The sequence below is a fragment of the Cucurbita maxima genome, unplaced genomic scaffold, assembly GCF_002738345.1.
Source record: "Cucurbita maxima cultivar Rimu unplaced genomic scaffold, Cmax_1.0 Cma_Scf00010, whole genome shotgun sequence".
In the NCBI taxonomy this organism is placed as follows: Eukaryota; Viridiplantae; Streptophyta; class Magnoliopsida; order Cucurbitales; family Cucurbitaceae; genus Cucurbita; species Cucurbita maxima.
The window spans coordinates 527,813-599,221 of record NW_019272026.1 but is presented as its reverse complement, the minus strand read 5'-3'; the positions used below and the strand labels follow the sequence as shown (position 1 = coordinate 599,221).

Below are 71,409 nucleotides of genomic sequence, written 5' to 3'. Positions count from 1 at the left end.
CGTTGGCAAATATTGTCTTCTTTAGACTTTTCCTTTCGGGCTTCACACCCTTATAAAGAATGCTTCTTTCTCCTCCCCAACCGATGTGAGATCTCACACTCCATGTCTTCATACCCGAGTCTCTCATACCCTTTTTGATATCGGGCTTGTTGCATCTCTAAAGTGATAAATAATCACTATCAACTACTCGTTTTCTTCGTTCGAGATTGCTTTTTACATTACATTTACATAAATGGATAGCGATTGATTTGTGTAGGATCCAAATGAAGGGCATTGGTGGATGCAATTTGGCAATGGTTATGTGATGGGGTATTGGCCTTCATTCCTATTCTCATATCTAGCAGACAGTGCCTCCATGATAGAGTGGGGAGGTGAAGTAGTAAACTCAGAGCCAAATGGGCAGCACACTTCAACACAAATGGGGAGTGGGCATTTCCCAGATGAAGGATTTGGGAAGGCAAGCTATTTTAGAAACATTCAAGTTGTTGATGGATCAAACAATCTGAAGCCCCCAAAAGGCATTGGCACATTCACAGAGCAGCCTGATTGCTATGATGTTCAAACAGGCAGCAATGGGGATTGGGGTCATTTCTTTTACTATGGAGGACCTGGTAGGAACCCTAATTGCCAATGAAGCTGAAATGACCATTTTGCCCTCCTCCAACAAGGTTTTCTCTCACTGTAAACTACCTCTTTTAGGCTAGGTGTAGGGGCTATATATGACATTTTGTCACTTTTTTTTTTTTTTTTAAGAGGAAAAAAAATTCCCTCCATGTAAGTGGTGGGGGTAAGGGAAGTGGCCCAGGTTTCTTAAAAGCCTGAAAGAAACATGGCCTCTTGTTTATGACTTGATGATGATAATGGTGAAGTGTATTTTATTAGTTTGTTCACTATACTCCTCTCTCTTGGAGTTGCTTTATTAATGATGAAGAATGGATGGGTTTTTGATTTTTTCTTTATGTGATTTGTTTTTATTGTATAGTTCATTTGATTTATTAATAAGGGCTATAAACCTCCTATCCACGAACATTCCAGAATTCACTGTCATCCATGCTACGGAAAAGGAAATATTTAGTAAGGCACCCTAATGTTGGGATTAGTAATAAAATCACACACAAAATGATCGGACATTTTCTTTACAAATGTAACATGACCTTGGAGTTTTTCTTAGTTCTGGGCAGGGTTGGATGTGTGGTATTTCCTCACGCACGGTGTCACGATCATGCTCGTCCAGGGCGTGTTGCCCATGGCCGCATGCCTATGGCAAGCCAAACCCTTGTCATGTCTTTTCATTCTAGTGTTTTTACTTTTGTAGTTCTAGGGCGTATGACGCCTCAAAAATATCATGTCTAGGTCTGCCAGACATGAAATGCCTCCGAATGTACTATAGGAGGATATGACTAGTTGTCAACTTCTCCCTACCCAAGATTATATATGTTAAGCTGTTGTTATCTCTCTCTTGCTTCCTTATATAACGTCTCTTTCAAAAATCTCTCTTTCTAAAATCTCTCTCTACCCTCGTTTTCCAAAACATTCTTTTAAAATCGAGGCTAGATGCTTGATCATACGTCGCTTGGCCGTAGGCGACGCAAGTACAAATTGGCTTAGCTCACTTGTCGTTGGAAAGTGAGTGCCGCACAATCGCTAGTCCGCTGCCTTTAAAAGTGCGATTGTGTCAAGTGGTATCAGAGCCTTGTTAGCTCCGTGACACAGTAAAGACCGAAACCATGTCGACGACAAATTCGACACCCAAAGCACAAGCCGACCGGCTTACGCTAATAGAGGAGGAAATGCTGTTCCTCAAAGAAGTCCCTGACACCCTCCGCTTCCTGGAAGCACGGGTGACCGAATTGAGTGAGAAAGTCGTAGGAATCGACGCAATGGGCAACCGCCTGGATGGGTTGCCAATCGCAGAATTGATGTTTCGAGTGACCTCGCTCGAAGAAAGAGTTGCTCCTATGAGCAGCCCAAAACCGTCTGGTAGTCCGGATAGCTCTGTCGCGCACAAGGAGGGACGTGGCGAAGAGTTCAACGTGCTACAAAATACAATGATGAGCTTGTTCAATGGATTAGCTGATGAGTTCAGAACAACAATCGACGACATCCAAGAAAGGATGGCCTCCATGGGCACTCGAATTGAAGTGACCATGAAAGTCGTGGAGAACGTCACGGCTGGACAAACTAATACAGGGTCCAACAAACTAAGATTCCCAGATCCTAGGGCCTTTAAAGGGAATCGGGACGCCAAAGAGTTGGAAAACTTCATCTTTGATGTCGAACAGTACTTCAAAGCCACAACGGCTTGTACTGACGACAAGAAGGTGACCGTAGCCTCGATATATCTCATAGACGACGCCAAACTGTGGTGGCGTACGAAGGTGCAAGACATCGAGGATGGATTGTGCACCATTGACTCGTGGGAGGACCTTAAGAAAGAGTTGAGGGACCAGTTCCTCCCCGAAAACGCAGGACATTTAGCAATGGAAAAACTAGTAGCCCTGAAACACACTGGAGGCATACGAGACTATGTCAGACAGTTCTCAACCCTGATGCTAGATATCAGGGGCACATCAGAGAAGGACAAGGTGTTCTTCTTTATAAATGGGTTACAGCCGTGGGCCAAAACAAAGCTACACGAGAATATGGTCCAAACCCTAGCTGCCGCAATGGCCTGTGCGGAGAGACTCCTAGACTATGGGAACGAAGCGGGATCCCAAAGAAGAATAACACCAGCGCCAAACACTGGGGGCAAGCCATACAAACCACCAAGTCATCGAAATGGAAGCCCCAACAGGCCGAACGGAGGTAACGACAGACCAAGCGGATGGACGGATAGACCTCCTCAGAACAACCAAGCGAGGACATCTCGAGGACCTTACCATCAAAGGAACCACCCGACGACGCCTTTACAATGCATGCTGTGTAAAGGTCCCCACAAGGTATCTTACTGTCCTCATCGGGCCTCTCTCACTGCGCTCCAAGTGTCCATTCAAGAGAGCAATGACGCAAGGGTTGAGACTATGCTTGACAAGAAGGAAGATCAAGACAATCCCCGAATGGGCGCACTTAAATTCTTGTCAGCCCTCCAACGGAAGGTCGAACCGAAGGAGATAGTAGAGAAAGGGCTCATGTTCGTAGATGCGACAATAAATTCCCAACCGAATAGAGCACTCTGATAGATTCAGGAGAGACCCACAACTTCATCGCCGATCAAGAAGCCCGAAGATTAGGACTCACTATAGGAAAGGACCCGGGAAAAATGAAAGCTGTCAACTCTGAGGCCTTGCCTATTGTGGGAGTTTCCAAAAGAGTCCCCTTTAAAATAGGGGATTGGACAGGAGAGCTAGATCTTGTCGTAGCTCGCATGGACGACTTTGACGTGGTACTTGGGATGGAGTTCCTCCTAGAACACAAAGTTATCCCAATGCCGCTGGCAAAATGCTTAGTGATCACCGACCGCAACCCCACAGTAATACCTGCAAGCATCAAGCAACCAGGTAATCTTCGAATGATCTCGGCCATACAATTGAAAAGGGGACTCGCACGAGAGGAACCTACATTTATGGCCATACCATTGATGGAAGTAACAACCACCGAAGAAACTGTCCCAAATGAAATCAATGAGGTACTAAACAACTATGCTGACATAATGCCAGAGAGCTTACCCCAAACATTACCACCTCGTCGAGGCATTGATCACGAAATCGAACTCATCCCCGGAGTTAAACCGCCAGCGAAGAACGCATACCGGATGGCTCTGCCCGAGCTAGCCGAATTAAGGAAACAACTGGATGAGTTGCTGAAGGCAGGATTCATCCGCTCGGCAAAGGCACCCTACGGAGCCCCCGTACTGTTCCAGAAGAAGAAGGATGGGACGCTGCGTCTGTGCATAGACTATAGAGCCTTAAACAAGGTGACGGTACGCAACAAATATCCACTGCCGATAATATCCGACTTGTTCGACCAACTTCACGGGGCCAAATACTTCACGAAGTTGGACTTACGATCAGGGTATTACCAAGTATGTATTGCCGAAGGGGACGAGCCCAAGACGACGTGCGTAACAAGATATGGGGCCTTCGAATTCCTAGTAATGCCCTTTGGCTTGACAAACGCTCCAGCTACTTTCTGCACGTTGATGAACCAAGTTTTCTACGAATACTTGGATCAGTTTGTCATAGTATACCTCGACGACATAGTGGTTTACAGCACAACCCTAGAGGAACACAAAGTGCACTTGAAGCTGGTGTTCGACAAGCTACGACAAAACCAACTGTATGTCAAGAAAGAGAAATGTGCATTCGCACAAACATGCATCAACTTCCTTGGACATGTCGTCAAATGTGGACAGATTAGTATGGATGGCGATAAGATAAAAGCTATCCAAGAATGGAAGGTTCCTACTTCCGTATCCGATTTGCGGTCCTTCTTAGGATTAACCAACTACTATAGGCGGTTCGTCGAAGGGTTTTCACGACGAGTCGCCCCATTGACAGAGCTGTTGAAGAAAGACCACACTTGGTCGTGGTCAGATGATTGTCAAATGGCCTTTGAAGATCTGAAAACAACCATGATGAGGGGTCCTGTCCTCGGATTGGTAGATGTTACAAAGCCATTTGAAATAGAAACAGACGCTTCCGACTTTGCCCTAGGTGGGGTCCTTATTCAGGAAGGCCACCCCATCGCTTTCGAAAGTCGAAAGCTCAATGACGCCGAACGTAGATACACTGTCTCCGAAAAAGAAATGCTGGCAGTAGTCCATTGCCTTCGAGTCTGGAGACAATATCTCTTGGGATCACAGTTCGTAGTGAAGACGGATAACAGCGCCATTTGCCACTTCTTTGATCAACCAAAATTGACGGCAATCACAAGACCGAGCATCGATCTGAGGCAAAAAGAAACAAAAGAAGTAGAGGAGATCCTCGCCGACAGGGTTAGGAAGATAGGACGACCTGTACGGACGATTCGTGAATTCCTTGTCAAATGGAAGAATCTCCCTACAGAGGAAACCAGCTGGGGAACGCGCCGAAGACCTGAAATCCGCCGCCACCCACATCGCTAGGTTTGAAAGTAGTCGGTTGACGAGGTCGTCAACCAATTAAGTGGGGGAGGATGTCACGGTCATGCTCGTCCAGGGCGTGTTGCCCATGGCCGCATGCCTATGGCAAGCCAAACCCTTGTCATGTCTTTTCATTTTAGTGTTTTTACTTTTGTAGTTCTAGGGCGTATGACGCCTCAAAAATATCATGTCTAGGTCTGCCAGACATTTAATGCCTCAGAATGTACTATAGGGGGATATGACTAGTTGTCAACTTCTCCCTACCCAAGGTTATATATGCTAAGCCGTTGTTATCTCTCTCTTGCTTCCTTATATAACGTCTCTTTCAAAAATCTCTCTTTCTAAAATCTCTCTCTACCCTCGTTTTCCAAAACCTTCTTTTAAAATCGAGGCTAGAGGCTTGATCATACGTCGCTTGGCTGTAGGCGACGCAAGTACAAATTGGCTTAGCTCACTTGTCGTTGGAAAGTGAGTGCCGCACAATCGCTAGTCCGCTGGCTTTAAAAGTGCGATTGTGTCACACGGCCCACTCACGTATACATGCCTCCTGGGCCTGACTTAGTCGGGCACAATGCACTAACGCTTCACCGGGTGCTACAGAAAAGGAAAGGCTCGCATGATATCATGACGAAAATAAAACATCGAAATTATGCGTCCAATACTAACACAACACAACAAGGAAGTCTCGATCCACATGACATACATATTGTAATAATCTAAAATAGTAATGATAATATGTATTTTTGTATTTATTTGTTGTTGTGTTTGTTAATAATAATAATAATAATAGTAAAATTTGTAAATAAGGAAATTAAAAATAAATAAAAAAAACGAAAACACCTCAGCCGCGTCAAGCAGCTGTTGTAAAGGAGGATAAGAGGGAATGGACGTGTGGGCAGGAGGTGTTGGAATGATGAAGGGTTTGCTAGATGGTGTGGAAGCAAATTAGGGAGTTGATTAGGCTTTAAAAACGAAGAGCAGCGGACAGATGAAACCCAGAAAACAGAGGAGGAAAAGAATTCTGAGATTTCGAGTTTTGGTTGTCAATCGAGGGTAAGGAAAGAGAGGTTGTTGCTGAGGAATCCTTTGAGGAAGGGGACACGGCCACGAGCTGAATCGAACGTTTATTCGAAGGTAATGAAACCTATATCACTGAACCTTTAAATCTCGATATCTTGGTTTATATACCTTTAAATCTTGATATCTTGGTTCATATTGCATAATAAATTATGAAATAAGGCTTGTTAGAACCGTAATTAGGAGATCTACAAAGTTGTAGCGGTAAATATGGCTTCGGGACATAACGGGCATTAATAGGAAAGTTGAAATATCGCAGGAAACCAAAGGAAGAAGAAGACGCGCGTGGGAGGCCGCGAGTGAGGGTGCGACTGTGCGTGGACCAGGCGCGAGAGAAACTACCCTGAACTTGTGAGGATGCGTGAGAAGTCATTTTGGCTCCCGATTTGTCCCGTTCGATTCCTTTTGACCTGTCCTATCAAAATTGATCTATAATTATCTTGAAATTGGTAAAATATAAGTATAATAGGAAGGAATTGTGTTAGAATACCTATTAAATGTACTTTCAAGGGGAAAAGAGATTCGAAACCAAGTAAGTAACATATCGATCTTTGAACTAGTTCTTTACTTGTTTTACAACATGTGAGTATGTTGTTATGTGCTGCGATGATATTGATTATTGATTGTCTAGTTGTGTGTTGTGACTGCTTGCTTGTGATGTAAGCATGTTATAAAGAATTACTAAAATGTTATATGTGTGGAACATTATAAACGTATGAAAGCATGCATCAGATGTGAGTATGCAAAACATGTTAATGGGAAGGATATGACTCTAGGATATGCTTATAGATTGTGTGTCATAGCCTATTTATATGAGTATTGTAGTCTACTAATTCTCCTGGAGTTCCTGACCAACACGCTATGTGCTAAGTCAGGGAGCATGAGTACTCCTGACGTTGGTATATGAGATAAACAGCCCCCAGAGAAATTAGTAAACGGGCCGTATTTGACCGAGAGCAAGTCTTACATACGAGTCCGAAAATTCTAGATAAGCATATCGAGAGGGAGTCAGTAATCTAAGCTGGAGGTAGCTGAGATACCTCACTAATGAACAGATGACCCTAATAAGAGAAACTAGGAGTCAATGGCGAATAAAACTTAAAACACCTAGAAAGATAGTTATGAACTCATGAAAGATAAGCTAGAAACTTACTAAGCTACTTACTAGGTAATCTAATTACTCATCAAAATTATTATAAATTTTCTTTCCAGATTTAGATGACACAGGCCAACCGAGGACGAGACCAGCGGGCTAGAGACTACTGGAAATCCATGTCTGGGTCTGTTTATGTAAATATGTTTTCATTGTTAAGATTTGTTTTTGTTGGTTAATAACCTTTTAAACCGCACTAGTTTTAGAGTATTTTACTTAATGTTATGAAATGTTTTTTTGAAATGTTTGGAAATTTATGACTGGATGTCAGAGTTTGTTATCAGTGTCGATGGTAACTCCTGTTAATCGCATTGTCGATGAGCGGGTGTTACACATACATGCATGAGATTCTTATGATTTACATTCATAGCATAACATTAACATCATTCTCTTTTTCCTTTCATTCATGTCGTAGTACATATATGCATGTATCCATGGTAAATATAAGTCACGGCTAGAAGCAGGACACATGCTAGGCACGTACAGGTAGTTACTTGGGTCGAGGCGTGGCTCTCGCTTAGATCGTGTTGGGAATAAACTTCAATGAAAATGGTAGTTTTAAATTATGTTAATTTTAGTGAGCTTTCAAACTTGTTGAAAAAAAAAAAAACCAATAACTATTTAAGGAATAGTGGGTTAGAAAATGATGCACACCGGTAACCATTTTTAGATTTAGAAAACCTATCAATTGAGTCTGTCTACCCTTACCAGAGTAAGCAGAGCAAAAGTGTAGAGAGAACAAACAGGTAAGATCAATAGAAAAAGGTTCTTCAGAATTCTGTCTACTTGTTTCTCCCCTCTCGACATCTCGTTCATCAGAGCGAGCGTTTTTTTTCAACGAATTGGTATCATAGCGAATTTTATTTCAACAAATTTGTATTAGGGTCGATGGTGAATATGATGGGACAAATGTCACTACCACGATTAACGAAGGCGAACTACGAGAATTGGAGCATCCAAATGAAAGCTTTTCTCGGTTCACAAGACACATGGGAGGTGGTTGAAAAAGGTTTCGAAGAACCGAAGGACACCATGGTTATACGACAGCGTAAAACAAGGCGCTAAAAGAATTGCAATCAAAGGGTAAGGCAGCATTATACATGCTGTTCCAGGTTGTGACGAGTCGGGCTTTGAGAAGATTGCAAGAGTATCTACTTCAAAAGGAGCATGTGCATCTCCAAACTCTTCATGGCGAGTTGGGGAGCATGAAGATGAAGGAGTCAAAATGTATCTGACTACATTACGCGTGTGCAGACCGTGGCAAATCAACTAAATCGAAACGGAGAAATGTTACCTGAGACGCGGGTTGTGGAAAAGATATTGAGGTCGTTAACTGATAACTTCGAGAATGTTGTATGTGCGATAGAAGAGTCAAAGGATCTAGTGATGTTCACGATCGATGAGCTCACTGGTTCTCTCGAGGAACATGAACAATGTAAGAAAAAGAAGGAAGAGACACTCGATCAAGCGCTTCAGACTAAGGCATCAATAAAGGATGAAAATGTACTCTACTCTCAAAATATTCAAGGTAGAGGTCATGGAAGTCGCGGGAATGGTCGAGGTGGTCAAGGCAATAATTATGAAGAAAATTATAAGGAGAAGAGACAATCCAGTTAAGCAAATTGGCGTGGAAGAGGATGCAATCAAGGACACGATCAAGGATATAACTCCAACATCCAGTGTTACAAATGTAAAAAATATGACCACTAGGCAAATAATTGTAAGTCCGACAGATGTTACAATTGTGGCTGAATGGGTCATTATGCAAGAGATTGTCGAGCCGAGGAAAAAGTGGAAAAAACGATCAACCTAGCCTTAGATCACGCAACAAACGGAGGCATTCTCTTGATGGCCCAAAGTGAAGAACTTAACACAAAAGGACACGGCGGCGCAAAAGACGATGGCGATAAGCGTGAGGCGGTGGAACCTGTTGGAAATGAGGGGATGCGCAACGGATGTGGCGAAATCCTAATAACGAAGATGAGAAAATCAAAGAAAGATGAACAACCAGATAACAAAGAGCCCGAGCTCGAAGAGAGAGAGCTCTTGTAAGAGACGTACAGCTGGCAATAAGTGAAGAGAGAGAAAGGCCAGCTATACTACTCTTTAGGGTTTTTCGGGTTTTTAAAAAAGAAAAGAAAAGAAAAGAAAGACCATGGAGAGGAAAAGAGAAAAGAAGAAAGCAAAAAGAAAGAAAGAAGAAGAAAACGAGGAGAGGGGGGAGCGGAGGAGACGAACGACTGTGGGGCCGAATGATTGAGGAAGGGAGAACGCCGACGGTAAGCCCTAGTTTTCATTGTTCTTTTCCAAAATCCTAATAAATTTCACTGAATCAGTGTACCTAGGTTATTGTCGATGGAAGTTGGTGAGTCCTCAATAAAAGAAGACATGGGGTGCTGAGAGGAAAGAAAGATCAAGAAGAAGGTGGGAAGAAGAGGCCGAAAACTGAGGGGCATGGCCTGACCCGAACCAGCCCACCTGTACAGAACCGAAACCCGATTTTTTTTCCCCATTTCACACCATTTGATTCGTCTTTATTCAGATTTAGGTACTTGACTCACACATTCCATAATGCCTTATTATATGAAAATTCCAACTAGCTTAGTCAAGGGGGACACTTGAAGACTCAGAAATTTTTTTGGGAAGTCTACGATCAGGTAAGTAACCATCTAGAGTAAGTTTTTAAGTAATTGCTTGTAGGAGTCGGTTTGGATTTGTGGCCAAATAATTTAGTACTGTATTTAGGAATGGATAAAGTTAGTTCATGGAGGTGATACTTCGATAATGTGTGTGGTTGTACTTTGATTGTCGTTATGGTTATATAGTATCGTTGGCATGAATGTGAAATTTCTTATAGGCGTTTGGGATGATATGTTTTATGTTGAGCTATATGGTTATTATGTGATTTAGCATGGTGACGTGTTGTTGTCGTGGTTCTTTGTTAGGCATTGGGTGTGGGGCTTGGGTAACCCATTATTACTCTTTGTGAGTTGGATCATGTATTAGGTGCTAGTTATCATAAGTTATGAAGCACATAGATGATAGTGTACTGTTTTCGTAGTCACCCACAAGGGGTTGAGGGTAATCATAGTATATTACTGTGGTAACACGTCAGAGGTGCTTAGTGGGACGAGCCATGACCTTTTTACTGATCCAGCCGAGCGGCATAGTGACAGGTAGGTATTGTTCCTAAGATAGGTAGTTTTACTAATCTGAGCTGACAAGGGCATAAGACAGGTAGTTATTGTTCCTAAGACAGGTAGTTTTACTAATATGAGCTGACAAGGGCAAAAGATAGGTAGTGACTGACCCGGCTTAACAAGGCGCATTGGCAGGTAGTGACTGACCCGGCTTAACAAGGCGCATTGGCAGGTAGTTACTGATCTTAGGAATAGTTAGATGTTGCCAGGCACCACTAGGTCTCTGACTAGCGACTATTCGAGCACAAAACTTAGGATTTCATTAATATGGCTAAATTTGACAAGAGCTTACGAGCGGGTTGCTTATTGAGTATTGTTTATATACTCATTCTGGGTCGATGGTGGGGACATGTGGAATCGTGCAGCTGCAAAAGGGGGCCCTTAGATTGAGTCTTCTTCTCCCATGTCGTTTTGGTTATGATTTTGACGTTTTTGGAAAACCTGCGATAGTTTGTATCCGTTTCTTTTTATGTGACTCTGCGGATTCTCGTTATGTGTTTTGTAGTATTTTTTTGAAATGTATATCAGGCAACTTTTAACTTTTAGTCCCCTGTTCAAACAACAAGTAGGGAAAGGTTTTCTTTTTTTTTACTCTTGAGTCCATGTGGCGACTCGTGATACCGTATTTTTGAAGATCAGTCGTTACAGTTTTGGTATCAAAGCCCTAGGTTGTTAGGTCCTGTAGACCTTCCTTAACTAGAGTGTCAGTTGGGCCCTCTATAGCTCGGCTCGTAGTCACGTTCCTCCTCAACCAGGTAACCCAGGGAAGTAAGTTACATGCGGTAGTAATAGCTGTAGTCGTATTGTAGTTTAACTTTTCATGATGTGACATGAATCCATAGACCGTTATGGTTAAGGTTTGGATTGGACATCTAGTAACCTGCTTGTTGTACAATGTAGATATTATGGCACACAGGATTAGAAGAAGGAGGGGTAGGAGAGTCATCAAGGCTCTAGAGGAGTCTTAGCCTGCTCAAGATTTAGCCCCGAAACAGGCACCTGAGAACGTGCAAGCGCCACCAGCACAGACACAGGGGCATACAAGAGCCCCACCTTCAAATCTAGTATTGGTCTCTAATGAGACTCTCTAGACGCTTATACAGGCCACTAGGGCCAACCAAGGGGGGATAGTGCTGGCATGACAAGAGAACAGAAATTCATTAGAGATTTTCGAAAGCATGACCCTCTAACATTCGAAAGAGAGGAAAGTGATCTAATGGCAGCGGAAACATGGGTAGAAGCGATTGAGACCCTATTCGGACATATGAATTGCCCTGAGGATCAAAAAGTGAATTGTGCCTCTTACGTGCTCAGGGATGAGAACCACTTGTGGAGGAAGGGTGCTTAAAGAATGTTGAGGAGTGGAGCTGAGGGTGAAGAACCAATATGTTGGCATGAAATGAAGAGGGCGTTTTTCCACAAGTACTACCCACTAGTGAGTCAGTATAGGAACGAGACCGCCTTCCTTAACCTGAAGCAAGGAAATAAGACGGTCGAGGAGTACGACAGGGAACTGACTCGATTGTCTCGATTTGCACCAGATCAGGTTGATATGGAGGAAAGATGAATACGAAGATTTATTGCAGGTCTTCGAGAGGAAATCCAAGGAACGGTGGGGGCAGTAGCACCTACTACATATGCTGCTGCCTTAAATGCTGCTACCATGATGGACGTTTTCATGTATGATAGTGTACCGTTTTCGTAGTCACCCACAAGGGGTTGAGGGTAATCATAGTATATTACTGTGGTAACACGTCAAAGGTGCTTATTTGGACGAGCCATGGCCTTTTTATTGATCCAGCCGAGCGAGGTAGTAACTGATCTTAGGAACAGTTAGATATTTTCAGGCACCACTAGGTCTTTGACTAGCGACTATTCGAGCACAAAACTTATGATTTTGTGAATAAGGCTAAATTCGACAAGAGCTGACGAGCAGGTTGCTTACTAAGTATTGTTTATATACTTATTCTGTGTTGTTTCTATTTTTCAGGAGAAAAGTAGATCTGGGTCGATGGTTGAGACGTGTGGAGTCGTGCAGCTGCAAAACGGAGCCCTTAGATTGAGTCCTCTTCTCCCATGTTGTTTTGGTTATGATTTTGACGTTTTTGGAAAGCCTGAGATATTTTGTAACCATTTTTTTTATGTGACTCCGCGGATTTCCGTTATGTGTGTTTTGTAGTATTTTTTTGAAATGTATATTAGACAACTTTTAACTTTTAGTCCCCTGTTCAAACAACAAAAAGGAGTGAAAGTTTTATTTTTTATTTTTTATTTTTTATTATTTTTATTATTTTTATTATTATTATTATTTTTTTTTTTTTTACTCTTGAGTCCACGTGGCAACACGTGTTTCGGTATTTTCGAAGATTGGTCGTTACAGCTCCAATGTCCAGAAAGGCAATTTGAGGAAGAAAGAAGAAAGAGGATGAGAATGGAAAAGAATGAAAGAAGAAAAGAAAAAGTTAGAGATGAAGGTTGAAAGGTTAGAAAAGGAAATTGGTGAGCTAAGCGAGGGTTCCTCTTATCTCAAATAGGAGAAGGAAGAGAATAGGAAGTGAACTTAGTGAAGAAAGTTGAAGAATGTGTGGAGAAAGAGAATGACTTGTTAATGGAGATTGATACTCTAGTGGATGAGCTAGTGAGGGAGGAGAAAGATAAAGAGACGCTAACTCAACAGAGGGACTCACTCGACGTGAACCTGAGTCGAGTTCAACAGGAAGTAGTGAATTTACATCACACGATTGAGATACTCACTAGTGATAAAGCTGAAATGGAGGAAGCAAAAATGGAAGTTGAAAATATCATTGTGGACTTACGAAGAGAATTAAGTAAACTGAACGAAGCTATGACGTCTGAGTCAAGCATGGCTGAGAATGAGAGAAATGAGAAGTTGGTGTCTCAAATGGGCTATTCTCGAGAAGCTCCAAATGAAGTCTCATCAGAAAAGGATAAGCTCAGTTTGCTGCTCGAGGACAAGGAGAGGAAATTGAAGAAACCACGACTGAGCTCGAGAAAATGAAAACGACGCAGGTGGAATCATTGAATATAGCATTAAGTTTATGGGGGAGTTTTGTTGAGAATAAACTTAAATGAAGAGGGTAGTTTTAATTTCGGTTAATTTTAGTGAGCATTCAAACTCAGTTGAATGGAAGGAAAAGGCAAAAAAAAGAAAAAAAGAAAAAATGAAAGGTCATTAACTATTTGAAAAATAGTGGGTAATGTTTCAGAAACAGTGGATACTGTTTAAGAAATAGTGGGTTAAAAAACGATGGCATATAAGATAGCCATTCATACCCTTTAGAAAACATATAAATTTAGTTTGTTTCACATGGTAAAAAGCAGAGAAAAAGAGCAAAGAGCAAAAGTATAGAGAACAACAAGTACAGAGCAATAGAAAAAGGTTCTTTAGAATTATTTGCCTCCTTGTTTCTCCCCTCTCGACATCTCCTTCACATTTTGGTGAGTGTTAGTTTAACAAATTAGTATCAGAGCGCGTTTATTTTTAACAAATTGATATCAGAGCGAATTTTATTTCAACCGGTCGCAAATGGTTGGGTTGTTGGGCCATGCACTTATGGGATGCAGATGCTGCACTAGCATGGGCCACTCAAAATAGAAATTTGATCTGTTGCTTCGTCTTCTTCGCCCAACAAACCCTGAATTGCAGCAACCTTAATTTCTTTCTTCTCCGATCAGTTTTGCAACGACCATGAGCAAGATTACGTCACCCTCTACTCGTACAACCACGCTGAAAAGCTACCCTCCACACTTACGTCACTATATTAAGACCAATCGAGAAGATAATACAAAACGCTTTGTAAAATACTATTAGAAGATAGGCAATCTATTCCTAAAATTTCTCAACCTTCCCCTAAAATATTTAAATGATTCTCCTAAAATATTTAAATGATTCTCTTAAAATATTGAGTATCTTTATTCTTAAAATATATAAATCATTTTCCTAAAATATCTAGTTATCTTTATTCCTAAAATACCTAAATCATTTTCTTGAGTAAATATACAATGTAATCGTACAATTATTGGACTCGACCTTATTGGGTTGATGATGATATTTTAACATTCACCCTCAACACTTGTCCTTATTCGCTGCACCATGTTGAGCTGACGATGAAAGCTCTCATGCTAACCTTTTGTAAACAAGTCTGTCACCTAGTCTTCTGTCTTGATCTGCTGCATCTCGATTTCTTCCTTTAGGATTTCTCCCTAATGGAATGGTAGTGCACCTCCACGTGCTTTATTCTAGCATGAAACACTAGATTTTCTGCTGGGCGAATCATAATGAAGTAGTATTGAATTGCCAATTTTCTGGTGCCAATCTTTCATCAAGAGTTTCAGCCATGTACTTTCCCGAGTTGCTCCAGTTGCTGCTCTGTACTCTGCTTCTCTAGTTGACACTGATACTGTTGGTTGTCTTTCGTTACACCAAAAAAAATTTCTCGAACCGAGCTTGAACACATACCCAGTGATTAATTTTCGGATATCATGGTCTCCTGCATAGTCGGCATCACTATATCCAACTAGGTTGTAGTTTTCGCTTCTTTTATACAAACGATCATAATTGATTATACCTTTGATATATCTCAAGGTCCGTCGAGCCGCATCCAAATGAGGCTTATTCGAACTTCGCATATACTGACCAATGACTCCAACTTCATTTTCGAATCAATTTGGTTGGTTCATGTAAATCTCCTGGTTCAACTCTCCATGTAAGAAAACATTCTTCATATCAATATGCCAAAATTTCCAATCTTTATTTACCACAATTGCTGGAGGAATTGATAACTCTTTAAAAGTAGAGTCATATCAAGTCTTTTTGTATTTAATATGACACTTTTATTCACCATTTTCTCATTATTTACCCTATTTATTCTACTTAGTGAACATGAAATCGTTTATTGCGGTCCAACATTAAAAAAAAAAGATTTGACATAAATCGATCTTAATTGTACATATAATTGTGTGGTAAAATTTCAGTCATTTTTGTTGAACCATGATGATTTACCCTATTTATTCTACTTAGTGAGCATGAAATCGTTTATTGCGGTCCAACATGAAAAAAAAATGATTAGGCATAAATCGATCTTAATTGTACATTTAATTGAGTTATGTGGTAAAATTTCAGACATTTATGTTGAACCATGATGGAGTAGCAAATCTGGAAATAAATGGGGGATGCCATGTAAATTTTAAATCCACATCAGCAGTCTAAGTGTGTCATTAATTACCCAATCAGTAACATTCTCTGTAGACAACTTATTCATTTTCAACCTAGGGGGACCCATGCTCAATATAAAAGGAAAAATAAGACTAAGAGGAAGTAAGCCACACTTCGGGAGAAAAATCGAATTACGCAGTCTCTACTGTAGTGAACTACTTTGAAACCAGAGAAGAAGAAAACCCTAATCCAGCAGTTGTTGATAACTGAAGGAAAAGGAGACCAACAAGGATTGATTAGGGCAATGAGATGAAAGTGAGAGCTCAAGAGAAGGGAACTTCCATTGACGAATGGCAACAAACCGGGATAACTCTCTATTTTCTTATTCTCTTTTCTTATTTCATGAATTTTACATGATGAAGATGCGGATTCCTCTGCTTAATTCAGTTTGTATGGAGAGCTAAACTTTATAGGGGAGACGAGAGAGTTTTATATAGTTTAAGTATGTTGACGGTATGATTTTAGTTTATTAAAGAGTTGTTGTTAATGATTTACATGTGTGTTTAATTAGCTATTTTACATACATAGTTGTTCTCTTATTCGAGAGAAGAGAGAGAACAATGAAATCCTCTTTAATACTCTAGTTTCATAGCAAGAAGACTTGAAGGATAGTAGAAGGGCTAGGAATAATTCTTCTCCTAGAGCCTTGTTAATAGAAATTATAATGATTATGAAAATAATCACCATTCATGACCCTCGGAAGTGGGCTTGGGAATCTATTAAAAGGAACTCAAATCTACTACAAGACTCAACAACTTATCAATTTAATCTCTCTTAGCTGAACCTTTCTCATTATAGTTGATTTTCTCATCATTTTCTGTTTTTCGACAACAGTGACACTCTGTTTTAGTTTTGTTTAAGTAGTTAAAATCACTAACACCCATTTGAATGTTACCAAAAACTCACGTAATTTCCAACGATAAAATTAATCAAAAAGATAGGTTCCCTGTAGAATCGATAATTTACTTATTACTTGCTACTTGTGATAGTGTATACTTGCACTTATTCTTGTTAATTTTACATCATTTTATTATATACATCCACAAGCGACCAGAAACCTATATGATAGTGATCTTCGCTACTAGATTAAAGGTTTCATCATATTCTAATCCATATTGTCAAGAGAACCCTAGAGCTATAGTCTGAGTTTTGTATCTCACGATTGATCCATCTGAGGTACACTTTATTTTGTAATTTCACTTGCAAAAGATGAATTTGACATCTCCTAGTTTTTGTACTAATTCAGAGGTTTGTTATGCTCCAAAAGTATATTTCTTCCTCCACTGCCTGTTGTCAAGCCATATTGTGTGATGCTTCTTCATACGTCTCTGGCTCTTTAACTTCGTCTTCTATAATAGTTATATTAACATACTTTGGATTTGGCTTATGAATTCTTTCTGACTGTCTAAGTCGTTGATGTGCCATTTCCTTTTCACCAAGTTTGCTTGGTTGAATCACTTCTTGCTCACCAAGATTAATGTCACTTGGATCTTTAGGCACATTAACACTAAGCAAATGTGTACAGTTTGCTCTCCCGTCTTCTGTAGAAGAATTTCTTCAGTTTGCTCCCCATCTTCTATAGAAGAATTTCTTCAATTTGCTCCCCCATCTTCTATGGAAGAATTTCTTCAATTTTATCCAAGTTTGGTAATACTTCATTCTCTGAAAGCCACCCCGCTTCCATTGCACTACTCTGATTGTCAATCATGTGGTTTGAGCATCTTGAATCAATGATATATTCATCATCATAATCAATATGCTCTCTCATCATTGTCATGAACGCTAGTTCATCTTCTTTTATGAGACATATTGCCTCTGCATCCTATTCATCCTCCATCTTCTCTTTGGATGTTGCCACATTGCTTTCAATAGAATTTTTCTTGGACCAGCAATCTCTCGACATGTGGCCCTGTGGCCATTTTTCCCGCAATTGTAGCAAATATCATCAAATTTCTTCCCTTGAGAACTATTATTGTCATTCTACTGAGCTCTCTCAAGTTGTGCAGTTCTTTGATGGTTTCTTCCTTTGTTACTATTTTTGTATCCATGTTTGGTAGACAACTTATTATTGCTCCGACTTTCACTTCTGTAGAGTGCTACTTCTTCACCCTTCAATGTGATTCCTTCCATTTGTTTAACCATGACTTCTCTAACAATTTTTTCCCATTTGTTTAACCATGACTTCTCTAACAATTTTTTGAACTCTACAAGTGATGGTTGAGTAGACCATCCTTGTAAAACAATAACAAAGCTTCTATATTCTGGTCGCAATCCGTGGATAATAATTCTCTTCATTCGAGATTCTCCAATGGCGGACCTCAGGTCTAGTCCAGCAATCTCCCGGCAGGTCGACTTGACCTTGTGGAAGAATTGAGCAATTGTCATGTCACATTGTGAAATTGACATCAACTCATTCTCCAAAAGTTGTGGCCTCGTATCGTTCTTCTTTTAGAATAGCATCACGAACCTGTCCCATGCTTCTTTCAGTGTCTTGTAATCCCAAATATGCTCTAACATCTCTTATCCAATGGTCTTCAAGGCAAACATTGCTTTGCCTGCTTTGATTCTCCATTTGCACAAGACGCCGTTAGAATCCTCCTCTGGCATCGTAGTTTCACTCCCACCATCGATCTCCCAAAGATCATGTCCTTGTAAATCGGGCATCATGCATGTTGCCCACGTATTGTAGTAGTTGTTGTTGAGTTTCTTGATTCCTCCAACGATTTGGAATCACCTATTGTGTTGACAATACTTCAGTAATACCAAACAAGTTCTTTCAACACAAAACTTGCAGAGTCATAGACTACTCACAATACAAAATAAACTCACTAATAATCTCAAGAAATCGTTTTTGATGTGAAAGATCAGATAGAGTTGCAACCACAGAGCATAGTAAGACTTTCAAGAGATCAGACAACCTACACTAACCTCGTTCTGATACCAGATTGTTGAAGACAACTTTTTGTGAGAAACATTTGCACTCTTTATTAAGATCAATCGAGAAGAAAATTCAAGACACTTTGTAGAATACTATTGCTTTGTATTTCTTGGGATGAAGACCTACCACCTATTCTTAAAATTTCTAAACTTTTTCCTAAAATATTTAGATATCTTTATTCCTAAAATACCTAAATCATTTTCTTAACTAAATATACAATGGACTCGTACAATTATTGGGTTCGACCCTATTGGGCTAGTGATGATATTTTAACATACTCTACCAAAACTTCATATCGTAGTACACTAACGATGCAATACCTTAGATCTGTGTTCGTCGATAACCCTCCAAAATTCTTTTGAAACAACGTGTGAGATGCGAGAATGTACATAGAAAATGAGATGGTGACTGCAGCATGAAGGTGAGATGTTTAAAATGATGACGTTGGTGGTTGATTTTCGCGGATTCAGCGACTTGATGAAAATCTTGGGATCTCTGACAAGATTCGATTATTTTATTTTATTTTTTATAAAATAACTATCTCTACAACATGTAGATAAAGATGAATCATTTCTTGTTTGAAGATTGAAGCGGGATGGTTCAATAATTTGATTCTCTACTCATCAAGAAGAGAAGTTTGTCGAGTATGACTCAACTAATTGAGGTATAATTTAGGGGTGCACACTAGTTGGTTTGGAGAATTCTTTTGGATCAACTCAAAATTTTGAGTTGATTGGGTGGATTATTGACCCGAGCAACCTGAATAAAGTTCACAACATATTCCTCTATTTTCAAGTTGGATTGTCGAGTTGTTCTTTTTATATATATATATATATATATATATATATATCACTTTAATAATTAAAAGTAAGTTGGGTTTTAATCCTATTTTCATGTCAGATCAACTCGACAAACGACATGAATTTGTGAAAAAAATTTCCAATCAAACTTAAACCAGACTTTCTTTATGGGTAAGGTAATTTGAATTGGTTGAGTTCTTGAGTCATTTGAACACTTCGACATAAACTCATGTTTCCACTTATCGTCACCGTAAAGTCAAGTCAGATAAATGAAAAGATAGAAACTACTTGACTTTTCTTTATGAAATTGAATAAATACAGAAATTAATAGACAACGTGCACACATTTCTTGAAGAGACCTCTTTTCTAGCACACTTTTCCTCGAGATGACTCTCTACTTTATTATATATATATATCTATATATATATTTTGTAAACATCAACTATTAAAAGTACATATACTAAAATTATATTATTGATTTTTAGTTTGTTTTTCATTGAAGTATCGTAAGCGGTTTTTTTGTTCGTGTTTTAGTAGGGGTGTACATGGTCCAGATTAGGTTGGGTTAAGGGATTTTTTTTTACCAATTCAAAAGTTCGGGTTGGTTTGTGTAGGAGTGTACATGGTCCAGGTTGGGTTGCATGTGTCGTATCTTGTGATTGATATATTTGCTTATTATGTTATGATGCATGGTTACTATGAGATATGTCATATTATGGAGCATCATGTTAACACGTTATGCCATTGATGAATGTTTTATGTTATGAAAGTATGGTACTCTATTATACACTAGCTTATATAATGATACTAAAGGATTATGCTATGTACGAAATGAATGAGATACGTATTGAATCATAGACACGTGCCATGATTTTAAACAATGGGGAACCTCATGCATATTGTATGCTCACATGCATCAAAATATTTTCTCGTTATGATTATTACGGACACGTACCTTACGACAATACAATATACTATGTGTGTTCTCTTCCCTCCGCAATATACTAGCAATGTGGGTGTACTCTAGTCGGAAGCTAGGTCCAGGGAGTACGTATTCGAGCTTACCTGGGGGTCCACGTGTGCATACGTGTGGCGTGTGTAGAAAGTACTACACGTCCAATCATAATGGGGTCATTCATTAAGCAAGTCACATGCTATTTTTACTTTTCATGTAAAGGCGAGGCACCTCTAACACGGATGACAACGTCGCGGTGATGACCATAGAACTTAAGCTCAGATAGTAACATTTATATTATTTCATATTTGTAACCCTTCGAATAGATTAATGCACTGCTTTAATTTTCTTTGTTTTATCTAAGATTCACGTGATTTATTTTATGTTGTAATTATTTCAATAATTTTCTTACGAACATGTAAGTCCGTGACACTGTATTGAAATGTTTCAAAAGATTTATTAATTTATATGGTTAAAAATTCAACATCATCTTTATCAATTTGTATAGATAGACGATGGCCCGTGTGTAATTCATGGGTCCATGATTATTGGGCCCAAAGCCTATTGGGCTTCGTTTTCAGCCCATTTCTTTTATTTGTCGATATGCTGTCGCTATTGGACAGATGTTCAAATCCTTGTATGTCACTTGGTTGTACTTAAAAAATATAACAGTCCAAGCCCACTGTTAATAGATATTGTTCGTTTTGGTCCGTTACGTATCGGCGTCAGTTTCACAATTTAAAAAAGTGTAAGGAGAGAAGGAATGTTTCGTTCCCCTCTCCAACCGATGTGAGATCTCACAAAAAATATATTAGGTCGACCATGTTAAGCATAACTCATTAGTTAGAACGTTTATTTATTTTAATTCAAAAGTTGAAAGTTTTCCATTTTTATTATCCATTGGACAAAAGTACATGTCCCGACTAGTATTTATTACTATATAAGAGCAAGAAAATTTAAACATATGACTTGTTAATCGATGATACATGCCCTAACTGGTTGAGTTGTACTAAAGTTATAATGTTATTGTGCATCATCGTATCAGTAGCTAAACATTCTAACCACGACCATGATAATAAAAAAATAAAAGAAAGTTGTAAACTTGTATCGATTAGAAGACCTCGTTGACTCACGTTAGGTTGGTTTGTAAAATTTTCAAATGGATTCAAAACCTACCAACAATTTTTTTAAGAGCTAAAAGGAGACATGTTTAGGACCAATTTGCTGAAAAAAAAAAGTAAAATAAAAAAAAAACAATTAAAAAAGGGACATTTTTTTATTCCTTACCTAATTCCAAACATTACAATATTTAAGGGAATTCTTATGTCCAAATAATTCAAATAATTACTTAAATTTTTTCTAATTTTTTATAAAAATTTTATTATATTTTTTCCCCATTTCAACTAAATTATTGACAATCTTATCCCTCTTTTGTCTTTTATTTTAATGAAGAAATTCTCTCAATCAGATAATGGCTCACCTATTCACACTCTCTCTTATGCGCGTGAAGGACACTATCCAATAAAAACTCGCCACGTAGAATATAAGGAGTTAGAGCGTGTACACGCGTGGTATCTGCGTGTGGGAATAAACTCAATATGGATATCTTTTTATTGATTTATTTATTTTTTTATTAGGCATCGCCAAACTATTTTAATCCTTTTGTGTGTGTTTTATTATTAAAAAGAAAAATTAATTTCTCTCTCTAAACTCTCTCTCTAGAAAACCTTTTCCCCTTTTTTCACTCCACACTGTTCAAACACCCAGAGAGAACCAGTAGGGTTTTGTTGAAGTTTTGATCTTCTTCTTCACTTTTTTGTTTTTGTTTGGTATTCAAATCCTTGAAATCACAGAGATAAAACCAAATCCACAAATCAACAAACCCTAAATTTGCTCAAATCTTCCCCATTTCTCTTTTTTTTGACATTGATTTTTCTCACTCTTCACCTGTCCCTCTCTCTCTCTCTCTCTCTCTCTCTCTCTCTCTCTCTCTCTCTCTCTCTCTCTCCTAACCCAATTTTTTTCTTCCCCAAACCCTAAATGCCATGTTTGAGCGCTACCCATTTTAGCTGAATTTCATAATCATGCTGTTTCTGTCTCATCAATCAGCTGCAGTGGAAGAGGTAGCAATTTTCCATTTCATTGCTCACATGGCAACTTCTCTAGCTCTGGGTTTTATTGTTAATTGCTTTCTCTCTTCGTTTTTTGTTTTTTGTTTTGTTAATTTATAGTGGAATCAGTACTGGGTTTGATGCATGTGGAGTAGCTAGTAGGAGGACGCCATGAAAGGGGACGAGCATAAGGTGGTGTTGGCGTGTGTGATATCAGGGTCGCTCTTCTCAGTGCTGGGCTCCGCCTCGTTTTTCATACTATGGGCTGTGAACTGGCGCCCGTGGCGGATTTATAGGTAAATTTTTGCTTAGTCTCTTCTATTTTGAATTTTCCTTGGATAGCACAAGAAATTTATGTAGTGCCTTATTAGTTTAGTGGTTCCAGGTTGTGATCAAGAATGTTGTGGTTAGGTAGTGGATGCTATCGTGGGATATTGGTATTGGTTAATGCTTTATACTTCCTTCATCGTATCACTGTTCAATGTACGGGTCTATTACCTGAATCTTGGGTTTTCATGGGGTGGAACGGTTTATAGTTGGGCCAGGAGTCTGGATCAAAGATTTCTGTATGCTCTTACATAGGTTACGATTGAATTATGCTTCTTATAACATGAAAGTACTAAATGTTAAAACATTGAGGTGAATTCTCTGGGTTTTTGGCATTTGAATCAAATATTTTCCCCATTTTGAAATGTCTGTTGAACTTGTGATATCCATTTTTCTCAACCTGGTTTTTATCGTGTTATGCATGCATGTGTCTGATGGAAACCGTTATGCTTATGTCTTTATGGTGTTGATGAATGAATTTTTTTTGTCTTGTGTGCATAATATCTTTCTCAGGTTTCTCATTTAAAATGAGAGAAGAATGTACATTATATGCATATATATTTATATATTTCAATTAATTTTAATGCAAGCACAATTATTTTTCAGCTGGATCTTTGCCAGAAAGTGGCCAAATATCTTGCAAGGACCTCAGTTGGATTTGCTTTGTGGCCTTCTCTCTTTATCTGCATGGATATTAGTTATTTCTCCAATCGCGGTGCTTATCATATGGGGGTGCTGGTTGATTGTAATATTGGATCGAGACATAATTGGGCTTGCTGTTGTGATGGCTGGCACCGCTCTTCTACTGGCATTTTATTCAATTATGCTATGGTGGAGAACACAATGGCAAAGCTCAAGTATGTATCTCTGACTGGTCCAATTTTGAATAGATTATTACTACTCATCTTTCTATCTGGTGAATAAAGTTATGGTATATTCCTATCTTTTTAAACGATATTTGATATTCTTTAAGTGTTAGTGGTTAGATTTTTGGGTTCATCTAGGGAGAAGAGAGAGATGTTTACGAGGAGCAAGTAGTCCGGTTGTTGGTTGTTTAGATTGCTACTAATTTATTCTAGCCTCGTCACATCTGTTTAGGTCTAGAAGCCTTTTGAAAACCTTACTGTTTTTTTGTTTCTTAGAATTTCGATAACAAAGTGCAGACAGGGTCTAAGTAAGTTGATGATCTCTGTATGTGTATGCATATGCATGTTTGGATGACTTTAGAGTTTGATGTGTCTAAAGATTTTTCCTCTAATGTCCGATGAAGTTGCCTAGTTGACAACTCAATTGTCCTCTATGTAGATGTAAATAGTAGTATGCTTAAGTGGGTGTGGGCATACACCGTCAATCTAGCAACAGAAAGACCAAGGCATGAACAGCAAGGTATAAGAGCCACATGAACTTATCTAGCAACGATTTCCATCATTTCACCTTGAAGACGAGTTGAAAGTTGGGTATGAAGGGATTGATCGAGTTAGAAAGTTAGGTAGGCATGTTGTTTAGCTATCTTGTGGGCTATGTGGATTGAGAGACTTCAGAATTTTTAGAGGGAGGGAATGGTCTTGGAGGCATGGGAGGGGATGAGGTTTAGTTCCTTGTTATGGGCGTTTGTTTATTGAACTTCTGGGTAGTAAGTAAATATAGCAGATGATGTATGTATGTAAAGGTATATAAAAAAGTAACTTTGTTCTCACCGTATATAGTGATCAAACTTCTCAAGAAATAAACAAAATGGATTATTTTTGTGGAAATTTGTCGTGAATACCACAAGTCAGGTGTTAAGACGATTCACTCTTCAAACCTACCGCCTTTGAAGATTCTCCCATTTATCATTGACTAGTTATTTGAATATGGTTCGCTTGCCATGACCATTATTTTGTAAGGCGAGATGAATTGATACGTCTCCCATCATGCTGTTCTATAGAGAGTCAAATTTGCACCAAAAAGACGTTAGGAATCTCCCCAAATGTGCATTGCAAAGTGACAACTCCATAATACATGATCTAAGTTTTCCTTTGTTGAGGCACCTATCTCTCATTTCTCTCTGCAATAGGTACTCATGAAGCCATTGGTATGCCGTACTACTTACCACCATTTTAGTGCTTCTTGCTCCTATTAGTCATCCTTTCAAAAGTGAGAAGAAGACCCTCTGGCTCCACATAAATAGTGGCATATCTTTTAAACTAGGCTTGAGAGGAACCAATGACCCTTCAAATTCTAGGAACTTGATCTTCATTTTTAGCTCTATATGGGTGCTAACGTTTACCATCCGTTGAAAATTACAGCTTGGACATTCTTTTGCCTGACTGGAAAGCTTTTTGTAATTCCCTTCGACACAATGTCCTCCCTTTTTGTATTATTTTGTTTCATTGGTGAAATATGTGTTTCCGCTAGGATACAAAAGGAATTTTAGCCTTTCTAAGCTTGATAAAAAAATGATAGTTGGAGAAAAAGGGTGTGAAGTCTAGTAGGTAAAGAAAGATTTAGCAAAGAAACAACATGAAGGGCTTAAGGGTGCATGTGTGTTTGTCTTGACCCTGAAAGGTCAGTATCATCTGTCAAAATTGCACTTTTGCGGCAACGGGACAACGACTGGGCGACATTTGTTCTAACACAACGAACAAGTTAGCCATCTGACATTCGAGTTTCACGGACAATATTGGTGTATGCTTGAGCCTCGGGTCATGAGAAATGTTTTAGAAAACATGAGCGAGGAAATACGGTGAAAACAATTTTAAAGAAAGCAATGTTATAGGCTAAAAATGAATAAGCAATAGCATCGACTTTGATAGCATATAATTTGTAGGAAAAATTGACAACTAATCACATCCCCTATAGTACATTTTGGGGTATTTTAGCGGGTGTAGACATAATTTTGGTGACCATTCATACACTCCTGTTTTAACACAACAAGAATAGTAAAGGTCTATCTAACATGAAAGCAAGTAAAGGGGTTTGGAAGGGCATGCAACTGTGGACAACACATTCTGGACAAACATGACTAGAACATCTGACATGCGACCACAAGCAACACGCCTTGGACAAGCATGACCATGACAATGGGCACCGTGGCATGCAAATCCAAAGTTTTCTTGATCAAACTAGCATGAAAATTATGGGAAGGATAATGGTGAGAATCATTAACTTAAGCAGAGTTAATATAGTTTAATGATCTTCGAGGAAGCAAATTGGTATCCCATTCTTGGAACAAAGATATATAGCTTTCTAAGGACCTTAAATATGCTTTTAGTTTTAGTAACAATTGTCATTGTAAGACCAAGCATCGGTTAAAAATGGTGTTGTTTTGTTGCTGGCATTAAACTGACCTGATTGACCAATGCATAAACGGAGTAAAATAGGGAGGGTGGGGGATAAACTTTTTGTGCACTATGTTTTTGCGTTTATACCACATTTGGAACAAAAGGTTGCATTTGTTGACATCTGTATTTCCTTTCCTTGATCCTTCTTTTTCACTTTCCTTTGATTTCTAAGTGGCCTTTGTTTGACAATGAAATGACAAATGTTTGGGTCTTTTTTATTTGCGGTAAGACGTCCGGGTTTTCCTAGAGAGAAGGGATGTTTGTATTTGGTGCCCTAACCCTTCTAGAGGGTTCTCGTGTGACCTCGTCTTCCATATATTGTCGGCCCTTTCTCCCTCTCCAATAGCATCTGCTTGCTCCTTTCAATGGTAGGTTAAAATTCCAAAGAAGGTTAAGGTGCAAGTTTTACTGGGCGAGTGAATACCATGGATCATATCTCAAGGTATTCTTCCTTTGTTTTGTTTATGGCATGATTCATTCTTTGTAGGAGGTTTGAGGAAGACCTTAATCATTTGTTGTGGGGTAACCAATTTGCTCAGTTTCTGTGGGATCGTAGGAGATTCTTGTTTGGTGTGTGTGGTGTTCAGGTTATTGATGGTAGCTCGATGTTGGAGGAGGTGTTTTTGAATCCCCCTTTGAAGAAAAGGGCAAAGTCTTGTGATAAACTAGTTTATTTGTTGTTTTATAGGGTATCTGATTGGAAGGAACAACATAATCTCTTAGAGAGGTTGAGAAATCAGGCGAGGAAGTTTGGTAGATGGTCAGGTTTAATGATCCCTTTGAGCTTTAGTTACTTGGTCTTTTTGTAATTATGACCTTGGTCTTGTTCTTATGGATTGGAGTCCCTTTCTGTAATTTGTTCCAGGCTCCTTTCACATAAGTTTTTTTTTTTCCTTTTATATGCTATTGTATTCTTTCAATATTCTTAATGAAAACTCAGTTTCTTACCCTAAAAGATATCTGTGATTAGGTTTGAAAGCAAATTATTGACTGAACTTGAAATATATATAAAAAATAATAGTAGAGCTGTGCAAACTGCAGTATTTTTCCTTGGACAGGGGCTGTTGCTTTGAATTTAGTTTTTTTGTACATTCATGTCGACATCAACATATGTTTTTTCCTTGGACAGGGGCTGTTGCTATTCTTCTTCTTTTGGCGGTTGCGCTTCTATGTTCATATGAACTTTGTGCTGTATATGTTACAGCCGGTTCTAGTGCATCTGAGCGTTATTCACCTTCTGGTTTCTTTTTTGGCATATCAGCAATTGCCTTAGCGATCAACATGCTCTTCATCTGTCGAATGGTCTTTAATGGTAGTTACCACCAAACAATTTCTTCTAGTTTTGCATTATTTTTTTGGACAGGTATCTATGTTCTGCATTCTGTTTTATATATTTTTCTCTTGGTTCAGGAAATGGATTAGATGTGGATGAATATGTGCGGAGGGCATACAAGTTTGCATATTCTGATTGCATAGAAGTGGGTCCGTTGGCTTCTTTACCTGAACCACCTGATCCTAATGAATTGTATCCTCGTCAATCTAGTAGGCAAGCTCTCAAAGCTCTCGCATATTGTTCTTTCATCTTTGTTACATCCGTTAATTACTAAATCTTATAATTTTGTGGCCAGTGCCTACAATTCTCACTAATTTTTTTTGGTGATCCTATGTAGTAATATTGTGGGTGTATTTTTAGGTCTCTTTCTTTTTCTGTTTTCTATTTTCCTTCTGGATGCTTGTTCCTCAAATCTTTTATATTTTTATATCACATAAAGGTCACTTTTATCCATTCTTGTTATCTTGTTTCTTCTAGTAATATGTGGCCCTTCTTTTCATCTGCTCAGGATGAACTTGAGTAAACCACAAGGAGAAAACTCCCCCAACTGAGCGTGACCTGTGATATGGATAGTTTATGCTGTAGTCAATTAACTTCTATTAACTGTGTTTTAAATTTGGATTCGCTAGTTTGTGATATTATATCCTAATCTTGAAATTTTAGCTGTCCAGTGAGCATTTCTAATATTGTTATTGATTGAAAACAGGGTGGGTAGACTTTCATCAGAAACAAACAAGTATTAGGAAGGTTTGAGAGAACCATGTGGTACAATAGTGTCTTTCTCCTCAGGTTATTAAGGCCTTATAGTTGTCTAATGCTAAGTTTATTTGGATTTTCTCAAACTCTGGTTTCCAAAAGTTAAATCACAAATTGTCTGAGACTGCTGCCAAGAGGCAAGTTCAGACATTTAAGTGGCCATGACCCTCATTTGTATACTTCTTATTGGCAACCTTACTTTAAACTCTGGTAATCAATTTGGCCATGTTAATACTCAAGCGGAAAGCATATTTGAACAGGTTGATTATGTTATGAGGATTAGCATGGTTTATTTCATCCATCAATAAAAAATGTTCCACCAACTAGATCTCAACTTCTTTAGACAACATTCCTACCAAACACAATTTGCTACAGAGAGAAAAGGGGAAAGATGTTGACAAGGTTCTCTCGAGGTGAGATTCCTCTTGGGTTCCCGTTGAGAATGTTGGTGCAAATTGAATGAGGAACACAAGGAGACCATTTTCTCCTAGTAATGCCAACGTCAGTTAAGTGCGTCCAAAAAATGCCAAGCTAGTTTTGCATAGGCATTTTTTATATCTATTTTGGAAAGGAGGCCTTGCTCTCTCATCTTTCTCTGCTCATGTACAACTTTATTAGTCACTCTTGGATGATGATTTGTCTTCCAACAATAAGACCTGATTGGGAAGAAGAGTTAATGTACGCTAGAACTCTTTCCAATCAACCATTCATCTGTGGGTTGTTTAGAATTTACATATCTTTATGTATAAAAGTAGAAATATGTATTTTTGAAGAATTTTGTTTGTCATTATTATTGTCAGCTGATGGTATGATTGTTCATTTTTGGGTTGGGTCTTCCATTTTTCAGGGCTTCACATCTTGGGCTTCTTTATGTTGGTTCGGTTGTAGTACTTGTTGGCTACTCTATTTTATATGGCCTTACGGCTAAGGAGGCACGCTGGCTTGGTGCCACTACTTCTGCTGCTGTTATCATTCTTGGTATGTTCTAGCTGCTTTTTTACTTAACCTTATTTACTCTTTTATTTTATGTTGTTTTAATTCTTTTGGGTACTTGTTTTGCAGATTGGAATATAGGGGCATGCTTGTACGGGTTCCAGCTGTTAAAAAGTGGTGTTTTAGCACTTTTTGTGGCTGGCATGTCTCGTGTTTTTCTCATTTGTTTTGGAGTTAATTACTGGTTTGTTTCTACCAATTTCATTTGGTTATCTTATAACTAAACCTGATAATTGTTATCACGGTTCTTATTTTTCCTTTTGCATCAGGTATTTGGGACATTGTATTAGTTATGCAGTTGTAGCTTCTGTGCTATTGGGTGCTGCTGTCATGCGTCATCTCTCAGCAACAGATCCATTTGCTGCTAGGAGAGATGCCTTGCAAAGCACTGTGATTCGCTTGAGAGAAGGGTTTCGCAGGAAAGAACCAAATAGTTCATCAAGCTCATCAGATGGTTGTGGTTCAAGTATGAAACGTAGTAGTAGTGTTGAGGCAGGTCACCTTGGTAATGGTACTGAATCCACTAGCAAGAGTGGGCCAGCAGCACAATGTACAGTTGATGCTAATAATTGGAATGGTGTCCTATGTCGAACTGGTAGTTCACAAGAGGGGATTAACAGTGACAAAAGCATGGATAGTGGACGTCCAAGTTCGGCTTTGCGGAGTAGTTCTTGTCGTTCTATCATTCAAGAGCCTGATGCAGCAATGTCTTTCACGGATAAAAATTTTGATCATCATAGTTCCTTGGTGGTTTGTTCTAGTAGTGGGCCTGAAAGCCAAGGCTGTGAATCTAGCACGTCAACTTCTGCAAACCAACAAATGTTGGATTTGAACTTGGCTTTGGCATTGCAGGAAAGGTTGAGTGACCCAAGGATTACATCCATTTTGAAGAGAAGCTCTAGACAAGGGGAACGTGAATTGACTAGTTTATTGCAGAATAAAGGACTGGATCCTAATTTTGCAATGATGTTGAAGGAGAAGAGCTTGGACCCAACTATCCTTGCATTACTTCAAAGGAGTAGTTTGGATGCGGACAGAGAACATCAGGATAATACTGATATTACCATCATTGATTCAAATAGTGTGGACAACATGCTCCCTAATCAAATTTCTCTGTCTGAAGAACTGAGACTTCATGGGCTTGAAAAGTGGCTTCAGTTCTCTAGGCTTGTACTGCACAATGTAGCCGGGACCCCAGAACGGGCATGGGTGATCTTTAGTTTAGTATTCATAATTGAAACAACTATTGTGGCCATTTTCCGTCCAAAAACTATTGACATTATAAATGCAAAACACCAACAGGTGAATAGAACTTTTATTTACACATGGAGTACAATGTCATTATTGGATTTTGATTTTACAAATTTGTGGCATGTCAAGGCATCCTTTGTGTTTCTTCAAGCTAACTTTTTCTTGTGCTTTCAGTTTGAATTTGGCTTTGCTGTCCTACTACTATCTCCTGTGATCTGTTCAATTATGGCTTTCCTCCAGTCACTGCTAGCAGAAGAAATGTCAATGACCTCAAAACCTCGGAAGGTATGCATTCCCTTTGTGAGATTAAATATTTACAGATAAGGAAGTTGTTTCGATTTACGTCAATGAAAAAGTTGTTTTGGTAAGTCCATTGGTTTTTAATAGCTTCTAGCATTTCTTTTCTTATCAGTGGAACCATTTCTTTTTGAGGTTGCATCCAGAGCCTTATTTTCTGCTGTGGATATTTAATAAACTTGAAGTTTACTTCGATCTAGTAAATCTAAATCTACAAAATCTAAGAAAGTTGGAAGCACATTGGTTAAAAACAGGCTTTTATCAGGGTTCTTCTCTGGCAATGTATAGGTTCTGGCTTCAGAGATTTATCTAGGTATTGTATCTCTGCTACTGATGCATAGTGCCCAGAGCCAGAGATGTCCACCTTCTTTATTTGTGTTTTTAAACTCTCCCTCCCCCAATTCTGTTTTCTGTTTTTCTGTATAGAATCTGTAATAAAATGAGAGAATTTATATGTTCTACGGGTTTATCCATACTTTTTAGATAATGCTTCAAAGTAAGGTAGCAAATAATGGCACATTTGTTCTTATGTGCACTTATCCTGTAACTTTTGGACTACTGTGGCGTTATCACTTCTTTACAGATGATGCAACTAAACAAGAGAGCAAACCTATGTGAAATTTGTCTGTTATGCGAACATCGAAAATTAGCCTAGAAATCTGAGGTGAATCTAGGCCAAGTAAGAAGTGATGTAGTCTGGCATTCACAGTTACGGGATTGGAGTTATATGGCTTTGGCTTAGATGGGTGAACATCATTATTTTGTCAGCACAATGAAGGGTGAATAGTGAAATACTTTGTCCAAATCTTTTCTGGCCATAATTGTAAAATTTTTCAAATAAAATGTTAAGATTGGGCTCTGATATTTAGCCTCTTGGGGTGCAGTCCAGGCCTTCGTTTCTATTTTTGATAAGAAACTTAGCTTTCATTATCAAGGAGAAAATACATAAGGAGGGGGGATGAGATATTCCCACACACCAACGGGTTACATAAAAGATGCCAAATTTGTGTAAATATGAGGTCTATAATTACAACAAAATTTGTGTAGCATTTCTTTTATACCGTAGTCTCTAAAGGTGGGTAAAGACACCATTGGACCATTGGATTTATACCATAGAATTTCTTTTAAACAGAGGGCCATAAATAAGTTGAAGAACATTTGAAAATTTGTTGGGCCGACACCACTGCAAATTGTACAAAGTTGCAAACAAGCTTGAGAAAAAAGAGGTGCATAAAAAATTCATCACTGCTTTTACAAAGAACGTACCAATTGGGGGAAAAGACAGAATTTCGAAGAATTCTTTGGATCCTACAGCAATATTCAGCCTCCCAAAAGAGAATATCCACAAGAGATCCTTGATCTTTCAAGGACACGATGTTTTCCATATAGGATCAGATTTTGGTTTGTCCAAAGCTGTTTGATGCACAAAGAGCTTGGGAGAAGAGGATTTAACCGCCAAAGAAGCTCTATCATTTTCCAGCATTGACACTTTCAAATCATCCCTTTATACGGTTTAAAAGCATGATGCTCATTCAAGAGAGCTGCCCATTCTTCAAACTCTACGTCAGTAACATTCCTTCTGAACTTTAGTATGATATACCAATGTGGGTTGCAGTCCAGCTGATTGGGGACTTGAAAAGTTGGGTATGTCAATGTGGAGGTCTTAGTTTTTGAGGGACTCCTTCGTTGCTTAGGGTAGGAGGGATTCTCGTTTTCAGTCCCCTTCTCCTCCCTAAGGCTTCTCTTCTAGTTCTTTTTTCTTCTGAGGATGGCCTTTCTTCCCCAACATCTCTTCATTTTCTTCACTTGGAAAGATTAGGGTCCTAGGAAGGTCATGTTCTTTGTCTCATAGGTCCTGCATCTTATACTGCGTGCAAAGACAATCTTCCTTCTTTTTGCAGCTGTAGTAGCGTGTCAAAAAAATCCCTTGGTGTTATGAAACTCTTAGGATTTAATCTAACAACCTTGTTGGAGAACAAGACCTTTAGATCTAAATTATCAAATAATCACAAAAACGATAAGAATCAACCTAAGGGAAAGTTTTGGAATAGATTACCTTGATGGTCAAGATCCAGAGTAAAGAAAACTCGTTTGATGAATACCACTTGAATGACTCTAACATGCAAGTTCTAAACCCAAGAATTTTTAAAGTAAAAAACTTAGCTATCAACAAAGTTGAAATAGAAACTCTATTCTTTTCAATTCTAAAATGTGATGTCTACCATGAAAGAAATGAAGACTTTATATAGCCTTTGACAACTTTAACTTATGTGAGTTAAATACACACATAACCTCCATATTAAAATGGCTAGTTAATGAGAAGTACACCCATAACTTCCATATGATGGAATATGGTAACCTATGTGGGTTACAATATAACCTTAACTCCCATATTAAAACTAGCTTAAATGACAACCAAATATTGAAATAACAATTAAAATAATGCAATAAAAGAAATGTGCTATCTAGGACATACTTGGACTAAGTTCCATGAATTCAACTATGAGTTTATTAAATGCAAATCAAAATGCATTTAATGTGTCCCTTTCTTGAAGCTCACATGTAGGGAGGACACTAACATCTTTTAGAATTTCCTTTGACGAGCTCACCATAGCTTGAATACAAGTAACTAAATCTCGTTACAAGTTCTTGGACTCGTCCTTGTAATTAAACGTTGAGGTATGGAAATTCCTTGGTTGTGGTTCATATCACTTGGGTTGTAGTTTCTAGATTTTGGACGCTTTTAGAGTTCAGTTGGCTTGGAGCAGGGATTGTAGGGCTGGGATGGAAGAGGTTTTGGTGTCTTGTTGTGTCCCCTTTCTCATTTTTCTGGTAGATGTGCGTTGTTGCCAATCTTTGGGGCTTTGGCTTGAGAGGAATGGAAGGCGTTTAAGAGGCCCTTCAAGATTCAAAGTAGAGTTATGGGAGGTTGTTAGCTTCAATACCCGACTTTGGACCTTGTTTAGAAAGGCTTTTTTCAACTATCAGCTAGGTCTTGTACTTTTAAATTGGAGTCCTTTCTTATAGTATTTTGGACTTTTTTTTATCGGGCGATTTTTTTTGTTTGCCCTTTCACATTCTTTATTTATTTATTTTTTAATGAAAGCGGGGTTTCTGATAAAAAAGAATCTTTTATGCTATTTTTCATGTATTAGTTCTGTGCTTTGATTCACATGCATCAAGTTTCTGATGATATTATTTATTTTGGTCTATGCCTCATTATGATCTTTTTCTGCAGTATGGCTTCATTGCTTGGCTGCTCAGCACTTCTGTGGGGCTTTTACTTTCTTTCTTGAGGTTTGTACATATCATCTACCACCAATTATTTATTTTTTTGTCTTTTGGGTAAATCTCTGAGCTGTAGTGGCATGGAAAAGTTGGAAACTGGACATTTTTTTTAAAGCTCATACTTTTCTGTTTCATTGAGGTCCATTCTTCTAAGATTTGAATTCTTTCTTTTGAGAGTTCTATAGTTCCTCTGTTTATTGTTATTTCGTCTGCACAGTTTCCATTGTCTTATCAGTTTCTATGCAATTTCTTCTTTCTCTTTTTGTTTTTTCTACTGGGAGCCTTCTTTCTTCTTCCGTTACTATGCCATGGTCTAGCAGTAGTATTTGATTTCTTCCCCTGTTTTTTAGTTTTATTTTGATCCATTGATTTTTCCCCCTGGTGAATGATTGTTAACGGTCTGTTTTGCAGCAAGTCATCGGTTCTTTTAGGGATGTCCTTAACAGTTCCTCTCATGGTAGCTTGTCTTTCTCTTGCCATTCCTATATGGATCCGAAATGGGTACCAGTTTTGGATTCCCCGAGTACAATGCATGAGTTCTTCAGGAAACCAACGAACTATTGGAACAAGGAAGGTTTGTATTTCTGCTTTTTAATTCTAAACCTTCACAAAATTACTTCTTATAAAATGATTTTGTTTGTTTCTAATTTCTAGTCTTTACTCTTGTGATCCTACTGTTCTGGGTGGGACATGTTATTCTTACCATGTTGCAAATCCTTCTCAATTTTTCCGATAGAAGTAGGTTCTTCTATCAAAGCAAAGAAATCAGGAAAATAAAGCAACACACTACGGGCATGAGACATCGCAGAAAGATTCAGGAAAAAGGGAAGCATGGATTTCATAGCTACTGTTTTGTTTAACTACTTGGAAGGTGTATTTTAAATTTTCAAGGAGGGTGTAATGTTGGGTGTTATGGAATACTTAGCAGGCTTGCATAGCCAGTTGATAGGTTCCTGATTATTAGAAAATATCACTCAAATCTTAGTACATTACAATATCGAAGGAAAATTGCAATGGGAATAGGGTATAGAGAGAGCTAATCACCAAAATTCTGCCTATCTCTTAAACTTCCAACTCCTTTTATTTATAATCAGCCTTTCTAACTAACTTTTCAAGTAATTACTAGCACACCACTATTATAACCTTAATTACAATCATATCACTACTAAAATTCCTAATTTACTCCCTAGTGTTTAATCATAATTAACTTGAAGAATTAATTTTGACAAGTTTGAGTCTTCACCAATCTCACCTTTTTTACTCAATTATCAAATATTTATTGGCTTATTGATGCCAAGTCAATTCTTCAATGTTTTGAGATTCCTTTGATTCTTTTTCTTTTTNGATTATAAATTTAACATTCAACGATGAAAAATAAAAAGTAGAAAACAAAATATGATAAGATTTTCTGTTATTGAAATTTATACTCAACTCTTTTCAATTTTTTTATGGTCGTTTTTTCCTTTCTTAAAAAAAAATATTTGAATTAAATTTTTTTAAAAAACTACATTTCTTAATTTTAAAAACTTTACTTGATATTTTAAATTATTGATAACAATACGCAAAAAAAAAAAAAAAAAAAAAAAGGTTTTGGGTACTGTTTCGACTTGTCTCCCTTTGTGTTGAAACAAATCAGCTGTGTTTGTGCCCATTTGGTGGTTTTAAGGTCAGCTTGGTGAATGATGGTTTGGAAACTTTTAATGAACCATTGATTACTATGTTTTCCTGCCTGGCCATTGGGATTCTTTCATCTAGGCGCTTGGGTTGGGTTTCTTCATACTAGTTATCTTTTGTATATTGTCTTTACGTCAAGCATGAAAATTTTGGTCCTTCTAATTATTTTATTGCAAATTAAGTATTGAGAAAAATGAAAGAATACATAGGACATGCATCGCAACAAAAGGTGCTAAACTAGGACTTGAGATCACTATACAAAAAAGACCCCAATTCAAATGAAATAATGTCTAATGGCTAAAGAGGAACATTAACATATCAAGGGATGAACCTCTTCCCAACCTCTAAAAATCCTGCCATTCCTTTTAAGCCAAATGCCCTATAGAATATTTAAAAAGCTAGCTACTGAAGGCCCAAGCCCTTAAGATTAAGGTGGATGCAGAAAAACCGTCTCTATCATAGAACAATATTCTTTGTTCTAAGCCAAACAAAGGTGGAACAGCTCCAAAAAGCAATTCCAGATTGATCTGTTTGTTAAGTTATTTCTCGTTTACAGTATCTCTGTTTCTATTATTTATTTATTTCTTTTCATATTTTTAAATTCTTCTATCACTGTTCAATGTTGCATCTAATTTCACTATCCTGATGATTTCACAGGGTATTGTTCTTGTGATTTGCATGTTACTGTTTTCTGGATCTGTAATAGCTCTTGGTGCGATTGTGTCTGCCAAGCCTCTTAATGATTTGCGCTACAAAGGGTGGACTGGTGATGACAAAAGCTTCTCATCACCTTATGCCACATCTGTGTACCTTGGCTGGGCTATGGCGGCTACAATTTCTTTAGTTGTCACTGGTGTGCTGCCGATAGTTTCATGGTTCTCGACGTACCGTTTTTCCTTCTCTTCTGCAGTTTGTGTTGCCATATTCACAGGTAACATCTTCATGTTTTCTTTAGTGTTGGCTTTTTGAATAAAAGGTTCTTGGATCTAGTGGTTTATATTTTGTTTGTAGGACTGCCTAAAGTTGGTTTTAATAGTCTTTTTTCCATTTTTGTAGTGGTTCTTGTCATGTTTTGTGGTGCATCGTATTTGGAGGTTGTGAAATCAAGAGATGACGAGGTTCCTACAAATGGAGATTTTCTTGCTGCTTTGCTTCCGCTAGTGTGCATCCCTGCTTTGCTCTCTCTCTGTTCTGGTCTATATAAATGGTGAGAGCCTATTCCTTGTACAATCAGAAGGGATATGATTACCCAGTTGAACTTTGCAGCTAGATACATTACTTGCCAACTTTAGTTTAACATTTAGGAGGGAGATCGTTGTTACCTTTTGAGCATGTTTTTTTCAGGAAAGATGATGGTTGGAGGCTTTCTCAAGGTGTTTATGCATTTCTTTTTATTGGGCTCCTCCTGCTACTTGGTGCGATATCGGCTGTTATAGTTGTAATTAAACCCTGGACGGTATGAGAAGACTAGGAATATGTCTGTTTTTGTTTACTTCAACCATCTGCACTTTGCTTATAGCACCTTATTTCCAATAAACAGATTGGGGCAGCATTTCTTCTGGTGCTTCTTATGATTGTACTAGCAATTGGCTCTGTCCACCATTGGGCTTCAAACAACTTTTATTTGACGAGGACCCAAATGTTTCTTGTTTGTTTTCTTGCTTTTCTTTTGGCTTTGGCGGCATTCCTTGTTGGATGGTTTGAAGGTGAGATAAGGAATTGTTGATCTTATTTGTTGTGCTCGTATTTGTTTCTCTTCCCTTTTGTAAAGTTATGAGTTCGGTTACAGGATAAAAATTTCCTACCCTAACAATGCTTTCTTTTTCATCCCTCAGGCAAACCATTTGTGGGAGCTTCTGTAGGGTATTTCTTATTCTTATTTCTTCTGGCTGGAAGAGCATTAACTGTGGGTTATACTTGACCTCCTTTAGCATGTTCTGCTATTCATATTTGATTTTTTCAGTATTTAACCAGTTGAATACTCTTGTAATCACATTGTTCTATTTGGTCCTTGCAGGTTCTACTCTCACCACCGATTGTAGTCTACTCTCCTAGAGTTCTTCCTGTATATGTCTATGATGCTCACGCAGATAGTGGGAAGAATGTCAGGTTTGTTTAGCTCTCTAATTTTTGATTCTTTGACAAAAGCCTGTTGCTTTTTTCATGATATTGTATATGGGGCTTTATTAAAAAAATTATCTGATATTTGCTAATTTATTCTTCATAGTGCTGCGTTTCTTGTGCTTTATGGGATAGCATTGGCAACTGAAGGCTGGGGTGTTGTTGCAAGTTTGCTTATTTATCCACCATTTGCTGGAGCCGCTGTATCAGCAATTACTCTTGTTGTATCCTTTGGTTTTGCTGTCTCTCGTCCTTGTTTAACTCTCAAGGTATATGAATAATTGCGTTGAATACTGCAATGTGTGAATTATCCATCGTTAAAGCCTCTGGAAGACAATTAGCTCTTTAATTTGTACAGACTATTTAATACATTATCAATGCCATCAAATTTATGTAGATGATGCAAGATGCGGTTCACTTTCTCAGCAAGGAAACTGTTATACAAGCAATTTCTCGGTCTGCCACCAAGGTGTGTTTGACTACAGTACATTCTTATAAAATTACCTTTTTCAATATTTAAATACTTATTGGAAGCAGAACAGGGTCTGATAAAGATCTGACATGGTGGGTAAATACAGTCCCAGACTAATCCGAAAATTCTACTAATCTGAAAATTCTAAGCACCTCCAGTAGATGGTGCTAAGAAAAAGAGTAGGAGACTAACAGGTGGTTTAGAAGATGTATTTTGAATGTTATTTTGGGGCGTGAACGAATGATTGGTGTTATCTTTGTCGCGTTCTAATTATACCATTAGTGTGGCAATCATGGAGTCTATTAAATAAAAAAGTAATAAAAGTTGTTGATTTTCTGAAAAGTGCGTACATGAATGTTCAAGTGGAGGAGGGGGATAGAGAGGAGTGATGGATTCTCAACACTTTTGCTTTGAAGTGTATTGAAAAGAAGAATTTTTGGGCAGAACTTGGTCTTGTGGGTAATGCCAAGGGTCTTGGTGCTTGAGTCAATTTAATTTGGTGCTTCCTCGGAAGGAAGGTTTAATGGAAAAAGGGCAAGGAGCATGAAGAAGTCTATTTTAACTCATTATTAGAAACAAGGCTTGAATAATGTAAAATCCATGTGGTCAATAATTGTGGGACAATCCTAATTCCTATAGAGGTTTTATTGGGCATTTTTTTTTATGCAAAAGAAATGGCTAGACAAATTCAAGGATTCAAGAGCCTCCAGGAAGGTCTGGATCCTTTCAGACAATGTCCCCATTTCGCAAGAAACTGGATCTTGTAGACTGCCCTTGCCTGTTAAACTCTTGGCTAAGTCATGGTTTTGATTAGTGTGGCGGAAAGAAGAAAATGTAATTGTTGGGTTTCAAGTTGATGTAAGCTTCAAAGTTGTCAAGAATCAGAAAAAACTTTGAAGTAAAAATGCTGTTGGAGATGTTATTGCTACAAAGGAAGAGATTGAGAATAATAAGATCATCTATACCATATATGTCAAGGAGGAGGATTTCAAACTCTGGCGAGTCTAGGGAGAAAAAAATTGATGATGTTCTTGACGAAAAACTTCTAGATATTCCATGACAGGTAAGAGAGGGAAGCTGAAATTCAATTTATCTTTGTTGGATTCTAATAGAAAGGAGAAAAAAGACCTTTATCTTGAATTGATTAGGGCTTAAGCATTGTTGATGGGGAAGGACTAGAGGAAGAGTCCATCTGTTCTTGGGCAGTGTGTATTCTGGATGGAGGATTTGTTGAAGTTGCTGCCTTCAGATACAAGAAAAAGAGGTACCGGGGGCAATTTGAAATTTGACTGGTGCTAAAGCATTGGGATCTGGTAGATTCATAGGCCTCTTTTTAAAAGGTTCTGGAACATTTTAAAATCTGATTTTTTTGGAAATTTTCTATGATTGCTTTGAGGAACCCTTCTATGTTTGGAAGAAAATTTTGTTAGCCTATTATGTACAGAAAAGGGCGAAGTCTTGTATGCCTTGTCGTTGTGCATTAATATGGAATGCCTCTAAACCTCACATTTTAGTGGGAACTTGGGATTAGGGGAAGGCAGGGGTTGAGCTCCACCTTCCGTCTCACATACACTGCTGAACTAGATGCGCTTTCATCACCTTCTATGCAACTATAATTGAGGGTTCTTTACTGCAATTTGACCTTTTATGTAGATTAATTTTTTTTCTGATGCTCTATGTTATGATGTGTGGATCATATAATTACATTCATGCTCACAGTGCATGTTATACTGGGTGCCTTTCATTTATTTGCTATTGCAAATTTCATTTTTCTTAGTTCAGATCTATTTCTATTCTGAAATGCTGTGTCTGCATCTACTTGGACTAATTTCTGTTTACAATCCAGACTAGAAATGCTTTATCTGGAACATATTCAGCTCCACAGAGATCTGCAAGTTCTGCAGCTCTTTTAGTTGGCGATCCTACCATCATGCGTGATAGGGCAGGAAACTTTGTGCTTCCAAGAGCAGATGTTATGAAACTTAGAGATCGTTTGAGAAATGAGGAGTTAGTTGCCGGATCATTCTTCTGTAGACTGAGATATAGGAGGCCATTTTTTCATGAGTCAACTAATGATGTTGACCACAGAAGGCAAATGTGTGCTCATGCTCGTATTTTGGGTTTGGAAGAGGCAATTGACACCGAATGGGTATACATGTGGGACAAATTTGGTGGCTATTTACTGCTTTTGCTTGGTTTGACTGCCAAAGCGGAGCGAGTTCAAGTATGTCCCAAACTGTTGCATATTATTGATGAAATATATGTTCACTTCCATTAACCGGTACTTGGAAACTGACAGATAAATAATACTGATGTTTTTTTTTAATAATATTATGATCAGAAGCATTTTATTGATAAGTTTAAATTGTTTCAATTATATTGAGCACTTTTATACAAATTAACTTGATTTTGTTCCGTTTTTTTTTGTAGGATGAGGTTCGTTTGAGACTTTTTCTTGATAGCATAGGCTTTTCGGACCTGAGTGCTAAGAAAATAAAGAAGTGGATGCCTGAGGACCGTAGACGGTTTGAAATCATTCAGGAGAGGTATAACTTTGTTATTACTTTAGGAGTTATTGAAGATCTCTAATTTTCTGCATCTTTCTTAACGTTTTCTTGTTTAAATTGTAGTTATATAAGGGAAAAAGAAATGGAAGAAGAAATCTTAATGCAAAGACGTGAGGAGGAGGGAAGAGGTAAGGAAAGAAGAAAGGCATTACTGAAGAAAGAAGAACGTAAGTGGAAGGAAATTGAAGCTTCTCTTATGTCCTCTATTCCAAATGCTGGTGGTAGAGAAGCTGCTGCCATGGCTGCTGCGGTGCGTGCCGTTGGAGGCGATTCTGTTCTTGAGGATTCTTTTGCTCGAGAAAGAGTGTCAAGCATTGCTCGTAGGATTCGAGTATCCCAGTTAGCTCGCCGTGCACTTCAGGTTGAATACTTCACTCTTTCCAACAAAATAGGGAACATGACCTTTTTCTTGGGTTGGGCAGTCCAATACTACCATTCTATGCTTAAGCTATAATCCTGTACTTCAGTTCTTTTTTAGTCAAAACTCACATGCAATTTGTTTTTGCAATCAAAATTTTCTGAACAAGTGATTAAATAGTTATTTTAATGGCTACTTTCACATGGGGATGTGACCCTTCTGTGCACAGCTTGTTGATATGCCTCTATCTAGCCTAACAGGCTAAAGCTTCATGCTTCGCTTATTTCAATGCACCAGTGTAATTCCTTTGCTATTTTTGTACTTCTGCAGACAGGAATCCATGGTGCTGTCTGTGTCCTCGATGATGAGCCAATAGGATGTGGCAAGCACTGTGGTCAGATTGAGGCTAGTATATGTCAAACTCGAAAAATAAGTGTTTCAATTGCTGCATTGATTCAGCCAGAGTCCGGTCCTGTTTGCCTATTTGGTACCGAGTATCAGAAGAAGATTTGCTGGGAATTTCTGGTGGCTGGTTCCGAACAAGGCATTGAAGCTGGACAAGTTGGTCTAAGATTAATCACTAAAGGTGACAGACAATCGACTGTCACAAAGGAGTGGAGCATAAGTGCAACCAGCATTGCTGATGGAAGGTCTGTGTCTATTGTTTTGAGAACTAGACCAAGCAGCTTCTCCCTTTTTGCTTTTGCTATTGTCTTGTGAACCAGACTGAGCAGCCTCTCTCTCTTTCATTCTACTTGAGATTCTAAGTTTTATGCTTTCAACTGCCTTGTCTTGCGTGTTTTGGCGAATAGTCTTTTGGTACAGAAGAATCTATTTAGTAATTTTAACTTTTATTTGCAGGTGGCATATTGTAACTATGACCATTGATGTTGATTTGGGAGAAGCAACCTGCTATTTAGATGGTGGGTTTGATGGCTACCAGACTGGGTTGCCCTTAAACGTGGGCGATAACATTTGGGAGCAAGGGACAGAAATGTGGGTTGGTGTTAGACCCCCCACAGACATTGACATATTTGGGAGATCAGATAGTGAAGGAGCTGAGTCCAAGATGCACATTATGGATGTGTTTCTCTGGGGAAGGAGCTTAACAGAAGATGAAATTGCTTCTCTCCATGCAGCTATGAGCTCCACAGACTTTAATATGCTCGACTTCACAGAAGATAATTGGGAGTGGGCGGATTCACCGTCTAGAGTATGCTCTGTTTTCCCTATTAAGAAGATATGAGAGGTAATCTACCATAGCTGAACCTATTGACTAATGGATGCCTTATTCGTTTTACTCAGGTTGATGAGTGGGATAGTGACCCTGCGGACGTAGATCTGTACGATAGGGATGATGTGGATTGGGATGGACAGTATTCAAGCGGAAGAAAGAGAAGATTGGAGCGTGATGGGGTAGTACTTGATGTGGATTCTTTCACAAGGAAGTTTAGGAGACCTCGTACGGAAACATGCGAGGAAATCAACCAACGGATGCTTTCAGTGGAGTTGGCTGTTAAAGAAGCTCTCTCTGCAAGGGGAGAAATGCATTTTACCGATGAGGAGTTTCCTCCAAACGATGAGTCCTTGTATGTGGATCCAAAGAATCCACCTTCAAAACTACAGGTACGTTTTCCGACTGGCTATCTGATTTTAAGAGCTTATAATCAATGCCATATTTTCTTCATAATCGTTTTTTCTTAGGTTGTTTCTGAGTGGATGAGGCCTGTAGAGTTGTTAAAAGAGGGCAGAATAGATTCTCAGCCATGCTTATTTTCCGAGGCCGCCAATCCGTCTGATGTTTGTCAGGTTTGTTTCTGAGAAACTACTTAAATACTTGTCCATTTGGTTTGTCCTTGCAAAAGGAACGATCATGCTCATCTTTTGAATCCACCAATATTGAGCATTTAATCTCTTCATTTTCTTTGGTTCTGATCTTACTATAACCTTTTAACAAGATCCATGCCTATGTAATAAAATAAAACAGGGACGATTGGGTGATTGTTGGTTCCTAAGTGCTGTCGCTGTCTTAACCGAGGCTTCCAAAATTTCTGAAGTGATTATTACTCCACGGTATAACGAAGAAGGGATCTATACAGTTCGCTTCTGTATTCAGGTGATTTTTTTTATTATTATCATTTGGTGCTCATTCATGAGAGGTAACTTGGCTTCACTGAAATAATTTGCTACTGTAGTAAGCATAGCTTCACCATGGTTGGCCTTAAATTCTTCTATTGTTTCTAACTTATTCATGTTCCTAATCTTCGAATATCAGTTTGATACAAGACGAATAATCAATAAAATCTTCATGAGCCTGCATCAAGTGTGCAAAGAAAACATTGTCCATAAAACTTTACACAAAACTCATTTCTGTCTAACCACACCACGTAAAACTTGTGACTGAGTTTAGCCAAATTACTATTGTCCTGTCTTTGAACGAACGATAAAGGATGGCAGAGAGAAGAGATTTGTCTCAGTAGTCGAAGACAAAAGACCAACCAGAAGAGGGAAACATGTTTCTGAATTTAGTAACAGAGTATCAGTTAACTAGCAGATTCTAACTTGAACTAAATCCGTGTTGCTTATTTTTGTAATTTCGATGTATTGTGATTAATATTTCACTTATTGTGTTCATCATTCTCTCTTTATCTAGAGTGAGTGGGTTCCTGTGGTTGTTGATGATTGGATTCCATGTGAATCACCGGGGAAACCAGCATTTGCTACTAGTAGGAAAGGTAATGAGCTCTGGGTGTCCATGTTGGAGAAGGCATATGCTAAATTACATGGGTCTTACGAAGCGTTGGAGGGCGGTCTAGTTCAGGATGCTCTTGTGGATCTTACTGGAGGTGCCGGTGAGGAGATTGACATGAGGAGTGCCCAGGCTCAGATTGATTTAGCTAGTGGTCGGCTATGGTCTCAATTGTTGCGCTTTAAACAAGAAGGTTTTTTACTTGGGGCTGGCAGTCCATCAGGTTCAGATGTGCATATTTCCTCTAGCGGCATTGTGCAAGGACACGCCTATTCTTTGCTACAGGTAAGTTGTTTCTACCTGTGAATCAACTACTCGAATATCACGATCAAGAATGTCCAACGTTTACTGAATTTTCAGGTAAGAGAGGTCGATGGCCACAAGCTTATTCAAATTCGAAATCCATGGGCTAACGAAGTTGAGTGGAATGGCCCATGGGCTGATACTTCACCTGAATGGACTGATAGGATGAAGCACAAGCTAAAGCATATTCCACAGGTCTGTACTTACATATTGACTGCTGGTTGGACGTGCGATGAAAAATGGACGTTAAAATTTAAAATGTGTGGTCTCAACATGCTAATCATCTGAGACTTGAAATTGTAAACTAAAGCATGAGTAAAACGTGTGATCTCTGATTCTCTAGGTAATCATACCAGACTTGATTTATATGTTTTGTATGTGTTTTGCAGTCAAAAGATGGAATATTCTGGATGTCATGGCAAGATTTTCAGATACACTTTCGATCAATATATGTTTGTCGAATCTACCCTCCAGAGATGCGCTACTCCGTGCATGGCCAATGGAGAGGTTATAGTGCTGGTGGCTGTCAAGACTATGATACATGGCATCAAAATCCACAATTTCGATTGAGGGCTTCGGGGCCAGATGCATCATACCCTGTACATGTATTCATAACCTTAACCCAGGTATTCTCCTTTACTTGACTAACAAAATAACTTTTTCGTGGTGGATAAAATTGACTTAAGAATTTTACATTTGAAGGGGGTGAGCTTCTCGAGGACGGCTGCTGGTTTCAGGAACTATCAATCAAGTCATGATTCAATGATGTTCTACATTGGAATGAGAATCTTGAAAACACGTGGACGTCGAGCAGCTTACAACATTTACCTGCACGAATCCGTTGGGGGCACAGACTATGTCAATTCCCGTGAAATATCATGCGAGATGGTTCTGGAACCTGATCCGAAGGGCTACACAATTGTGCCTACAACGATACACCCAGGCGAAGAAGCACCATTTGTCCTGTCTGTCTTCACAAAAGCGTCGGTAACCTTGGATGTCTTATAGCATACATGATCGTCTCTTCAGCTGGTTTTATCACACGAGGTGAGATGCCTGCGCATCATCAACATTTCAAGTAGCTTGGGCTGGCGGTCTGTTTTCTGCTTCAAGGGTTTCATTGACCTATTTATCATGGCGTAATCACTTGGTAAACTTTCTTTCCTTAATTATATACTTTTCCCCTCTTGTCTGTATATGTCAGGAAGACTCTAATGTGATTTTTATGCTTCTTATAAAGTAGGCTTCAGAGAAAATGAGCTGTTAAGGTAGGTAAAAGGCTGCTGAGAGGGTGTCATGCGTGGGGCTAATGGGTTTTAAGGGTTTTTAGGCATTATAAATCGAGTATACTTTTACAAAACTGGTGTCATCCCACCACTACTATGGGGCACACACACACCATGTTACATGTTACCACGAAGAACGCGGTCATGGCAACAATGGTGCTTGCCATGGTCAGTGCACATAGTTAGGAACCTTTGCCCTAGGCTTGAAAAAACATGCCCCCCTGAATATGGTACATTTATTATTTCTTGCTGATGGCATAAGAACTCCCATAGGATGGTTGAAACTAAATTGAGTCTATTTTCTCAGGTTGCGATGTTTATCCTCAGCCTCTGAGGGGCAGCCCTTCTGGGGGTCAGCAATTTGGGGGATACGTCGCTCTCGTCGTCGCTAGAAGCATTAGACATAAGGTCCTGAATGAAGCCTGCTACGCCTTTTTACTGATTTTACATGGGAAGAAGATGCTAAATCAAGGGTGCATAATAGTAAGTATTCAAGCTTGTATATAGGTAGCTTTTGTATTGTAAAATTCTTTCATGATGATTTTTCCCCTTGGGAGGAGGAGGAGCGAAAGTAATGGGAAACAGAACTTAACAGAGCTAATCAGTTTGGGGCCTCCTATAGAGAAAGCAACGTAGCTGGGGTATTCTTATGCTTCGTGCTGCAGTTTTGGAAGCTTTAACGGTCGTAACATCGAGTTCAATTGTACAAAAATTATTTCTCTCAATATAATCTTTTATTTCATATTCGAGTCTCGAATCGTTATATTTCAGTTTGAACTTGATTATCGTTAACCCGTCTTTCACACTTGTTGCCTTCTTGCTTGGGCTCGTGCTCTCGTTACTCACTTGCACTCTCCCTCACTCACTTCTTATCCTCGTTGCCATCGTTTCCATTCATCGTCATGGCCCAAAAACATGAACTTCCACAAGCATTTCAAACATGAGACTAGTTTAGGAAAGAAGCAATGAAGTCAAGAGTGGTTAATACCGAAACCTATGCAGACAAGCCCTTTAGAAAACAAGCTAAAATTGTTGTGATAAGCATATTAGTCTTAAGGAAGAAGCAACCAATGACTTGAAAAGCAAGAAACACATAAAATTACAAAGGTCAGAATCCAAAAAGTAATGATTTCTAGAATTAAATTTACTGAATTAGCCAATTACCAAACAAATAGCACTACAAGAAATTGGGTGACTTACAATAATATCATCTCAGTTCTGAAAAATGGGCTATCAATTTCACCAAAATATGGCTACCAAACAAGAGGTTATGTTATTCAATCCCATATGTCTTTCTATCTGTGTCTCTCATTCTGAGTCGCTATCCATACTTCTCATTGCCTTCAATCCTCTGGGTCTCTGCATCCCAATATCATATTCTCAGCTCAACTTGTTCTTATTAGAAATTAAAACAGAACAAAAGGGTATGGGATGGATTGATCATACTTTGTTGTCAGCTTTCAGATTCACACACAACAGTTCAGTGAATGTTTTACATTAAGGAGTTGTATTTGTTTACCTTTTTTGAGGTCTTCTTTTCCCTAACCTCATACCTCTCTTGGCACAGGTCCGATAGCCACGAGCCCGGCATCACCAGCTGCATCCACCACACACAGGGATAAGGGAGTTAGCTAATATATTCAAAAGGATTCCTCGGTCTGACCCGGGATTGCGTTCTTTTCGTCCTTGGCTCTATCGAGCACGATCGAATCTAGAACACTTACAACTAAGCTTTTCTGTAGTAACTTGGCTCTCTTCTTAGGCCTTTGAGGAAGTTTACACCCTTTCATAGCCATGAAATCTTCTTCCTTCTCTTTGCTAGATAGAGAAATGTAGAGCCTTGGCCACACAAACCCTTTTCGGTCATTCCCTGTCGTGTGATCCATTGAGGCTTTTTCATCCACGCCCATTGAACCCCTCGTCGTATAGTATCGATCTTCCTTCTCGAGTGATGTTACGGATGTTCTTTGATTGTTAGTTGGTGAAACAATGTTCCTGTCACCAAACATTACAAAATTAGCACCATTAATAGCCTACATGATTCTCTAAAGATTGCTTAAGATATACATAAGGATCTAACAACATACAACCAGGAGTCTCTAAAATCAAATTATTGCATTCAAATAGAAAGATTCATCATCAAATTCACTAAAAAGGGTGGAAAATCTTGCATTAAGATGTTCAAGAACTAACACATGATCTTGTTTTAAGCCGTCCAAACACAAAAACTTGAGAGATTAAAGAATAGAGTAGAATTTACATGAACTTCTTCCTGGTTTCTTACTTGTTAAGGCGATGTGTTTGGTGCGCTGATGAAGGTTTCTCATTAGCTGTAAGAACTCGGCGATCCCCTTTGGAAGAAACTTTCTTCTTCCCTAAACAATCGGATTTACTACTAATTCTTTGTGGTTCCTTAACCTTCATGTATCTCATCCTCTTCCTATTCCCCCACTGCAACACAAAATCTGTCTCACCAGATTTATTGCTTTTCTGAGCTATTTCTTCGTTTTCCATATCTCTGCAACAAAAATCACATCCACCCATTTACTTTTTTCTACAAACAAACACTTCAAAATCAAACAAAACCCCATAGAAACAAACCTCAAGATCCAAGCCAAAAACTCAATAGATCACTAAACACGATTTCCCCCTAATAAACCCTGCGATCAATGGAATAAAAACCATTACCCTCCTGCAATTTCCACTACAAACCCATGATTTTTTACCAGACAAAGATGCAATAATCAAGTACTCCAAGTTGAAAAGAAACAGCCATTACCAGATTCAGAGTTTCTTCCACAGAAATTTAAACAGAACAAAGAATTAGACAGGAAATTAAAATTACATTCGAAATCCATCAAAAAAGCTTCTCCAACGACACCATCAATCATCAACAGAGTTGCAATGGAAGAAGAAGCCCCAGTAGCCAAAGAAGCGTGGAAATGGCGAAGAAATCTTCAAAGAACAAGAACAGAAAAACGGCTAGAATGGAAGAATAGGCGTTAAAGCTTCATGGGTTACACTTAGATTTTACCATTTCAATGGAAACAAAGAAGAAAAATCGGCGCTCTTCAGTTCAGTTGCAGAGGAGAAGCTCTTTCTGTTCTTTTTCTTCCTTTCTTTCTCTCTTTGTTTGCTTCTGTGTTTTTCAGTTTCACCCTATTTCTTCTCTTCCCACTTTTCTTTTTGCACTTTTTTTAAAAAATAAAATTTGAAAATCAAATGGAAAATTGGGGAATCTTTGTGACCGTTGGATTGAATGGACGGTCAGATGGAGTTCGGGTCGACCCGAATTGAATTTACAGTGCACGTGACACCGGGGTTGATGAATTCAAACGAAATCTATTGAATTGAATTTGCTTACATTACACTAATCAGAGGAGCTGCAATCTGCTGTGGCCATATGTACTGTTCTTTTTTGTCCTTTTTAATTTATTTTTGACACGTCATCATCCTAATCCTACTTTACCTTGATTGTTGCCACGTCATCCATTTGCCTTGGTAATGGTACCAATGTTTTAAATATTTGGATTTATTCTCTTTTCTCACTCTCTCTCTCTTTTTTTTTCTTTTTTGAATAAATTTACAAACAAATGGTGAGGAAATAACATAATTTAAAGAAAAATAAAAATGATTTTAAATGAGGTTTTGTTTTGTTTTTTTTTAATTATTAATATGTGTACCTCCCATTTCAAACCTCATCTTTTCGTCAACGTTATAATGTCTAATGTTGATGTGAGATTCTACTGTTAGTCTGTGCAAGCCTCGGACTAATATGACTCGGCTTAGGCTGAGATGACTTATCCTAGTTGATGGGTCGAGTCTTATGGTCAAGATGACTTATCTTACCATAGGTGTCAGTAGCATAGTAGTATGACTCGGCTTATGGCTTAGATGACTTATCCTAGTGGATGGGTGTAACGATACACATTCCAAAGAAAAAAAAAAGTGATTTTCGGCAGGATTCACTCAGACCCCCCTTAAACTCTAGGGTCGCAGTGGCCGCCTCCTTTAGGTAGGAGCAGACGCTAGTGTACGTCGGGGAAAGGAGAGACAGACGCGCCACTAGAGACGGATGAACGACGATGCTTCCACCGGCGACAGTAGCCAAGCCCCGCGATTAGGGCTGTTGAGGCTTTCGGCCGAGGAAGATGAAGCGGGGGGCGCAGGTCAACCCTCAGCATTTTGCGAGTTCGTCTCGACTAGCATGCAGCCTGCACTTCGCAAGCCACACTCGGACACCACCACTGGGCCTCGTTTCCCTTTCGACCCAAACTAGAGGCGCACCTTAGAAACCCTACGCCGGCAGTGTTCTTCGCAGCCCGTCAGTTTCATCTCCATCGGTGGCTTCGTTCACTCTCGGCTCAGCTAGGTTCGGCTTGGCATTGCGGCTTGGCAGCTCGACATCCGAATGGTATACCGATTTCTAGGTTTTCCACCCTTCTGGAGTCATTCCCACCCTTGTTTCAACCATTTGAGGTCAGTATAACTCCATTTTGGTAAACACAACTTGCGATAGGGACATACCTTGGTAGCTAGGCATAAGAGCTAGTTGTGAAAGGGTTCTAAATGTATCATGTTATCTTATAGGAGGTAGTTAGGCGCCGAAGTTAGCATTGTGGGTGACTTCGGCTAAGGCCAAAGAGGTAAGTAACCTTACTGTTGGCGTTAGTTATGTATGTATGTTGGTGCGTGCCCGTGGCCCTTGCATGCACCATGTGTGTTGTTGATGTATGCTAGGTTATATGTTTTTTTGCAGTGAAATGCTATGTATGTCATGTTTATGTATGTGATGTTTGTGACACGGTTTGCTACCCTGTATGTATGAGCTTGATTGACATGTCATGATTGTAATGAGAACCCCGCCTGCCATGAATGTGATGACTAGTATGCTACGATATGCTTACTCGATGTTTAACCCAGTTATGTTATGAAATGCGGTGAGGGGATGGAACGTTGTATGTATAATGCCATGGAGGTAAACCTTAAGAACCTTATGCACGCTATGGTTATGTACATGGGGCACTCCTCCGTTATGCTACTGATGATATGGACGCGTACATTCAATATTGTGTTCGCCACGATATCATGCAGGCCCTCCTTTTCCGTGGCATCCAGTATTGTATGTCATACATACCCGACCAAGCCAAGCCTAGGGAGTTTGCATGCGAACTCGCCTGGTGAGCCCACAGTCACGCACGTGGGCCATGTGTGGGAAAGTATCATGCATCTACCCCCGCTCGGACAAAGCAAGGGCCTAAGGCCATGGGAAGGAATGGAAGACAGACCCCTCTCTCAGTTTCTTTCTTTTGACACTTGTGCTCAGGTATGTGTATTGTGTGAGACCGCATGTATCCTGATGTATGATTATATGCTTAACCCCAACATTGGGGAGACTTACTGGGTATTTTATATAATACTCAAGCCACGTGCTACCTATATTTTCAGGTAAGAGCAAGGCTCCCATGTACGGTTGACGGTGGATGCTGCGAAGGCCATGGAAATCTTAAGGAGGGTTTGTAGTGTCGTAGGCATCTTGTTGGATTCTTTTGGGTTCATAATTGTTGCAATTGTTCCTCTAGTTCTTTGTTGATTATTTCTAGGTTAGCCTGTCGTTATTGTTTTCCCCCATATATGAACTGCTTATAATAATGAACGTATTGTTGTTATTGATACTGTCTGTCGTGAACTCTCGTTCTGTCGTTATGCAAGTACAAGGTAACGTTGCTAATTGGGTTAGAGAAAATTAGGTGCGTTACAATGGGTCTGGTCTCATGGTCGAGGTGACTTATCTTAGCGTAGGTGTTAGTAGCATACTAGTATGACTCGACTTTTGGCTGAGATAACTTATCTTAGTTGATGGGTCTGGTCTCATGGTCGAGGTGACTTGTCTTAGCGTAGGTGTCGGTAGCATCATCAAGCTAACTTGTCTTAGTCAAGGAAACCTATAAGAAATATTCTCAAACATGTATGTTGTTAGGTCCAAAATGCACTTCAATGCTTAAATTAGTACTTAGATTGCAACAGTATCAAGTTTAGCGGATAGTATTGTGTACCTCACGAATTTGATAGATCTCATTTATTATACTCTTTCCACATTGCACCATTTATCGAGGTTGTAGCCCGTGGTAGTGGGAAGTAAGAAGATGAGAGACATGTGCTTCAACTCGATTGGTACACAGATTAGTGGGGTCCTCAACAATGTGCCCCCGAACCTTCGAAATCTCAGTCGTGTGCATAACTCACGTGAATAGTCAGCCTTGAACATCTAATCTTTCCCATATAACGCTTGTATTAATGTTGTCTTGTCATAATAATTTTATTATATACTATGTAACGATAATATCATATAATTCATCACTCTAAAATTTTGCCTAATAAAATTTAATATGGTATAAAATTCCAAATCATAATTAAAAAAACGGTATAAGATTTAAGAATGACAATAAATTTTATTCTAATTTTAAAAAGTATTTAATAAATAATAATTATTTTTACTTTTGTGCTTTTTATCAACCCATTATTTACTAAAAATGAATATATTAATTCTTAAATTTAATTGGAATACTTAACATTAAAGTGAGGTTTTTGACACATTATTATTATTTTTTAATTATTTTTTTTTATCTTTGTTAGAATAATAATGATAATAATAATAAAACGCCTATACCCAGCAATAAAATTAAGTATAAAATCTATTAAAATATTAACTTAATTAATTTTAGTATATAAATTCAAAATATGAAGCTTAATTAATATTTTAAAATGAATTATTTTAATTTATTTATTCAGTTTAAAAATAATCAGAAAATAGAAGAAAATCATTAAAAAAAAAAAAAAAAAAAAGATGGATGAGACATGTTTTAGGTAACATGAAAGATCCTTGGGACAAAGGCTAAACAACTGCACGCGTGGACCTCTATCGAAAATTATCCCTTGAAACCGGAGGACTAATGCTTTTGATTAGGTTAGATTCAATGCGGACTATGATTCCAATTTCAATAAGCCCAACGGCCCCTCCCTAAGAGGAAGAGAAAAGAAAGAAGTGTCCACATTCATTCTCCTTTTCCTCTTTATTCTGTCTGTCCGTTCTCTTTTTCTTTATTCTTTTTCGACAGGCTAGTGTTATATACATGAAAATGTAACTGGACTTGAAAGTCTCGGTAAAGCTGCGTGCGGGGATGGATTACCTCTACCTCATCCCCCTCGCTCTCCAACTCTCCGTCTCTTCTCTTTCTCCTCTCCCTATTGGTTGGTTGGTCTTGTTGCTTCGCTCCTTCTCTTTCTCTGATCTTTCTCATTCACCTTTTTCTTCTCGTAACCCTATTGAGTCAGTAAGTCAAATAGTAAGGTCAGTGGTTGAGACTTTCGCTCTTCTAAGTGTTCCAGTTGTCGGAGCGACTCTCAGCGGAAACACAGCATATGTCCAGAAAGTCTACGCTATAATCCCTTCATTTTCTTTCAGGCTTAGGATTAGTAAAAGGGACTGATTTTCTTGAGCTAGGATATATTGAACAAGAAAAGAAACTGCTTTTGTCTCTCAAAAGAGCTCTTATACGGGAAAATTGGAGGATTTTGTAAGACAGATTAGGAAGCTTTTGAAAACGTAGTGCATCCAGGTAAATAAGGAACGAGATGAATACAAAGGTTAAATGAGCATCCCACACCCAAAAGGTGCCCCAAATAGTAGGTCTCCCTCGAAACCCTTCTCCCTCTTCTGTGAAGTTAAGGGACTTGGCTTTTTCTCGTTCTTTCTTCTCCTTTCGTTCTCTTCTTTCTTTTTCTATTTATTCTCAATTCTCCTTTGAGAGATTCTGTAAAAGATTAGAATGGAATTGATCGAGAGTCGCAGCGAGACTGAGAGGAGTACTTCTCGGGATAACATTGCCCAGGTTGAGAAGAAATCATTTAGGTTTCTTCGGAACAAGAAGAATAGGAATTCTTCTCTTCGATGAGAGATAACCCGGGCTTTAGACACTCGCACTATTAGAAAGTTGTCTCCCAAATCACAGTGCCTGCAAACTATATACTACTACGAAATACTAGAAATAGAATATAAGTAATTTGCTGGCACTTTCATCTAGTTAAGAGAGCATTTTATTTTCCTTTTTTAATTATTTAATAGAAAATTATTTTCTTAAATTCAATTCATTTAATTTCTTCAATAAAATCGTATTTAATTGGTAATTATTTTTTGTTTATAAAAACAAAATTAAATATGTTCAAAGAGAATATTAGAAGTTAAACGTAGGTCCGTAAATTTTAATAATAATTAGATAACTCTTCTATTTAAAACTTAAAATTTTCATTATTTAATATTTCGTAATTAAAAAAAAATTGAATAAACAAAATTTAAAAATTTATTATAAATTGAAAATTTTAATATCGCTCCGAAATTTCATATTAACATTTTTTTAGTTTAACTATTAATTTAACCTAAACTTAATTAATTCGTTGGTTCTTTAAATGTATGTATGTATGCATGTATGTATGTATGTATGTATGTATGTATGCATGTATGTATGTATGTGTGTATGTATCCCGCCCTGTGGGATGATTTGGCCCAATAAGGGTTAGGAGTAAGCCCAATAAGGGATAAATGGCCCAATTAGTTCAATGCTCATTGCTTAGTGGGCTTAAATTAAGCCCAATAAGCCCAATCTTTCTTTGTGTCAATTTTAGATATTTATAAATATAAACAATGATTTCAGAAATGTGTAAGTAGACGTGGACAATGCACCAACTCAAATATTATTGTTAAAATATCCATTTCAATCCCTAACCAATTAATGTCTCATAAACTTCCTCTTATTTGATCCTATTTTTCGAAACATTGGTGCCCGTCCTCGTTCTCGTCCTCGTCCACGTCTATAACCTAATTGTTATTTGATTTAACAACACGCTCGTTTTTTCTCGACTAATTAATTATCGAAATAATATTCAACATTAACTCATTCTAAAACGTTCTTTTTTCATGGATTGGGCTGGGATATTGTTTCAACCCAAATAAAATTTTATTAAATAATGAATCAAACTCAATCTAATTGTAACAATCGCACTTTGATGACAGCAGACTTACGATTGTGCGGCATCAGTTCTCAGTAGCAAGTGAGTTAAGTCTATTCATTCTTGCGTTGCCTACGGATATGTGACCCGTATGCTCGAGCCTCTAGCCTCGGTTAAAAAAAAAAAGTTTTAGACAATGGGGACTGAGAGATTTCGAAAGAGAGTTTTGAAAGCAAGAGTTGAGAAATCGAAATTGGTGTTAAATGAGAATGTAAGCAAAAGACAACAACGAGGACTTATTGCATAGGGAGAAGTTAACCTAATTTTTTTGGTTTGGGATGAGCCAGTTTAAGTCATTTATTTAAACTTTTTATTTTTTTAATAAAAGTAAATTACTTTTATTTCCAAACATTACGACTCAATTTTAATATATATTTTCATTAATTTAAACCAAACCCAAATCAAATAAAGTCACAACTCAACCCGAATTGAGTTGAATTGATCGAATTTTTCCAACCATTAGATCATTCATGGTCGTATACTTATATACATACATACAGTTCCTACTTTCAGAAAATATCTCTAAATCTATCTTAAAGGAACGTATTTTTATTTATTGGTAAGAATATTACCGTTCAAGCAATAAAGCAAAGATACGAGCCTACAACAAATTACCGATACAGTTAAAATATATTCAAAAGATCATTGATTGTCGAAACAAATCATCGAACAACTCAAACATTTGATATAATTAAGATGATAACGAGTATAATTTCACCAACTATATAACTAATAATGATGAAAAGAATAAAGGGTTATCATGATTTAGTCTTAAAAAACCCTAAACCAAGCAAAACCAACAGCTCAACTTCTTGATTNTGAACGAACCCCTCTTTTCCCCCTTTCCCTTAAATATCACCTTGGTCAATTAAGGGCACTTTGGTAAATTCATTCTCTTACTAATTCTTTTTTCTAAAAAAAGAAAAAAAAAAAAAAAAAAAAAAAAAAAGTGGTGTCCCTTTAGCCAGCTGTTTGGCAATAGACACCACCAAATGAAACCACCCTGTAAAAACCTTAAATAAATAAATAAATAATTATATAATTTTGGGCTATAAATAGGAATGAACCCACCATCATTGACATGAACCAAAGCAAGAGAAGGGCATTTGAAAGGTTGAAGAATAAAGATCAAAGCTTGAAGCTTTTTGGGTTGGATCATCTTCTTCATCTTCTTCATCTTCTTCATCAATGGAGGCCATGAAGTTTCAAGCTTTGATGTTGGCCATGGTGGTGGGAGCTATGGCGTTGTCATCCACCATTGTTGCAGCTCAAGAAGCTCCAGCTCCAAGCCCTGCTTCGGATGCTCCTCTTTCTCTTCCCACTTTAATGGCTTCTCTTGCTCCTCTTGCTCTTGGATTCTTCCTCTAAATTCTTCCTCTCCTTTTCATATATGTGTTCTAAACCCATGTTGGAAGGAATTTATGACATGGGTTTGTGTTCTTTTTAAGGATTTATTAGGGCTTGGGTTATGAATTCTGAGGAGATGATTGAATTTATAATGTATATTTTTCCACATTAATCTTATCTTATTCTTATTAATCATCTCTCGTCTCGTTTTCCTGTTTGTTCCAATCATATTCAAATCTTCAAATCTTGGCTGGCTTGATTGGTAGATCTACAAATTCAATCGTTACTTCAAATTTTCTTGCTTTTGACATAGTGAGCTCTATTGAGAGGCTCGCACAATGGGCTATTAGCTCAGTGGTAGAGTGTGTGCCCTTGACAATTATGTCGTTGTGTTCAGGCTGTGAGGATCATTAGCGATCTTGAGATGTGGATCATCCCAAGGCCGGAACAAGGATTTAAATTTGTATTTTAATAATTAAATTTTTTGAATATATAGAAATTTCAAAATATGAAAAGAATGGTTGAGACAAAATCAGGACACACCACATGGAGGGGTCAGTGAATGAGCTGTGGCCTTTGCAGGCAAAGCTTCCATCATCGTCAGCTTTCATAGCCAAACATTACCATTCAAATTTGTATTTATTTCATCTTTTAAAACGTTCAAAATTGTTAAATGTTCGATATTTAATATTAAACGTGTTCGTAAGGATTTTTGTGTTACAACCAAAAGAAAATTCATCTTTTCGATTTCGGGTTACAACCAAATCTTATTAAAATCGAGACAGGCTTTTTGTGAATGTTTACTAAATCCACCACTTCAGGTGTGAAAAATTCTCTTATTTTATTTGTAATCAATATGGAAATAACAATAAAAGAAAAGAATAATAAATATCACCCATTTGAACGAAAATGTGAAGCTTGGATCTGAAAAATCGAGAGAAGATGTCAGCAACTTGAAGATAGAAGATACATATTGTGTGCAAAGTTAAAGTTTGTCAGCGATAACAAATTCTCGATAATATAGTTCAACATGTTTGGCCCGCTCGTGAGAAACGGGATTAAAACTAAAAAAAAATAGCACTTTTGTTGTCACACTTTTTAACAAAATAAACGTGATTCAACTCTCGAGATTAAATAATTTTTTTTTTTAATATTTTTGAAGTTGATAATATACATAAAAATGGCCACATTTTCTTTGGATATTTGTCGTGTGATATAGAAAAAATTCAGTATTAATTAATATATTTGAAATCCAATAAGATGTTGCCATTTGGCATTTTGTTTCTCAAACAAAATATCTCTCTCCTTCATTAATGAAATTTGGAAGTTAAGAGTGGAACACAAAAAGGCATCACATGTTGATGCTTACTTGCGCACATGGGGCTGTGACATCCTTGCCCAAATTAATATCATGTCTAAATTATCGATATTAGAAAACGTTGAAATGATTAACACGAATTTAAAAGTTGTATGTCGATATACAAACTTATGATGACCCGTAATTATATAGTTCATTAAATCAATATTCCTGATAGAGAAACTTATGACGATCCCTAATTATAGTTCATTAAATCAATACCCGATGTATACTGTAAAGCTGCTATGAGCTTTCTTCTCGTGAAAGGGTAATCGATATCAATACTTAAATTAATCGCCTAATTCATTTAAATTAATCCAATGGGACTCTTCACTTTAAGATATATGCTAATCCTTACCCACCAAGGCTAAAGTATGGTTTAAATATAAGAGAATGCTACCTATTCCATTGGTGAGTACCCTACCTTGCATGTGCTCATATGCTAAAAGAGTACCCATCAATCTTTCTAAGATAAAAGTATGTTCGGGTTAGCGGATTATTCAAAACTATCATGTATCGAGTCAATCTTTACATAGTCCTTAATTTAAGAACAATTATATTATATGAAAATAACTGCATAGTGTTACGATCATGCTTGTCCAAGGCGTATTGTCTGTGTGTGCATGTAGGATGTACTGGTCACGCTTGTCCAAGACGTGTTGTCCATGACTGCATGCCCGTTCCAAATCCTTTTTATTTGCTTTCATGTTAGATAGGTCTTTACTATTCTTGTTGTGTCAATACGGGCGCGTATGACTAGTCACAAAAATCATTAGTTAAAATACTCTTAAAATGTACTATAGGGGATGTGACTAGTTGTCAATATGCTCTTAGAGCTGATATTGTTGCTTATTTGCTTTTAGCCTATAACATTACTTTCTTTAAAATGTTTTCAATGTATTTCCTCGTTCCCATTTTATAAAACATTTATCTCAAACGTGGTTCGAGACTCAAACATACACTAATATTGTCTGTGCAGTCCAAATTTTACACGACTGACTTGTTCGTTAGATTAGAACAAGTACCGCACAATCATTACTTTGGTGCGAACAATATATATGGATAAATTAATTCCAAAAAGATGTAGAAAAACAAACTCAATGTCGCTTAGCATTCATTATGATTACAAAATCTATAGACATTCTTTTGGTCATAGGTGGAATACCTTTTATTAAATGTTACAACCAAGGATGTCACATGGGGCTGCGGTGCAACAGGCCAGATAAAATTTCGATTCGATTTGATCGCATTGAGTTCTTTCAATCAAATATGTCTCATGTATCTATAAAATTGAAATACAGACATAACTTGCTAACTCGAACGTAACTCAATTGAGATTTCATTCTCACTTTCTAATGCCTACCAACTAAGTATACTAAATGTCACAATCACACTTTTGCGGCAGCCGTATAGCGATTATGCAGCATTTATTCTAACCTAACGAACAAGTTAGCCGTATGAAATTCGGACTTCGTAGACAATATCAATGTATGCTTGAATCTTTGGACACGTTTGTGAGTATTGTTTTTGGAAACGTGAGCGAGAAAATATGTTGAAAGAAATTTTAAAGAAAGTAATGTTATAAGCTAAAAGCGAATAACCAACAACAACGACTTTGATAGCATATAACTTGGGTAGGAAGAATTGACAACTAATCACATACCCTACGTACATTTTGAGGTATTTTAGCCTTGATAAGTGTAGACATGATTTTTGTTAAAAGTCATACACCCCCGTATTTGACGCAACAAGAAATAATAAATAACTATCTAACATGAAAGCAAACAAAATGGTTTTGAACGGGCATGCAACCATGGACAACACGTCCTGGATAAGTATAATTGAGACATTCGACATTCGGTCATAGGTAACACGCCTTGAACAAGCATGACCACCCATTGGTAGGTTGTCCAACGCCAGCTTTCATAAAGCCTGTAGTTTTTGAATGGCGAGCTCTAAGAATTATCCCAGGTTTCCAACCTCAGGGTACCATCAAATTTCACCCTCTCGTGGGAGTTAATGTCCAGTTATTTTAGGACCAACACAATCTTTTCGCATCCCTGAAATGGAAGATGATATTGATGATAGAACTGACGAACTTAAGAATGAGAAGTTCGGGTGGGTACTTGTTTTTAGTTATGTCCTTCCAAATTTCTTAAGGATTCTTTTATGGGTTTGTCCTTGACTTGTTCTTATAATCTGCGCTTCTACCTTTTTGTCCTAAACGTATGCCTTACGACCATGTACATATTCCAACATTTGTTCATTTTGACACTTTTTCTCAATATTCTTTATTGAGATTACAGGTCTTCCTTGGTCATCATTGCATTATCGGTTATCTAAGGGCGAATCACTTTCCTTATACTCAACAAGTCTTGATATAATGAACTTTGTTCCTTGGAGGTTACATGTTAGAGGCTTTCTCTTTTTCCTTCTTGTACAAGGTTTGTTGATCGTTCTTAGCGTCTTAAGTCCTTTCCTTGGTGTTACAAGGTCTTCCTTAATTCTTGTAGCCACTCTTGGCCTTGTAAAGACCGTTTTCCCTTGAGACAATCCTGTTTCTAGAAGTCTATAACCTTAGTTCTATCCTCTTTAAGTCTTTAGGGTTATTACTTGTCCTCGGAGCAGAGCCACCTTAAGTTACAGTAACCCTAAAGTTAATTAAACACTTAAAATCTTTAAACATACTAATTTTGAAGTCTTAAAGGGGTACATATCTAGTCGCGACAGAGTGTCTCTCGAGCATAGTCATAAAGAATCTTTGCTTTGATACCACTATCTGTCAAGACCCAATATTTGGACCCGTTCAAAGTATGTATTGTGATGGGGGTTGACTCATTTGAGTTAAAAAGACGATAAAAATTTTCATGAATACTCATTGGAGTTATCAAAATATAGTTAATACTTTCACATACTTTCACACTCATTGAGGGTGTGACTTGTCTATGCTCGATTCTTGTCCCAAACGTTCACCTATGTTTCTGTATTTGAAGATGGAGCTTACCGAGAGTTCTATCGACTTTTTTTTTTTTAATCTTAGCCGTTGGATCTAAAGATGCACTTATTTATTCCAGCGGACCAATTCTCGACAAAACTACAGCAAATCATATGACAGGGGTATTTTCGTAATTAGGTTGAAATATTTTTGGAGGTATTTTAGTAATGTGTATAGATTTTTCTTGAATTAATGGACTAATTTATTTTATAGGTAAATATGATAACATTTCTGGTATTTACATACTAAACTAAGAAATATGTTGTAATTGCATATAAAATATTAAAATATAAGACGTTAAAAATGTTTGAAGAGGTGAGAATGATAGGTTTCTCAGCTACAACATTCCCACATTGATAGATTTAAAATTGAATGTAATCTTTATAAAGTAGTCATTGTCTTAAGGAAATCATTGAGCTTGGTAATGTGAGTTTGTAACCCATAGGGGGGCAACAAAGTTGTTAGAGGTTCGCTTGGCCCATTGGTTAGGGTTGGCTAGAGCGGTTCTTTGACTCGTCCATTTCAAGTAGAGAGTTGGGTTATAGGCTTTTTAGGTGAAGGCCCAATGTCCATGGCCTTTAGAGAGCAACGTAACCTTTCGCTCTTGTCCACACATTTGAAATGCTATCACTTTTAGAGAAGTTCTATCGCTTTTATACTAGTACTATTTGAAATGCTCCCTCGAGCCCACACATTCTTCAACCCGACACAAGACATTTGTCCAATATGTCTTGCATGTGCACCTTGATTCTTTTAGTTTTATTGATGTGAGATGATACGAGAGCTTTCAAACTAGGGCTTGTACTTGGTTCAAGATCAAAATAGAAACCACCTGCGCTCAAGAGGTGGGCTAATGTCCCTTCCAAAACCTCTTCGTCGACAATTGACAAGGTGGTTGTATTGTGCACATGGAAAATAACACATCGAACTTTTCGGGACAACATCTCAAGTGTTTTTCTGCTACAATCTTCACTTAAGGCGTGGTTAGAGTATTACTTAACATTCTTGGAGGTCATAGTAACCTTAGGGCATGAGGTGTTTAAAGTTTTTGACTTGTTCATGTCCTTAGGATAGCAATCTTGACATAAGGTCATGAAATATAGCCAAATGCATACTTGTAACATACCCTAATTTCTTGGCATGCTTAAAGTTGCCCTAAAGTATACCTATCTTATTTGTGTCAACATATCTCCTCGAGGAGCATAATCCATATATGCCATAAAATATCTCTTGGGTTTATGGAATTTTCATGAATTTTTATAAAGAGATCATTAGGGATACTTTCGTCTTTTACCGATTGAATCTGAGTACATTCCCCAAACATGTTCGAAATTCTTTTTAATTTCATGCATGAGTTCCTAATAATATTTCATGTCTTCATATCCATAAATCTTGGTGGACTTAGGGCTTGTGTTGTGCTCTTCTCTTTTGTCTTTAGAGCATTTTCTTAGTCTCATAGGTTCTTACGTTCTTGCTCCAAAGGTTATTCTTAAGGCACAACCATGACATAAGTCTTATCAAAAGTTTTTAAGCCCTAATCCAAGCTCATAGGCCATGAACACGAGAAATTGCCGCAATAGCTTGCATAAGTCTTTATAAAGATCATAACATGTTCCTTGAGATTCTTAGGCAATTCATGAATCCTTATTAGGAGTTTTTAGGGGGCAATTTAGTCATTTCATTTAAGTCTTGACATATACCCCAACTTGGTTTAGGTTCTAAACTTATCCAAACACCTTGAAATCATGGGTAAACCTTTATGTCTTTATAGATAGATCTTGCATAAAATATTAAGTCATTCAGAGAGGTTGTTCAAACCTTGAAATATCTTACAAAAATTTTAGGGGTATTTTGGTCATTTTATCCTTAATTCTTGGTCTAGCCCCTCAACGTGCTCCAATGACTTTGAAGTCTTCATAACTTCTCACATCCTTGAAAATAGGCCATATAAAAATTCTTAGGTTATTTGGAGTTTACTGCATCATAAACCAACACTCAAGCATGGTAGGGACATTTTAGTCATTTTGGACTTATACTTTGTTCTTTAATTTAATTCTTCCATATTCATACCTAACATAATGTTTATATAGAAATCCAAGCGATTTCTATAAGTATAACTGGAGAGAAGTCGAATGATTGGATCCTCATAAACCTTACTAGGGCATTGGAATCACTTACCTTGGGTACCTTATCCTTGCTTGAGTGTCTTAATTGTACTTGGGGTCTTACAAATTCTCCCCTTTAAAGAACTATCGAGGTGGGTTACTTGTTCTTAGTTGTGTCATTTCAAGCTTCTGGAGTGTCCTTTTATGATTTTATCCTTCTTCGGCACGTCCCTATAATCTGTCATTCTGACCTTATTTAGTGTCTTAAATAGTAAACAAGTGTCATTTTCACTCTCAAAACGTACCTCAGTGATGATTAAAACATTAGTCTCACCTCTAAAATGTGAAAATAATCAAAACGTGTTTTAATTCTCAAAGAGAAGTCTAATTGCTAGTTTCAATCCAACAAGAATCTCGAAGGTGTTTAAGGGACCCTTTATATCGCATAATCGAAAGTATTATATAATAATAATAATAATAATGTCTACCAAATGACAAAAATCAAACTTATTTAAAAATAGTGAAATATATATTCAATAATGTTAATATATTTTTCGAGAATTTATTAATATTTCTATTGAAATTTTCCATAAAAAAAAAAAAAGAAAAGAAAAATGAGTCCTCAACATTTAAAACTTTATTCAAGAATTCGTTAAAAAAAAGTTTTGAAAGAAATTAGTCCATTAATATTTTAGTCTTTAAATTTATAACAATTTAATTTGTAATAATAAAAGAACTGCACCAGCCGGGAATCGAACCCGGGTCTGTACCGTGGCAGGGTACTATTCTACCACTAGACCACTGGTGCTTTTTGTTTAAAGGTAGTTAGCTCAAATGAATTAAATAAAATATTAAAACTTGTCTCTCAATTTTTTATATTTTATATCTAATATAGATTTGAGTTTTATGTCTAATAAAATTCTAAACTTCCAATTTTGTATCCGGATCGCATTTTAATAAAATATTAAACAATGAGATATTTGTTAAAGACTCCCACAATGGTATGATATTGTTCATTTTAAACATAAGCTCTCGTGACTTTATTTTAGGCTTCCCTTGATTATAAACCTATGATGATTCACTAAATTAACTGATGTGAGACTTTCATCATCCAACACTTTTGACCTATGATCCAACAATTAATTAATACATGAAAGTTATCAAATTAATTCAACCACTCCTTTAATTCTCAAGAAAATAATATTTTTATAAATAAATTATTTATATTAGATTTCAAGTACTTCCAACCATTTTCATAACTAATTTGAGATAATTAATTGCAATTAGTTATTCTATTTCATAACTAATTTGAGATAATTAGTTGCAATTAGTTATTTTATTTCATAACTAATTTGAGATAATTAGTTGCAATTAGTTATTTTATTTCATAACTAATTTGAGACAATTAGTGCAATTAGTTATTTTATTTCGTAACTAATTATCTTGCAATTAGTTATTTTATTTTTATGGAGTGAAAACTCATTAAATTTTAATTTATTTTTCATTCATCAAATATATAATCTTAAATTTTAGGGTTTTGAATTTATTTAACAATTTTAATAATATTATATGAACTTTTAATAGTAAATAATAAAAAAATAATCAAATTGAAATATTAGTTTTACCTATTATATTTCAAAAATCAAATACCATAAATTATTTTCAATAAAATATACTAATAATCATATATAATTATGATAAATTATTAATAAAGTAAAAAAATTATTATAATACAATAATTATTAATTTTAATTTAATATAGTTCATTACCATTAATTACAATTAGTAAATTAGTAAATTTAATTTGAGTACATTAACTATGCTCTAAAGTTACGAATAAGCTATTCAAAATTAGTCCAAATAAACAAATAATTGATTATAAATAATCATTAATAGTTATAATAATTGAAAATAAAAGTTAACCCAATTAACTAATAAATTAAAAAATTTAGAATTAATAAATTTTATTTGTAAAAACAAATTAAATAGATATTTAGATGAATTATTATTAATTAAGCACATCAGGCTAATAGAGAAAACTCATATTTCTCCATGAGTTCGAAAATAATAATCATAGCATTTTACTGTTCATACTTTTTCTAATACTATTTCTGTTAAATTATAAATTTAGTTTATAAAGATGTTACAAATATTTTAACCATGAATTTTCTACGGTTGTTAACTAGTCTCTAACCCCTAGTTTGGGTCGTTAACTCGGCTCTAACCCCTAGTTTGAACCGAACTATACCCAGCTTTGTTTTGAATCCCTTTGATCTTCATCTCCTCTCTTACAGCCTTTACATTCTCCCACCTTTGAGCAGAAGCATAAACATTGGACAAAGCTACAAAGTCTTCACTTCCATCACACCACTCATCACCAACAACACTCTCCACAAGGAACTTCCCCACCTTCTCTCCCATTTCAACATCGCAATGAACCATACAAGAACTCATCAAACTCCTCCATAACACACCATCAGGCGCCACTGGCATTCCAAGTATCAACTCATATGCCTCTTTCAAGTGCCCACACCGCCCAAGAAGGTCAACAATGCATCCATAATGCTGCATTTGTGGCACAACACCGAACTTCCTCTCCATTACATCAAACAAATGGAGCCCCTCTTCGATAAGCCCCCCATGACAGCAACCAGAAAGCAGACTTGTGAAGGTTACTGCGTTTGGCTTTACACCATGACCTCCCATTGCTTCCAAAAGCTCCAATGCTTCTTTACCCTTTCCATGAATGGCCAGTCCTGTTGCCATCGCTGTCCATGTCAAAACGTTCCTCTGCTTCATCTGCTTAAAAACTGATGAAGCACTGTTGAGACACCCACATTTTGAGTACATATTAACCAAACCAGTACCAATAAACACATCATTTTCAGGGGAATCAGTTGTTTTCTCGATGTATGCATGAACACAAACGCCGGTTTCAAGCACACCCAGTTGAGATGCAGCTGAAAGAAGGCAGACCATTGTAGTATCCGTTGGATTGACATCAGAATTCGTTGATTCAACCAACATCCCTCGAAACAATTCCAACGCTTCTCGGCCATATTTCTGAGCCACCCTTCCACTTTGTGAGCAGTACCCTGCAATCATCGCATTCCAGGTAACATTATTTCTCACAGACATTTCATCGAACACCTTCCGTGCAGCACCCACATCTTTGTTAATCGCGTAAAAATGAATCATGGTAGTCTGCACCCAAATGTTTGAAACAACCCCACGTTTGAGAACATGAGTATGAATCTGCTTGCCGGTGGTTAACGTCGGCGGCGATGGAGCCCGCGCGCAAGCTCCGAGCAGGAAAATGAAAGTGAAATCGTCGAATTCGAAGTGAGCAGTGGAGAGCGAATTGGCGAAAATGGAGATGGAATGTTGAGGCGGAGCGCATCTTATGAGGGTGTTGAAGAGGAAGAGATTGGTGGGGTGTCGGTGGTGCAGGGATATCAAATGGGCGTAGGCGGTGGCTTGTGGGGAATGCTTGTTGCAGAAATGGGCGATTAGTTTGGCGTAAGGGGAGGGGGATTTGAAGGCATTGGTGATCAATTGGGCCTGAATTTGTTTGAGTTGAAGAAGGGAAGAGTTCAGTATGTTGTTTAGGTGATGGATGCAGCTCAGTCTTGGGGATAGGTGCATCTGCGAGCTTGAATTCGAACCCAATCTGTGAGCAAGAAACACACATCCAGTTATGATATGAATTTATATATTTTCTAATTATTTTATATTTTAAAAAAATGAAAAAGAATTATTTTATTAAAAAAAAATTTGAATTATTAGAAAGTATTTTAAAAACAAACATATTCTTTGGTCTTTATCATTGGTTCATAAGGAATGGAATATGTTTGTATGGGTGAGTATCTTAGTAAACTCTTGGGGAATGATGCAACCGTTTTATTTCTAATGTTTGACCTATGTACGGCCATATTTGTTGGAATAAAACTATTTTCTCTATAATATTTGGTTGAGATTATCTTAGTTTAGTGACCTATGTACGGCCATATTTGTTGGAATAAAACTATTTTCTCTATAATATTTGGTTGAGATTATCTTAGTTTAGTGAATTAACGTTTGAGCGAGTCGATTCGGTACAAATTATTCTGGTTTGGGTCGCGGTTGCAAATGGGTTGAAGGAAAACGGGTTAGGTCATGGATCTAGGTCAACTCGTCGGGCTTCGTCTTCTCTACCCGAATTTCTGTGATTTCCTTTTGTTGGATGATGAAAGTCATACATCGGCTAATTTAGGGAATGATCATGGGTTTATAAGGGAGGAATACTAACTCAATTGGTATGAGGCCTTTTGGGAAGCCCAAAGCAAAGCCATGAGAGCTTATGCTCAAAGTGGACAATATCATACCATTGTGGAGAGTCATGTTCGTATAATATGGTATCAGAGCCATGCCCTAAACTTAGTCGTGCCAAAAGATTGGCAAATCCTCGAATGTCGAACAAAGGACTCCAAAAAGAAAAAAAGAGTCAAGCCTCCTCGAAGGTACGAAGGCAGTAAAAAATGACTAAGACTCCAAAGGAGTTGAGCCTCGATTAAGGGGAGACGTACTTTATTCGAGGGGAGGTGTTAGATGAAAGTGTCCAACATTGGTTAATTTAGGGAATGATCATGGGTTTATAATCTAAGAATACACTCTCCATTGGTATGAGGCCTTTTGGGAAGCCCAAACCAAAGCCATGAGAGCTTATGCTCAAAGTGGACAATATCATACCATTATGGAGAGTCGTGTTCGTCTAACACCTCTCTCTTGGGTAACGTCATTCTTGTGACCATTTTTCCTCGTTTTCTCTCCTCCAAAAATTTGAAACCCTCTCTTCTAGCGTGCGTGCAGGCCTTGGTGGTGTTTTCGTGGCAAGAAGCGAAGGTTTTGACGTCGATTTCTAATTTTCTTTCCTCGTCGGAGTTTCGTCGGATTCCTTCTCTCTCTCACGTTTTCTTTGTATTTTTCCTTTCTTCTTTGCAGGTAACTTCCGTTCGGGTGTGGTTGGCGTTTTGGGAAGCCTTATGGTGATCCGTGGGAAGGGGAGGGTGTAGGAACGAAAAACCTGGTATTCGTTGGAGTTTTCGGGTCTCATTGGAGACCATGGGTTTTGCTGATTTTTTTTTTTTTATATGGTCCTTTACACTTCCGATTTTTGCTTGAAACATGATCATATGTCAACTACGTATGGTTCAAGTTTACAATACTACTCTTGGATTTTACACAAGGGTGGATAATGATAATACACAATATAAAATAATTTTAATAAATAAGAAAATGCTCAATTACGAAAGCTACAAGCTTTAGGGTACAAATTCCAACAAAGCCACCCATCTAGGACTTATGGCACCATAGATGGTGCTACCGAGGGAGCTTTAATTGTACTAAGTGACAAGCTTGCCTAGTATGATTGAGGGAGAACATAATTATGCTTAATAGGGAGCTTTGTTCAGTATCATTTAAGGAGTATCAACTAACACTTAGGAGTAGACACTATAGATTCTAGTAACACTTAGTGGAGAGCCTCCTTAACACTATTGAGAGCTTGGAATGATGCGTCGTAGAGAGCTTTATTTTGCATCACCTAAACTAACGCAATGTGATTTCTGTCCAGTGCTTTGAATGTCAAAGTGGACAATATCATACCATTGTGGAGAGTTGTGTTCATCTAACATAGTATCAGAGCCATGCAATAAACTTAGTCGTGTCAATAGATTGGTAAATTCTCAAATGTAGAATAAAGGACACTCCAAAAGAAAAGGACAAAGGACTCCAAAAGAAAAGAAGTCGAGCCTCCTGGAAGGCAGTAAAAAATGACTAAGACTCCAAAGGAGTCGAGTCTCGGTTAAGGGGTCTTTGTTTTGGCATCATTTAAGGGAGAACCAACAATAGAGAGATTGCATATTGGTGAGAGTGACATGATCATATATGTTTGATCACCATAGAGCTAGAGATTGATGAGGGCATCTCCATTGTCTTATGCGTATTACATGAGATTAGTAACGGACTCATTAAGTTCACCCGTAAACCCTAAAGGTGAAGAATCAATAAAAAGTGATCATACCGTTCAATCTCTCCGGCTGAATTTATTATAAAAATAAAACAATAAATTATACTATGTTAGTTTAATAATAAATTATAATTTACCATATATATTATATATGATATTTTATTATGAGGCAAATATTAAAAATAAGATAACTATTAATCAAACATGTGACAACGCCAGAGTTTTCGTTCTCACACAACCCATGACCCTCGCCCAACATCGGGGATCACCACAACATCAGACCCCGATCCTCAGCCAAACCAACTACAAAAAAGAAAACGAAAAAATGTGAGAGTTTGAGAACAACCAACGACGCTTTGGCGAACGAAACCTAACGACAAACCGACGTCGAAACCACCGAACTATACCACGAAAGTCATCCCAGAGACCTCTAAACGCACTAGAGATAGATTTCGACGTTTCTTACACGTCGTATACCGTCGGAGAAGGAATACAGAACGTCGGACTTTTGAGCCCTCTCAGGTCCGAGAGTTTTAGGTCCTTCGCCGAAAAAATTCTGATAGTCGGGCGAAGAAGACGAGCCTCGACCCAAGACCTGGATCCGAGACCCGAATCGGAACCCAAAACCCGCTCGGCCCAAAGACAGTCGTTGCCTCGGCCTAACCCATCACCCGTGACTCGAAACCGCAACCAAGAACCGATCTGAGAACCCGTGACTGACCCACGAACTGAAGTCGAGGACCCAATCCATGCTGACGGTCCAAACCTTGCCTCAGTCCAAACCCTCTCGACCCAACGATTAACCCTTGGCCCACCGAAATAAACTACGGCCCAACAGCAGAATTCAGCCCAGACCCACAACTGCAACTCGACAACCTGCGCCTCGACCCGAGACCGGCTGCACACGCGTCGCCTCCTAATTGTGCCACGTGTCAGCTTCTGGCGCAAAAACTCCTCGGCTCCGGCGGCTGAATCGGCTCGGTGGCGGCTCACAGTGGCTTCCCGACTCCTTGCGGCTTATTCGGCTCGGGCAACCCATTTCCGACATGTTCAGCAGGGTTCCGACCCTCTTGGACTTGATTTCGACCCCGTTTAAGGTAAAATAGGTTATTTTAAGGCAGTATTTTATAAATTCAAGTTAAAAATTAATTATATTTGTGCAAGAATGTTTGATTAATCACCCCACCTAAATATTGTGAAATTTATCTTAAAATAAATTATAAGTAATAAATGGAAATAACAATAAATTGAGAGTAACTATAAAAAGACAAATATCAATAAATGGAAAGTAACTATAAAAAGACAAATATCAATAAATGGAAAGTAACTATAAAAAGTCAAATATCTCGATATTTGCCTTATAATAAAATATCAAATATGATATATATGATAAACTATAATTTATTACTAAATATCCTTAACATTGTGAAATACTAACGAAGGTGTTGAATGATCTAATAAGAACCAACCACCAATGAAAGCGTAGGATGTATAGAGGAGTTAGGAGCTTATGTATATATTTAGGTAATACGTCGGCTAAGGCCTATCAAGTAAGTGGCTCTCCTGTCGTAGGTTACGTGTTTGTATACTGCATGTTGGCATGTGCCCATGGATTTGCATGTGTCATTAAATTGTATGCTAGACTTATATGCTTTAATACATAAACTTGTGAAATGTGAATGTATGCTCTTTTAGTATTGATTTGACGAGCGATTTAGTATGATGTAATGTTGTGTTTCTTAAATTGTATGTAAAACAGCATGCTATGCATGACATGAAATTACGAACTATAGCATGAAATATAACCGGTTAGAATTATGCATGATAGGAAAATTGAAAACGAAAGATATTATGATATGAATGAAACTGATAGCAGGTTTATATTTACTAATGATAAAGTAGAACTATTGGGGAACTCATGCATTATGTGTGCTCATGCATTGGGGGATACCCCTATTCCATCAAGAGGGTACGAACACGTACACCCAAGGATAGGAGAACGATCGTTATGTTTTACATAATGTTGTCGTGACGGTTACTAGTTCTAACAGGTGTACGGCCTAAGGAGCTCCCAGAGTATGTTTGCCCAACAAGGAAAGTGGTCCAGTGGTGTGCGAACTAACTAGTGAGTCTATACTCACACGTATGGTTGTGTGTAGAGTATATGGTACACATCCAAATTACCCGTTAGGATAGCACCGTAGGAAGATAGGATGAAGGATAGGTTCCGTCATCTCATTGCATGTAATTGTTGCATAACCCCGATAGAGGGTCACTTATTGAGTATTTTAAAAATACTCAAGCCTCGTACTACTACATTTTCAAATAAAAGCAAGACACCCATGTGAGACCGACGGCAACATCGCACATCCCGTGACTGTGGCACATCATAGAATAGTTTGTTTTCCATTCGTAGTATAGAATAGTATAGGTTGAATTTCAATTGCATTCGTAGTATAGATTAGTATAGGTTGAATTTCCGTTTGCATTATTAGTATAGGTGGAATTGCAATTGCATTAATAAACCATAGGTTAGTATAGTATGTATAATTCAGATTTTTTTCCCTTGTATTCGTTTATTCATGAGATGATAAATGACAAATTGATGTTGCATTTATAATAAGAGTTCATTTAAAGTAAATTCCTCATTAAATGTAGGGGCGTTAAGATAAATTCCGCATTTAAGATATAGTAATGACCTTAGATTAAATAGAGAAATTTTAGGGTCGTTACAATGTTTGCCCATTTGAATGATTTGGATATATATTATGTGTTCTAAAGCATTTGTACGATGAGTTTGTAAGCCTTAACCATTGTTTGCATTTCCAAGTCCTTGAGCTATAATTAAGGTCGATATTGACTATTTTGTGTTGACCACTACTATGGAGGGACGATGGGGGCATAA

At 37.7% G+C, this 71,409-nt stretch overlaps 5 protein-coding genes, 1 long non-coding RNA gene and 1 other non-coding gene across 8 annotated transcripts in view; 4 read left to right on the top strand and 3 right to left on the bottom strand.

Annotated features, from left to right (window-relative positions):
- The window catches only part of LOC111485466, a 3,071-nt gene extending 2,120 nt beyond the window's left edge, over window positions 1-951 (top strand). Inside the window, exon 7 of the mRNA XM_023132361.1 lies at window positions 257-951. Within this exon, the coding sequence (XP_022988129.1) occupies window positions 257-634 (378 nt within the window). The 3' untranslated portion in view covers window positions 635-951. The remainder of the gene's footprint in view (window positions 1-256) is intronic.
- A 21,166-nt stretch (window positions 952-22,117) lies between these two features.
- On the top strand, window positions 22,118-46,374 carry LOC111485372 (calpain-type cysteine protease DEK1-like). Its single transcript, XM_023132228.1, has 32 exons — window positions 22,118-22,541; window positions 22,650-22,825; window positions 23,463-23,713; window positions 27,309-27,491; window positions 27,590-27,725; window positions 29,116-29,246; window positions 29,331-29,445; window positions 29,531-30,563; window positions 30,687-30,797; window positions 34,048-34,106; window positions 34,509-34,671; window positions 36,429-36,702; window positions 36,828-36,978; window positions 37,116-37,227; window positions 37,312-37,477; window positions 37,607-37,677; window positions 37,789-37,880; window positions 37,999-38,161; window positions 38,290-38,361; window positions 40,211-40,588; window positions 40,795-40,910; window positions 40,995-41,292; window positions 41,620-41,939; window positions 42,151-42,502; window positions 42,595-42,915; window positions 42,994-43,098; window positions 43,277-43,405; window positions 43,943-44,323; window positions 44,399-44,536; window positions 44,731-44,967; window positions 45,044-45,491; window positions 45,935-46,374. The coding sequence occupies exons 2-31, from the start codon at window positions 22,701-22,703 to the stop codon at window positions 45,347-45,349; spliced, it is 6,489 nt and encodes a 2,162-aa protein (XP_022987996.1). The 5' UTR covers window positions 22,118-22,541; window positions 22,650-22,700; the 3' UTR covers window positions 45,350-45,491; window positions 45,935-46,374.
- Window positions 46,375-46,737: 363 nt separating this feature from the next.
- On the bottom strand, window positions 46,738-48,797 carry LOC111485516. 2 transcript variants are annotated; one of them, XM_023132444.1, is made up of 6 exons: window positions 48,662-48,797; window positions 48,229-48,287; window positions 47,912-48,145; window positions 47,352-47,622; window positions 47,147-47,224; window positions 46,738-46,986 (listed from the first exon to the last, which is right to left on the bottom strand). In XM_023132444.1, exons 3-6 carry the CDS (start codon window positions 48,139-48,141, stop codon window positions 46,936-46,938), a joined length of 630 nt encoding a protein of 209 aa, XP_022988212.1. In that variant the 5' UTR covers window positions 48,142-48,145; window positions 48,229-48,287; window positions 48,662-48,797; the 3' UTR covers window positions 46,738-46,935. The 2 variants fall into 2 exon arrangements, with proteins under 2 accessions (XP_022988212.1, XP_022988211.1); XM_023132443.1 differs by having other exon boundaries at window positions 48,473-48,786.
- A 1,196-nt stretch (window positions 48,798-49,993) lies between these two features.
- Window positions 49,994-51,284, top strand: LOC111485546. Its single transcript, XR_002718682.1, has 3 exons — window positions 49,994-50,106; window positions 50,218-50,273; window positions 51,076-51,284. It is a non-coding gene; the product is annotated as an uncharacterized LOC111485546 (long non-coding RNA).
- A 4,476-nt stretch (window positions 51,285-55,760) lies between these two features.
- LOC111485538 (arabinogalactan peptide 13-like) lies at window positions 55,761-56,235 on the top strand. The gene has a single exon (XM_023132469.1). It carries the CDS (start codon window positions 55,882-55,884, stop codon window positions 56,059-56,061), a length of 180 nt encoding a protein of 59 aa, XP_022988237.1. The 5' UTR covers window positions 55,761-55,881; the 3' UTR covers window positions 56,062-56,235.
- A 6,999-nt stretch (window positions 56,236-63,234) lies between these two features.
- On the bottom strand, window positions 63,235-63,305 carry TRNAG-GCC. The gene has a single exon. It is a non-coding gene; the product is annotated as a tRNA-Gly (tRNA).
- A 1,262-nt stretch (window positions 63,306-64,567) lies between these two features.
- On the bottom strand, window positions 64,568-66,179 carry LOC111485442 (pentatricopeptide repeat-containing protein At3g18970). Its single transcript, XM_023132326.1, has one exon. It carries the CDS (start codon window positions 66,140-66,142, stop codon window positions 64,718-64,720), a length of 1,425 nt encoding a protein of 474 aa, XP_022988094.1. The 5' UTR covers window positions 66,143-66,179; the 3' UTR covers window positions 64,568-64,717.
- Window positions 66,180-71,409: the final 5,230 nt, after the last annotated feature.

Bases quoted from the DNA above. Each gene is read 5' to 3' on its own strand.
- LOC111485372 (XM_023132228.1), top strand. From the start codon at position 22,701: ATGAAAGGGGACGAGCATAAGGTGGTGTTGGCGTGTGTGATATCAGGG. The intron at 23,714-27,308 runs GTATGTATCTCT...TTCCTTGGACAG, and splicing joins AACACAATGGCAAAGCTCAA to GGGCTGTTGCTATTCTTCTT. The intron at 42,916-42,993 runs GTACGTTTTCCG...GTTTTTTCTTAG, and splicing joins ATCCACCTTCAAAACTACAG to GTTGTTTCTGAGTGGATGAG.
- LOC111485516 (XM_023132444.1), bottom strand. From the start codon at position 48,141: ATGGAAAACGAAGAAATAGCTCAGAAAAGCAATAAATCTGGTGAGACA. The intron at 47,623-47,911 runs GTAAGAAACCAG...GTTTGGTGACAG, and splicing joins CAAACACATCGCCTTAACAA to GAACATTGTTTCACCAACTA. The intron at 46,987-47,146 runs GTAAACAAATAC...ATTGGGATGCAG, and splicing joins AAAAGAAGACCTCAAAAAAG to AGACCCAGAGGATTGAAGGC.
- LOC111485538 (XM_023132469.1), top strand. From the start codon at position 55,882: ATGGAGGCCATGAAGTTTCAAGCTTTGATGTTGGCCATGGTGGTGGGA.
- LOC111485442 (XM_023132326.1), bottom strand. From the start codon at position 66,142: ATGCACCTATCCCCAAGACTGAGCTGCATCCATCACCTAAACAACATA.